This window comes from Staurois parvus, unplaced genomic scaffold (genome assembly GCF_062004578.1).
Source record: "Staurois parvus isolate SC_StPar_1 unplaced genomic scaffold, SC_StPar_1.0 ptg000118l, whole genome shotgun sequence".
Taxonomy (NCBI): domain Eukaryota; kingdom Metazoa; phylum Chordata; class Amphibia; order Anura; family Ranidae; genus Staurois; species Staurois parvus.
In genome coordinates this window covers 5,188,309-5,260,135 of record NW_028317914.1, presented here as the reverse complement: position 1 = coordinate 5,260,135, position 71,827 = coordinate 5,188,309, and the positions used below count along the sequence as shown (strand labels likewise).

At 45.7% G+C, this 71,827-nt stretch overlaps 1 protein-coding gene and 1 pseudogene across 1 annotated transcript; one reads left to right on the top strand and one right to left on the bottom strand.

The window, feature by feature from the left end:
* Window positions 1-22,138: 22,138 nt before the first annotated feature.
* Window positions 22,139-48,912, bottom strand: KLF11 (KLF transcription factor 11). The gene is made up of 4 exons (XM_089672035.1): window positions 48,667-48,912; window positions 32,900-33,160; window positions 28,009-28,963; window positions 22,139-25,944 (listed from the first exon to the last, which is right to left on the bottom strand). The coding sequence occupies exons 1-4, from the start codon at window positions 48,694-48,696 to the stop codon at window positions 25,646-25,648; spliced, it is 1,545 nt and encodes a 514-aa protein (XP_089528161.1). The 5' UTR covers window positions 48,697-48,912; the 3' UTR covers window positions 22,139-25,645.
* Window positions 48,913-56,490: 7,578 nt separating this feature from the next.
* On the top strand, window positions 56,491-56,583 carry LOC149467228 (U2 spliceosomal RNA; annotated as a pseudogene).
* Window positions 56,584-71,827: the final 15,244 nt, after the last annotated feature.

Genomic DNA, 71,827 nt, shown 5'->3' with positions numbered 1-71,827 from the left:
AGATTTTCAATCGGATTAAGGTATGGAGACTGGCTAGGCCACTCCAGGACCTTAATGTGCTTCTTCTTGAGCCACTCCTTTGTTGCCTTGGCCGTGTGTTTTGTGTCATTGTCATGCTGGAACACCCATCATCCACGACCCATTTTCAATGCCCTGGCTGAGGGAAGAAGGTTCTCACCCAAGATTTGACAGCACATTGCCCCGTCCATCGTCCCTTTGATGCGGTGTAGGCTGGCCATACATTATACAATTTTCTTGAGATTTTTGGTTTAGATTTACCAAAAACCATATAATAGGAGGTCAAACATAACAACACTTTCAATTGTATCCAATTAGGCATTCTAAAGGAAATTGGACAGAAAATTGTATAGTGTATGGCCAGCCTTAGTCTGCACTGGGTACAAGAGCTTCCCCTTACCCACTTTAAAAGGGGTTTCCAAAACAAAATACAGAACTGAACATGGACATCTGTCAAATCTTCCCCTCATTTTTAGGTAATATCCATAGTTTCTTGTTTTTTTGTTATTCTTTAAAGTTTGCACTGAACAATCACAGGGCTAAAGTGGAAGAAAAACAATGGAATGAACAGCCCAGCACACAAGGGAAATCTATGGTCATTTTAAAAAAAAGAGGTTTATGTGAATAAAATAAACTCACTGCAAATATTCGTATCAATGTTTATTTTTTTAATATGTTACAATTTGTAATTCTGAAACCTATTTACCTAGGTAAGCCATCTTTACGCATTATATGTACAGTTGCCCTTGTTTGGATGTGCAGCACAACATTTGTCCTTACAGTTTGCCAATCTTCTCAGACTCATTCAGATTCAAAATCAGACAATGCATTCTCAGCATTAGTCTCCATGGACACGGAGCGTTTTAATACCACTGGTAGCGTTAGCTGTGTAAAGTCACCTTAAAAACACAAGTTTTTCTTCATTTTTAGTGTTTTTGCATTAGCGTTTAGCCCCGTTTTTCCACGTTTGCATTTTTAGCTTTTTTTTTAACAAAAACGTGATTTTTTTTTGCTCCAAAAAAGGCCAAAAACACTGCATTGCTGCGTTTTACTGCGTTAGAGCGTGTTTACAGCTAAAACTCTCCTATAGAAATCCACTAGTTCTGAGGGGTTTTTCCAGACAAAAAAAGGTCCCTGCCAAAAAACACTGATTACAGCCTATGTGTGCATGAACACATAGGATAACATGCTGGGGAATTTACTGGCTGTAGAAAAAAACGGCAAAAGGCAAAAACAGCTGCTGAATAAACGCTCCGTGTGCATGAGGACTTATTATTAAATAGATGTAAAGCTGCCCACACACTGAGCTCGTTTTGGGCAAAATTCAATCAGTGTATGGCCCTGTCGGCATCGCTTCGTCGAACATTTTCAATCAAAGGCGTCGTCCCCGATTTACACTGATGCAGTGTGGGATTCGCAGCAATTCCTGAGTGTTTCCTGCAGCGCACCACAATCGTACTCCGTTCAAGTGAACCTTTGCAGGTGTCAATATTAACAACACCCCAAAAACACAGTGCAATTGGCTGAATTGGGGTGTTCACACCCATGCGATCCGATTTCAGCATGGCAAAAACAAGTGCATGCACCTTTTTTGTGTGGATGCGGTGTGATTTGAGTCATACAAAATGAATGGGCTAAAATTGCACTGCAAAGAATTGCATGTGATTTGAACAGAAATGTGATTCCTGTCCAAATCACATGTGGTTTCCCACACTGTACAGCATAAACCAGCACTCAAGCTGAAAATTGTCAGCCAAACAGCATCTGCTTCCAATCATATTTATTTATTTCAGGTACTTATATAGTGTCGTCAATTTACGCAGTGCTTTACATACATATATTGTACATTCACATCAGTCCCTAACCCTCAAGGGATGTACAATCTAAGGTCCCTAACTCACATTCATACATACACATACTAGGGCCAATTTAGACAGGAGCCAATTAACCTACCAGCATGTCTTTGGAGTGTGGGAGGAAACCCACACAGTCACAAGGAGAAGATGCAAACTCCAGGCAGGTGGTGCTGGGGTTGGGATTTGAACCAGCAACCCTAGTACTGCCAGGCTGATGTGCTAACCATTTAGCCACTGTGCTGCCCTGTATGTAGACACTATTTAGGTATTCTTACCACCAGCTCTCAGAATACAGTAGTTGCAGCAGGAAATGTGTCCATCCATACTGTTTAGCATTAATGGAGGAACCTGTTAGATTTCTTTAGTTCAGCCCGCAGACTAAATGAAAGAAATCTATGCGGCAATGACCAGCTTAACCGCTTCCCAACTGCCCTATAGCAGAAGTACTGCTACAGGGTGGCAGAGATGCACAAAATTGCATATATATATATATACGCGATTTTGTATTACTGGGTAGAGGGCATGCGTGCGCTCCCTACCCATGCCACTCTTGGCTCCTCGGCATATCAATCACCATATCCCAACTGCCAATTCTTGGCCAGGACTCGGTGATCGCCAGTGGACTTGACAGAGGGAGGTCTGTATGTAAACAATACAGATCTCTCCCGTCAGACGAACAGGCTGCTTTGTATGGCTCTGCACAGCACAGTGTGCTTCCCAGTGAAGCACACACACAGCCATCATAGTGAAACAGCACACAATTAACCCTTTGATCTTCCCAGTTGTTAACCCCTTCCTGCTCAGTGCCATTAATACAGTGTCAGTGCTTTGAATTAGCACTGATCACTGTATTGGTGTCACTGGGGATGTCAGTGACAGTCAGTTCCCCCCCAGTGTCAGAATGCCCACTGCAGTTCTGCAATAGGTCGCTGATTGCCGCCATTACTAGTAAAGAAAAAATAAAAATTCCAGTATCTATACCGCCATTTGTAGACACTATAACTTTCACATAAACCAATGAATTTACACGTATTGGGATTTTTTTTTAGCAAAGACATGTAGCAGAATACGTTTTGGCCTAAATTTATGACGAAATTTAGATTTTTTTAATTTTTTTTCCTGGATATTTTTAATAGCAAAAAGTCAAAAATATTGTTTTGGGTTTTTTTTCAAAATTGTTGGGTTTTTTGTTTACAGTGCAAAAAATAAAAAAATAAAAAACTCACAGCTGATCAAATACCACCAAAAGAAAGCTCTATTTTTGGGAAAAAAAGGACATAAATTGAATTTATGTACAGCGCTGCATGACCACGCAATTGTCAAAGTAATGCAGCGCTGTATCGCAAAAATGTCCTGGTCAAAAAGGGGGGTAAATCCTCTGGAGGGCAAGTGGTTAAATCCTATCTGAATGACACTTGGTTTGGTAAAACACTATGGGGTTGATTTACTAAAGGCGAATCGACTATGCACTCTACAAGAGCTTAGTAAATGAGGTAAAACTTCACTTTGCAAAGAATACCCAATCACACGTAAGGAAAATTAAAAGAACAGCATATTTTACTCACAGACACGAAGATTGTGTTTGGGAATTTTTCACAGAGTGACTATATATTTTTGAAAGGACATTATTTATATTTATTTTATTTTGGACATTTTCTTGTGCATGATTTAATATATGTTTTTTGTGATATAATTGAGGATTTATATACACCGTGTTCCAAATTATTATGTAAATGATATTTTTCTCATTTACCTAAATAATTGATGTAAATAACAGTCAGCATAATTCTCATGTTATCAACTATTAAGAGTACAATTTACATTTTATTGAACAAACCTCCTAATGATAACAGGATTTTTTTAAACATAAAAAACTTCCAATGCACTGTTCCAAATTATTCCGCACAGTAAGTTTCAAAACACTTTATAGGTTGTAAAAACCTGAAAATTGTCATTTGTTGTGTTTGCAGCATATTTACTGAAATCAAAAGCTATTTCAATCAAACTTTTAACAACATTTTAACTTTTTAAACATGTTAACAGGTCACGTTACATTGTAACATAGGACCCCTTATTTGATAGCAGCTTCACAAGTCTTGTATCCATTGAACTTGTGAGTTTTTGGACAGTTTCTGCTTGAATTTGTTTGCAAGATGTCAGAATAGCCTCCCAGAGCTGCTGTTTGGATGTAAACTGCCTCCCACCCTCACAGATCTTTTGCTTGAGGATGCTCCAAAGGTTCTCAATAGGATTGAGGTCAGGGGAGGATGGAGGCCACACCATGATTTTCTCTCTTTTTATCCCCATAGCAGCCATTGATGCAGAGGTATTCTTTGCAGCATGAGATGGTGCATTGTCATGCATGAAGATGATTTTATTACGGAAAGCATAGTTCTTCCTTCTGTACCAGGGAAGAAAGTGGTCAGTCATAAACTCCACATGCTTTGCAGAGGTCATCTTTACACCTTCGGAGACCCTAAAGGGGCTGACCAGCTCTGTTCCCATGATTCTGGCCCAAAACATGACTCCACCAGCGCCTTGCTGATGTCACAGCCTTGTTGGAACAGGGTGGCCGTCCACCAACCATCCAATACTCCATCCATCTGGACCATCCAGGGTTGCACGGCACTCATCAGTGAACAGTACTATTTCAAAATTAGTCTTCATGTATTTTTCTGCCCAATGCAGCCATTTCTGCTTGTGAGCATTGGTTAGTGGTGGCCGAATAGAAGGTTTATGCACAGTTGCAAGACTCTGGAGGACTCTACACCTTGATGTCCGTGGGACTCCAGAGGCACCAGCAGCTTCAAATATCTGTTTGCTGCTATGTAATGGTATTTTAGCAGCTGCTCTCTTGATCCGATGCATGGATCTGGCAGAAATCTTCCTCAATGTGCCTTTATCTGCACAAACCCATCTGTGCTCTGAATCAGCCACAAATCTCTTAATAGTGCGATGATCACGCTTAAGTTTTCGTGAAATATCTAATGTTTTCATACCTCGTCCAAGGCATTGAACTATTTCACTCTTTTCGGCAGCAGAGAGATCCTTTTTCTTCCCCATATTGCTTGAAAATGGTGCTCTGCTTAATAATGTGGAACACCCTCCTTTAGTAGTTTTTCCCTAAATTGGGCTCACCAGCCAATCTAATTATCACAGGTGTCCAAGATTGTTTTCAGTGATCAAAAGAGCCCTGACACACAATGCCATCCATGAGTTAAACTGAAAAACAAAAAATGTCATCTTTGTGACACTTAAATAGAATTTGCATTTGGAACACAGTGTATATTTTATAGTTCGCATATCATTACTCACAGATTATCACACTTTTGGGGTGAAAGTGTACACATATGCTATAGGGGATTTTGGATATAGTTAGTTGAGGGGATACTGTAAATTTAAATAACATCTAAAGTTAGCAGCTTAGTACCTGAATGGGAACTGTTGAGAACCCAGCAGCCTTCAGAGTAATTGACACGATCATGGCTAGTAGAAAGTCACAAATGCTATTTATTAGCAATGCCTGAAATTTCGGTGGCCAAAACATTTCGGCCAAAAGCACCCCTTTTGGCAGTCAGCCGAAATGAAAAAAAGCACCAACATAGGTGCAGAAAAAACCCCGCCCGCCGTCACCGCCACCCGCCCGCCCGCCAGCCAGCTGCTGCCGCCACTAGCCGCCGCTCGGTAGTTCAGCCGTACCTGAGAAACCATTGATCCCGGTGCTGGGCATAGAGATGCGTGAAGGAAAGATGGCTATCACTCATCTCTATGCACTTGGAGGACCGGAGAGATGTCAATTCCCGTTCCGGCCATTTTTTTTTTTTTTTTAAAGCACTACTAGCTCAATGGGGTTTTTTTTTTTTGATCCAATGCTTTACATTGTAGAGGAGAGATGTGGGGTTTATTGACTCCATATCTCTCCATAAAGAGGACTTGTCACTAATTATTTCTATCACAAGGGATGCATGCATTTCTTGTGATAAGAATAAAAGTGATTGAATTTTTTTTTTAAAGGAACAGTGCAAAAAAAAAACCATTAAATACACTTTTTTTTAAAAAGTTTAAAGTGCCCCCGTCCCCCCGTGCTCACACGTAGTGGTGAATGCATACGTAGGCCATGCCCACATATGTAAATTGTGTTCAAACCACACACGTGAGGTATCACCACGAACGTCAGAGTAATAATTCTCGCACGAGACCTCCTCAGTACACTGCTAACCTGTAGACATTTTTAAAGCATCACCCATGGAGATTTTTAAGTACCGCAATTTAATGCCATTCCATGAACGTGCGCAATTTTAAAGTGTGACATGTTGGGTATCTATTTACTCGCTGTAACATCCTCTTTCATATTTTACAAAAAAAATGGGGTATATATTGGGTTTTTTTAATCGAAATGTATTTTTTTCAAAAAAATATATATTCTTTTTAAAAACTGCGCATTTCGGTTTCGGTTTTTGGCCAAGTGCATTTTGAATTTTTGGTTTTGTTTCAGTACCAGAATTTTCATTTCAGTGCACCATTACTATTTATGAAAAAGTAAACAAAGCATTTGGGGCCGGTTCACACCACAAAAATGCACTCTGAATGCATTCCGGATACGTTTTTTCTTATAGTTCACACCACACACAGTTCCGGTGCAGTTTTGATGCAGATTGTTATGTTCCAGAACAGTTCTCTGCAGAAAAAATTCAGCACGTTCTACTTTTTTTTCTGCACCAGAAACTGACTGGAACTGACTGCATTGGTGTGAACTAGGAACATTGGTATACATGGAAAACACTGTGCATGCACTTTTGATGCAGACATAAAAAACACACTAGACTGCATTTAGTGTAAACTTGCCCTTAAAGTGTTACTAAACCCACAACAGTAAAATCAGTCTATATATGCAGTATGTATATACTCACTGTGGAAGAGGTTATTCCTCTGTATTGTGTAAAAAGGCTATTTGATCCTGTCTTCTCTGATCCTCTCCCTCTTCTACTGTTCCCAATCCATCTGCCGATAGTACAGAGCCCTAGGAGGCACTCTGCACATGCTCAGTTTGGTGTGTATTGCTAGAGAGTTTTTTTTTTTTTAGGAGTAGGCATGTGAATGGCACAGGACCAATCAGCACTGTCCAGGCAGAGGGTCAGGGGTTATGCAGCCTCATAGGACAGTCAGGGGAGAATTAAAACTCCTCCTACAAGCTTGTACCAGTGCTAGGCCAGACACTGATAGAAGTCACAAGACTACTATATACTGCTGATGAGAAAAAGTATTTAGCAGTTTATATTTACTAAAGCAATTGCATTTCCATGAAATGCAGGGTCCTTGCTTTAGTAACATTTTGATTTGTGATTATCGAGAAACAAAGATGAGCCCCATAGTATTCTAGCTTCTCTACCAAAGTTCCATCATGGGGGGCTTGTTGGTTAACTCTCTGAAAGTGAAGCTCTGGTCTTCAGAGCTTTACAAAGTCTTTCTTTGAGAGTTGCTTGGTCAGAAATATTACTCTGAAGACAGTGCTGTTGATGGCACGTGTATCTGCTAGGCAGGGGCGGACTGACAACCTATGGGACCCCCCGGGGCAATAGGGGATCATGGGGTCCCTGTGTCCTCACCCACACTCAAACCACACCCAAGAAAGCCTATGAAAGGTACCAGGGGCATCTCATGGGGCCCCCTACTGACCCTGGGCCCTCGGGCAGTGCCAGAGTACCCAAATGGTCAGTCCGCCCCTGCTGCTAGGAGAGTAAATGAGATTCAGGTTCTATCTATTGCAGACCCTTTTTTCTTTCTCAGTATTTCCAGGGCTTCAAAGGTGACCTGGGGTTTCTACCAAAGTATCCACCCCTTTTCACAGATCGCATTATAAGGTATAGTGATTCCTTCCTTTTGTGATCAACAGTCAAATGAGAAATGAGTTTGATTGCTTGGATGTAAGGAGGGTGGTCTTGGCTCATCTGCAAGTCACAAACATATGGAGGAAGACGAAAAACTTGTCTTGTATTCAGGTCCCATAAGAAGGAACTCAGCACCTAAGTCCTACCACTAGATGGATTATATACGTCATTAAAGAAGCCTAAACTTCTCAAGCCTAGAGGTGCCAGACCAAGTAAAACCACAAACAGTGGGAGCTTTATCTGCCTCTTGTACAAAGAAGGCAGGGGCAAGATAAAATAAAAGAATATTCTCCTGCGCCAAAATGTAGATGTAAATGATTAGATGATTAAAGCAGCCTGTATTAGTAGTGCCACAGCCACAGCACCAAAAACAACAACTCAATATAAAACCAATTAATACGGCGCTAAATGAGCAAAATTAGATAAAACATAAAGTATAAACCATGTGATAGCTGACATATATATAAGGAATGGCTGACATATATATAAAGAGTGAAGTAGACAGCTATACGGATAACATGCATGAAGGTGAGCAAACACGTGAATAATGTCCTTAATGAATAAACATAAGGTGAATGGTGTCCTTAATGGGTCACACAGACTTCATGCAGGTGTGAGCCACACTGTGCCAATCCTCTAAGGCTGGGGTGCCCCCTCACCTTCCTGCTCAGGCCCCCAGGGACCAAAGAGCTTGTAATGCTGTTTGTAATGATCCTGCTGGTCAGTGGATCCTGCTGGTAATAGTGGTGTCACTCACTCCTCCTGGTAGGTCTTAGTGTGGAATAGTGACCTCAGCACTGCCCGTGGTGTCTCTCCGATAAAGGCTCTCCAGTACGATCACCTCCAGCTTCACCCAGTTTACGACTAGCCTCGTAAGGCAGGGGCAATACCGGAGATCTGCAGGTTTAACACATTCATCAGACATTACAAAGTACACCTGATTTCCAGCTAGGACCAAGCGTTTGGCAGAAAAGGCCTTCAAGCAGCGTGGTCTGACCCTACAAAGGTTGGTTTTCTAATTGATCCTCTCCTGAAAGATGATGGGTGAAAACCAAGCTTATAACTGGTACTTCATTTCCAAGAATCTTCCAGGACAGCTGGGTTTTCCCAGCCTATGTCATGATTTACGTAGGCTTACTAGTTACGGAAATGATGCAGTTGTCCATGGCCATTGATTCTCTGAGGCATGCAGGGATCTGATGTCTTTTTATTTCATTGTGAACTTTGCATTTTCTGTGTAGGTTGGGGGAAGATGCTGTCCTAGAAGTTTTATGAACATGAAATTACCAGGTAACTAATTTGTTTTTATTAATAAAGTACTGTTTTCACCCTTTTTAAATCATTTTTTGCATCTCAATGTTGCCACTTCATGTCTACATGCTCTTGCTCTGTCTTCAGCAGCACATCATTGCTCTGGACATTCTCATACTGACAATGGGGACCATACTTGGGCAATGTGTGTCAGCATCGGAATTAGATACTGTATACGTTAAAATATAAAAAGGCTCATGTTAGATTTTAGCGATTGGGTTCAGATTTATTGCTGATTTGTTTTTTTTTAAAGATGCAGGCACCTGGACTTTCATCTTTATTCTGGTTTTGCTAGTGGCCTGGAACATGCACCCAGTTAAAGCAGAACTCCACCCAAAAGGGGACATTTCACTTTAAGGCCTTCTCCCCCTCCTCTTTAACATTTGACAATCTTTTTGGGGGGATTTGGACAAGTACCCGCTCCTTCCACCTCCCTCCCTGCAGTCTTCTGGGACACATCACAGGTCCCAGAAGACTGCAGGACCAATCAGTGCACAGCTCGCGCATGTACAGTGAGCACTCAGCTGTGAAGCTGCAAGCTGTCACAGCCGGGTGCCCACAGCTAAGATGCCGGCACCGGAAATCGAAGACATACACGGCACCCCCTCAGGTGAGCACACCAGTGGATCCAGGGACAGGTGAGTGTCTGTTTATTAAAAGTCAGCAGCTAAAAGTTTTTTTTAGCTGCTTTTAGTTTTTTAAAAAATGACTGGAGCTCCGCTTTAAATTTAAACTCCTGTCCCATCTAAAACAGTTTCTTCAGTCATGCACAGTTCACCTGAGTGAACTACATAACACCTCCCCACTATCTTCTGGACATTAGAAGGGAGAGAGTTTGGTTGTCTTATATATATTGGCCCACAAAACTTGGACCTTCCAAAATATTAAAGGGTACTCATCTGGATGACAACCCTGGAGCATACAGTGTAGAAGGTATCCTGATTTCTATCCTGACAGATCCCCTCTACGAATGCTCTCTAAGTGTGCCATCTGGCCCATGTGTGGGTGGAAAAAAATGTTGTAGCATTTCCTATGATAATCAGCACCATCTAGGCCATAGTGTGGTATTTCCCCATTCACACTGTATTTCTGTGAACAACATTTGATCTGCAGAGAATACAGCCTGAGAACATTCAATTTTGCCCCTTTTGCAGTGAATGTTCATCCATCAAAACTGCATGCAAACTCAGTTATGAAAATTTCTAATAAATATGCCCCTCAGTGACATTAATAAAGACTGGTGGTTTCCCCTCTCTGTACAGCACTGACACTATGCTTTCATTTTACATGTGTATATGGATTTTAACCACGTCTAGGATGTGGTGCAGCTACAGTATTGTCAATCAGCCCTTTCAGCCTCAAATCCAATCACTGTCCAAATCTTGTAGGCTTTACCCCAATAACATCTCCAAGATATTATTATTATTATTATTATACAGTATTTATAAAGTGCCAATAGTTCGCTCAGCGCTGTACATTACAAAGGGGGACAGAACATGTGACAGAACAATACCAATACAATGCAAAACATGAGGGGATCGAGGGCCCTGCTCTTTGGAGCTTACAATCTAGGAGGGAGGGGATAGTGGCACAGGAGGAGATAGCTGTGGGGGATGGAGTGGTAGCAAGAGTGGAGGAAATTGGCAAGTTATCAGGGGGTGGGGTAGGCTTCCCTGAAGAGGTAGGTTTTCAGGGTGCACCTAAAGGAGAGGAGAGTAGGTGATAATCTGATGGGTTGGGGCAGGGAGTTCCAGAGGATGAGTGACACCCTGGAGAAGTCCTGGAGGCGGGCATGGGAGGAGGAGACCAGGGAACTAGAGAGAAGGAAGTCTTGTGAGGAGCGGACTGTGCGTGCTGGGCGGTACTTGGATATTAGGTCAGTGATGTAGTTCAGGGCAGTATGGTGGACGGCTTTGTACGTCAGTGTTAGGATTTTGAATTTGATCCGTTGCGCAATCGGAAGCCAGTGGAGGGATTGGCAGAGGGGGGTGGCGGAAACAGAGCGGTTGGAAAGGTGAATGAGTCTGGCAGCCGTATTCAGGATCGACTGAAGCGGGGATAGCCAGCGGCGAGGCAGGCCAGTGAGGAGGGAGTTGCAGTAGTCGAGTCGTGATACGATGAGGGAGTGGATGAGCTGTTTAGTGGTTTCAGGGGTTAGGAACGCGCGTATTTTGGTGATGTTGCGGAGGTGGAGTCTGCACGAGCTTGTTAAAGATTGGACTTGGGGCTGGAAGGATAGGTTGGAGTCCAGAATGACACAAAGTACTCTGGCCTGCAGGGCGGGTTTGATATTGGCGTTGTTGGATGTGATAGAGAAGTCAATGGGGGGTGGTGTCCGGGCTGGGGGGAAGACAAGAAACTCGGTTTTGGAGAGGTTCAGTTTAAGGAAGTGGAGCGACATCCAATCTGATATGTCGCTCAGTAGGTGTGTGATTCGGGCAGAGACCGAGGGGGTGAGGTGGGGGGTTGAGAGGTAGATTTGTGTGTCATCGGCACAGAGGTGGTAGTTGCAGCCGTGAGTGTATGAGTTGGCCAAGGGAGGAGGTGTAGATGGAGAAGAGAAGGGGCCCAAGGACTGAGCCTTGAGGGATCCCAACAGAGAGGGGGAGTGAGGGGGAGGTGGTAGCATTATAGGTAACGCTGAAAGAGCATTGTGACAGGTAGGATGAAAGCCAGGAGAGAGCAGAATCTCTGAGACCGAGGGAGTGTAGTTTTTTGAGGAGGAGGGGGTGGTCAACGGTGTCGAAGGCCACAGAGAGGTCAAGGAGTAGGAGCACTGAATAGTGGCCATTAGATTTGGCGGTTAGAAGGTCGTTGGAGAGTTTGAGTAAGGCAGTTTCGGTGGAGTGTAGGGGACGGAAGCCGGACTGTAGGGGATCGAGGAGGTTGTTGTCGTTGAGGTGAGAGCATAGGCGGGAGTAGACTAGGCGCTCGAGGAGTTTAGATGTAAATGGGAGCAGGGAGATGGGTCTGAGGTTGTTCGGGTCATTGGGGTCCAGGGAGGGCTTTTTAAGTATGGGGGTGATGTGTGCATGTTTCAGAGGGGAGGGGAAAGTGCCTGAGGAGAGGGAGAGATTGAAGATGTGGGTGAGGGAGCATAGGATGGAGGGGGAGGGAGGTCGTAGGAGTTGTGAGGGGATAGGGTCGAGGGGGCAGGTGGTGAGGCGGGCATCAGAGAGGATCTTGGAGACTTCCTCAATGGTGGTAAGGTCAAAGGTGTGGAGTGTTGGGGGAGCTTCAGTATGAGGAATGTAGGGTGGGGTGGAAGTGGAGGTCAGAGCAGTGGTGGGGCCGTGGGAGACGGGTGATGAGGGGGTAGCTGAGGGAGGGGGAACGGGGTTGGAGGGAGTTTGAGCAGCGACGAAGTCCCTGCGGGTTATGTCGAGGGGGAGGAGGGATGAGGGGGTAGCTGTGTGAGAGGGGACGGGTTGAGAGGGCGTGTGAGTTGCGGCAAGATATGACCCTTTTTAACCACTGAAACCACTAAGCAACTTATTCACTCCCTTGTTATCTCTCGCCTTGACTATTGTAACTCCCTCCTCATTGGCCTACCTCATCACAGGCTATCCCCTCTTCAGTCTATCATGAATGCGGCTGCCTGACTCATCCACCTTACTAACCGTTCCATATCTGCCTCCCCTCTCTGCCAATCCCGCCACTGACTTCCCATTGCCTAACGGATAAAATTCAAAACATTAACAAAAACCTATAAAGCCATTTATAACTCTGCACCAAATTACATCACCGATCTTGTCTCCAAATATCACCCAAACCGTACTCTTCGATCCTCGCAAGACCTCCTACTCTCTAGCTCCCTTGTCTCCTCCTCCCATGCTTGTCTCCAGGACTTCTCCAGAGCCTCCCCCGTCCTCTGGAACTCTGGAAGCCTTACCTTCAGCTAATAACGGAATCTTCTATTTCTCCCAACAGCCCATCCCCCACAGTTATTATCTTTTGTACCACCAGCCCCACCCTCTTAGATTGTAAGCTCCAAGGAGCAGGGCCCTCCTAACCCTCTTGTATTGAACTGTATTGTTGCTGTATCGTCTTCCGTTATATTGTAAAGCGCTGAGCAAACTGTTGGCGCTATAGAAATCCTGTATAATAATAATAATCACTCATAGTTATCTCCTTCCATTTTACATGTCTTTCATATAAAATGCAGAGAGCATAGCTGATGTTCTGTGGTTTGTTCCCTGAATGATGGTGAGAACATTTTAGGGTAGGAGGACAGCACTGTCATATGGTCTGTTGCAAGGTCATGCTACAGGTTTCCTTCTCCTTCTGGTACACTTTACCCCATTTATAAAAAAGAATGGCATTTGACTTGCTTTAGAGTACATAAGCAAGCAATCTGCATTTATAAAGAACACAGCAGCAATTCATAAATATGCCAGAGTAGGTTTGAGCCTGGGTTCACACTTGTGCGGTATACTACATGTGATTCGCACAGGAACCGCACCGCATTCCTGTGCAAATCACATGCAAATTCTGTGCGGTGCGATTTAAGCCATACATGTTGTATGGCTCAAATCACACCGCATATGCACCAAAAAGGCGCAAAACCTTTTTTTTGGTCCACACTAGAATCGGATTGCATTGGGTATTCACACCCATGCGATCCGATTTTGCAAATCACAGCGTGTTTTACGGACCGATTTCGGGGCGTTGTTAACATACACACCTGCAGCGGATCGCATGAATTGTGATGCAGTGCAGAATTTGCACAAAAGCCACTGTGAATTGCGCACCGCATCAGTGTAAACCCAGGCTTAATAGAAAAGCATCGAAAATGACAAACACAAATACTCCTGCACTTGGGGATGGACTCAGGAGAGGCTACAACCACATCTCGAATGTCCTGGAAAGTTCACGCCTTGCTGCCCTCAAAGAAACGGGGAAGTCCAAGTACACTAGATGCAAAGAAAACAAACAGAGGGCGCTCCGGCCTAGTGCAATACCTTAAACAACATTTCTTGATAAAAGTGATAGGTATTATACTAAGAAATGACAATAGTGTCAAAGGCACATCATGAAAGAACAGCACTGTCCAGTCCACACTACATGACTGTCCACAATGGGGACCCTGGACTTCCTACAGGCTAACGTGTTTCAAGGACTTGCCCCTGAGGGCCCTGAGGAAGAGGCAAGTCCTCGAAATGCGTTAGCCTCTTGGAAGTCCAGGGTCCCCATTGCGGACAGTCATGTAGTGTGTATGTAAGATCAAACCACGCAAATCCCCAATCAACTGAAGTCACAAAGCTGCAAGTGTATAAGAGGATATCATCTCTTAAACGGCTAATTCAAATGGATACTGCACTAGGTAAACCCTTAAACTTTGTGAGCACTATGAAGACCTTCACACCTCTGAAAAGTGATCAAAAATTTCAAATAAAATACTGTAATAATTAAACTAAAAAAGTGCATACATATGCTCTATGAAGACCCTCACCCCTCTGAAAAAAATTAATTGAATAAACTGAGTACAGTAATTATTATTATTATTATACAGTATTTATAATGCGCCAATAGTTCACTCAGCGCTGTACATTACAGAGGGGGACAGAACATGTGACAGTACAATAACAATACAATGTAAAACATGAGGGGATTGAGGGCCCTGCTCCTTTGAGCTTACAATCTAGGAGGGAGGGTATGGTGGTACAGGAGGAGATAGCTGTGGGGGATGGAGTGGTAGGAAGAGTGGAGGAGGTCAGCAAGTTAGCAGGGGGTGGGGTAGGCTTCCCTGAAGAGATGAGTTTTCAGGGTGCACCTAAAGGAGAGGAGAGTACCGTATTTATTCGAGTATAACGCGCAAAATTTTCTACCAAAAAAAGAAATCAAAGTTTGGGTGCGCGTTATAAACGAGGGCTGGGGTGGGGTGACGCAGTGGCGGCCGATCCATTGAGGGCGCAGGCGCTCACTGTACGCGAGGGCGAAGAAAAAAAAACGTCCCCTGTGCCGGCCCCGCCCCTTTAAGGGGCGGCAAAAACAGGGGATCGTTTTTTTTTTTTCTACGTCCCCTCGTCGCGTACAGTGGGCGGCCCGAACTGGCGAGATGCACTGGTGGGGTGACGCAGTGGCGGCCGGTCCATTGAGGGCGCAGGCGCTCACTGTACACGAGGGCGAAGAAAAAAAAACGTCCCCTGTGCCGGCCCCGCCCCTTTAAGGGGCGGCGAAAACAGGGGATCGTTTTTTTTTTTCTATGTCCCCTCGTCGCGTACAGTGGGCGGCCCGAACTGGCGAGATACACTGGGGGTGAGAATTCTTATCCGCTGTAACATATGGTCGCCTCTTCATTTCCTTTCCTCGCCTCGCCCACACGTTACGGTAAGCATTGCTGTTTTGCACAATTCAGTGTTCTTCATATTTTTGGTTCTTCAAAAAGTGAAACAAAATTTTATACCGATTTTTAATCGAAAATTAGGGGTGCGCATTATACACGTGTGCGCGTTATACTCGAATAAATACGGTAGGTGATAATCTGATGGGTTGGGGCAGGGAGTTCCAGAGGATGGGTGACACCCTGGAGAAGTCCTGGAGGCGGGCATGGGAGGAGGAGACCAGGGAACTAGAGAGAAGGAGGTCTTGTGAGGAGCGGAGTGTGCGTGCTGGGCGGTACTTGGATATTAGGTCAGTGATGTAGTATGGGGCAGTATGGTGGACAGCTTTGTACGTTAGCGTTAGGATTTTGAATTTGATCCGTTGCGCAATCGGAAGCTAGTGGAGGGATTGGCAGAGGGGGGTGGCGGAAACAGAGCGGTTGGAAAGGTGAATGAGTCTGGCAGCCGTATTCAGGATCGACTGAAGCGGGGATAGCCAGCGGCGAGGCAGGCCAGTGAGGCGGGAGTTGCAGTAGTCGAGTCGTGATATGATGAGAGAGTGGATGAGCTGTTATCATAAATACGTGTAAGAAACCATAATATGTGGTCAAATTAACCTAAAATATCATGCATTATCTATGAGCCCTGTGAAGACCCTCAAACCTCTGAAGAGTGATCGAGGTTAGGTCAAATCTCAATGCGCAAACAATTCACCTCAAATATACATAAAAGTTAGTAGGGAAATTTCAAAAACAAAAAAAATAACAAAAATTCCATATCGACATAAACCATAGTCCATAAGTATGAGAAGAAAATTCCACAATCGATGGTATTATTGTAGACAATGCTGTAAATGCAAATAAACTTGCTTTAACTGGTCACAAGAGTGCACACCACCACCAAAGTAACGAATGGAGGCTTACCAGAAATAGAGACCCCTTAATTACAGGGGGTCCCAACCAGCTTTATAATGTAGAGCACTGGCAGGCTCCCGTATCACGCCCCATAGCATGGAACTTCCCGGACACAAACTTGAATGTAAACTCAAAGTGTAGTGGCAGACAAGGTCATGAAAGAAAAAGCGTGCCTCTCATAGTGCAATATGTATCAAAAATGTCTTTATTTGCGCAAATAGGATCCTACTCACAAGCTGTAGAACAATTAAAAGCATTCACATGAACCGTATCCAAGATGGCCGACAGCGCGATAACGTCAAAGGGAGGCTCTGCCCAACATGTGTCGTCATCAAAAGACATTCTCCAGGGGTTAGTGTGGACTGAACAGTACTGTTCTTCCATGATGGGGCGTTGACACTACTGTCATTTCTTAGTATAATGCCTATCGCTTTTATCAAGAAATGTTTTTTAAGGTACTGTGCTAGGCCGGAGCGCCCTCTGTTTGTTTTCTTTGCACTTAATAGAAAATCAGTGGTAGGGCCCTGGCACCAATGATCAGAAAATAAACCAACATAAATGTTTTATGCAAACAGTTGTAGTTTATATGGTTATCCCAAAAGTGACAATTATATGGAAAAAACCTTGCGAGCCAAGTAATGAATTCCTTTTGTTGGATCGCAAACTTATTAGCACATAACAACCAATGTGAAAAAACGTGTAAATAAAAATATAATATTGCGCTCACAACCTTCCAATCTATATATAATAAACCTATAAGAATGTATATAATATATTTGAATATCTGAATAAGTGAATATATAGCCAATCAACTCACATAAATGAATATATAGCCAATCAGCTCACATGAATGGAATAGTGAAAAATACTAAAAATATAGTGAAATCATATAATATATTGATAAAATAATAATGTCCCACAGAGAAATATATAGGTGACTTTGTGCTGAAAAAAATCTTCTATAACTTTAAATAGGTGACTGTTAGTGCCTCCTCCCTCAAGTGAAGATGTGCGCTCACCTCATGAATAGCCTGCAATTAGGCTATTAAAGCTTGCGGTTCACCTCCTTGGAACCTACTTGTTTAGGAACTGTTGTAGATGAGATAACAATTATAATGCGACCTGTGTTGTAGACCAGTATCCTCTCACTGGATGCCCCTCTGCTGTCTTCTTATTTCCATGTAACTCTCCATAAATAAGAAAATTCTGACATGGTGCTTTATCGTTTTCAAAGCTTTTAATGTACAGCTGACAGGTGGCTCTCACATAAATCGTATAGTGATAGTACAGCTGATTCAGACCTCCGCTGGCTGTTGGAGATGTGCGTGCGTGATCCGATATCCGGACTAACTCCCTCCGAGTGACATGAACAGTCCCACCCCAAATTAACCTGTTCATGTCACTCGGTGGGACTGTTCATGTCACTCGGAGGGAGTTAGTCCGGATATCGGATCACGCACGCACATCTCCAACAGCCAGCGGAGGTCTGAATCAGCTGTACTATCACTATACGATTTATGTGAGAGCCACCTGTCAGCTGTACATTAAAAGCTTTGAAAACGATAAAGCACCATGTCAGAATTTTCTTATTTATGGAGAGTTACATGGAAATAAGAAGACAGCAGAGGGGCATCCAGTGAGAGGATACTGGTCTACAACACAGGTCGCATTATAATTGTTATCTCATCTACAACAGTTCCTAAACAAGTAGGTTCCAAGGAGGTGAACCGCAAGCTTTAATAGCCTAATTGCAGGCTATTCATGAGGTGAGCGCACATCTTCACTTGAGGGAGGAGGCACTAACAGTCACCTATTTAAAGTTATAGAAGATTTTTTTCAGCACAAAGTCACCTATATATTTCTCTGTGGGACATTATTATTTTATCAATATATTATATGATTTCACTATATTTTTAGTATTTTTCACTATTCCATTCATGTGAGCTGATTGGCTATATATTCATTTATGTGAGTTGATTGGCTATATATTCACTTATTCAGATATTCAAATATATTATATACATTCTTATAGGTTTATTATATATAGATTGGAAGGTTGTGAGCGCAATATTATATTTTTATTTATCCCAAAAGTGACATTACAGTTCAAAATCAGAACAGTTACAAAATATTTAACAACAAAAAGTAAATACTTTATACAAAAAAACAGGAATGAAAATTGCTTGCAAACACTGACTTTTCGAGCATGCTACAAATGAGTAGTCACTAGAATATAGACTTCCATATAAAGTAATAAATTTACTTAGAAAGAACTTTTTTAAGGATCAGGCATATATTCAAGAAGAAAGATAAATGGAAGGGGAGCTTCCTGAGTTGAAGGGAAAATCCAGTGCATCAGCTCACCATGACTGTTACCATTTGGACATTTTTTTTTTAAAACACGATTTTGCAGTAACCTAAGGCAACCAATCAGAAATGATCTTTAGTTGATCTGACAGGATTAACGGGGGACTATAATCTGTTCAGAGTTTTTAAAGATCTACACATGAATGTGAACAGCTAAAAAAAAAAAAGTCTATGCATAATCTGTAATGGTACGTACACAACACTCCTCTTTGCCGTTATGTGCAACCTCTGCTTCATGTTTAACAATGCTGATCTATGGTCTATGTTCTTAAAGTCCTTTCCCAGACTACCAGTCAGGACATTCTACCACTGGGATATTGTCTCTGTAGCTGGGAGCTAAATGATTCCAGATTATATAGATGCCCGTTACAGAAAGAATCTGAAAATGTGTAGCGTAATACAGTAATGAAAGTATAGCAAGTGTGTAAAATTGGGAATGTCGCAGCATACACTGGTCAGTGGTGAACATTAAAACAACTCACGTCACTGAAAGTGCACTAGAATTCCTCTTAAAACCTGCAAAAAGTTATATCTAGCTTTGTAGTCACATAGTCCATTATATGGAACCTCAGGTTAGAATGGAAAAAAAAAACTGATCTGCTTGGATCCCTTCTGCCCCCTACAGTCAACTAGTGAATAATGTAAGGCTCCTCTTGTTTACAGCAAACAAAGGTGATGTTTTATTCATGTGGAACAAGTGACAACACAAGTTGCCACAGGGATCCCTTATATAGTAATTATATGGTCACCTTGCAATACCAGATCCCACCAGCAGCTGTTGCTTGTAATGGCAGCTAAATATTCTGGTAAAGTCCAGCAGCTGCATGACCTTTACCTGTTACTACATGGAGAGGTCACAAATACTGGAAAATTATACCGAGATATCCTTTACTGCATCTGTGACATTACTGTGGAATTCATTCATTAGTTCAGTTCTTAGCGCTAGAATTCCCTATAGGTAAAAGGCCCCGTAGGGATACAGAGGATAGTCATGACTACACTACTCCCTTCTACCACTCAGCAACAAATTCATCTCCTGGCTTTGAAAAACAAAATGAAATGTTCTTTTTCCATTGATACAGTCTTGGCAAAGTAAATGCCCTCCGGCCCTTTACTAGTGGCTTGTTCTATAAAACAGAGAAGGGATAAATCAAAGTTTGATGGTTATTAAAAATTCCACTTACTTAATGGAAAATCTTATAAATAAGGACAGCGGTTGAAATAAAGTAATGTGAGGTTGTATTCCATGGGAGTGGGGAACACATCCTCAGAATGTAGAAAGCCTTGGCACATGGTCACAACCGGTTTTATCAGTACCGACACAGTACACCATCTGCCAGTGTAGACTGAGATACGCAGGGTGGCCAAACCTTGGAAAACCAGCAAAAGGCCATAGGTTTTTGAGGTTGCTTCCATGCCAACAGCTCTAAATAGTAATTATGAGAAAACTGCCTGGATCAACAGCTGATGTGTGCATGTTCTGAGCAGACCCTGTTAACCATTAGTAGGGGATACATGGACAGGTCCTACACCTTCTATGTGAAAAGGTGTAAAACCTATTAGATCAGCCATTCTCAGACAGGGTTCCTCGAGCTCTGGCTGGCCTCCCATTTGATGGTGCCTGCAGAGCTCCCGGAGCCAATACCAGTTGGCAGAGCCATCTGTGAGTGTAGCATTCTGACCACCACTGTAAAGTTGGCCATACATTATACAATTTTCTTGAGAAATTTGCTTTAGATTTACCAAAAACCATATAATATGAGGTCCAACCTCAACAATGCTTTCAGTTGTATCCAATTTGGCAGGCCCTTGCACTACATAGTTGAAGGTAAATCTAAAGGAAATTGGGCAGAAAATTGTATAGTGTATGGCCAGCCTAAGGGAGGCATTCCTCCTACTTTTCACCAAGCATGGTTCCCACTGGGCCCCAATGAATTAAACTGACAGGGGTTCCTTGAGGTTGAGAAATGGTGCATCAGATGTAGTCATTAGTCTGGTAGCTAGAGGACGTTCTCTCTGGCTTCTTATATTCACAACAGAGAAATGTATAAAAAAGTTAGGGGGGCAATATTGCAACACAGAATAGAACACCTATACACTTCTGCTGGGCACATTTGTATTGTCATTTATTGACCCAAGTTAGTCTTCAGCAGATGCACAAGATGATTTGCATGGAAGCTGACATTTCGGGGTAGTCTCAATGAACCAATACTTTGGCTCAAATACTGTACTGCAGTTTACAATAGCACACAAGTTTCAATAATGTATTCATTTGTCAAAACTCTGGTATCTACTGCCTGCTATGTCTGCCCTGCATTAAAGGATGTCTGATCATGTTTATTTCCCATAGGGGAACATATACCTTCTGGCTGGAAGTGGGCAGGTTCTGGGAACTGGCACTTTGAAGATGATCATCATTCAAGCTATAGCTCTGTATAAAGTGCGGTTAATTTATCACTTTGACTGGCCATACATTAGACAATCTTCCCTTAGATCATATAAGATCAAACCTAAACACTTTCAATTTGTATGCAATCAGGCAGGGGCCTACATAGTTGAAGGTAAATCTAAAAGGAAATTGAATAAGAAAATTGTATAATGTATGGCCAGCTTTTCTCCTACTCCACCACCTAATGCTAGCATATTCCTTTATGTCTCACATGGTACCTTCTATTCTTTGGCTCCTGGACTATGTACTAGTTCCAGACCTTTCTAATGAAATATATTCAAGGTTCAATGGCACTGACTTCACTACCATGTATGCAGTATGCAGCCCAGCCGAAGCTTCTCTTGATTTACAGGACATTCCTCTTAAAGAATATGTACACCAAAAATTTCTGATATGTGCCTACTGTACCATGTACTAATATGAAGAGGTATCCTGTTCTTTCTATTGCTTCCTTTGTGCAAAATCCTGACAGTTCCTCTGCTTTCCTATGAAAAACTAAGCAGAACACAATGTAGTCACAGTTCTCTAGCTATGTTTTGTACGCAATCCTGACAGTCCCTCTGCTTTCCTATAAAAAAACTAAGCAGAACACAATGTGGTCACAGTTCTCTAGCTATGCTGGGAACTCCGCCTGCTCTCCTATGATCAGACTTTTCCTGACCCCCCCTGGCCCATGCACAGCCATTCATTGGGAAGACCAGTGTACTGCTGTTTTTCCTCCCCCAGCTCTTATGCAGGTGAAAACAGAGGGTATGTGATCACAAAAAAATTATTTATGTATTTATAATTTTTTTTTATATCTATACATGTCTTCTATTTTAAATGAAAGGCAAGTTTTACAAGGTGAGGGTTTACAATCACTTTCCAACTCAACACATGCAAGAAATCATTGAATGAGGTCATTGTGAGTGAATCCATTAAGGAAACCAGATGGACAGTTGGGATTCCCTGTGACATTGATGTCAGTGTACCATCAGGGGGCAAGCACATGAAATAGTAAATGAGTGAAAACTTTGTTTTGAATCTTCAGACAGGTGTATTTATGTCATAGTTATTTACTAAATGTTTGCATTGTCACGTTTACAGCTTATACATTAAACACATTTTTTCCAATATATGTCTATCTGGACAAATACATCAGGCAAATAATATGCCTTCATGTAAAGGCAATGATGACCAAGCTTTGACTAGTCAAAGAAATTGCATCTTTCTTTAAATCCAGGTAATACATTTAATCTTTCACTCCAGCTTTGTGACCAAATTTTACTGTAAAAATTACCAAATAAATGCGACTGGAATTTCACAAATTAAATACATATACAAGATAGAAGAAGACATACATAGTGCAATAGAAATAATGGACATGCTAGATTGTATTCCCTTTGATAATGCAATCAGAAGGTGCTTCCTGGCAATGCTTTGATCCAGAACACAAATATAGGCTAAAGCTGGCCAATACAAGGGTTTAGATTCATCAGGTGGAATGAAAGCATTAGTCCAATGGATGCTGACTCTTCCAAATTGGCGATTTAGGGCAGTTGAGGAAATCTGGGAATTTTGGGGCAGGGATCTCATCACCCTGAAGGGCACAAGACACTGAAGAGTGATTCATCCATTAAATAGATGACCATAAACAACTGCATATAGAGCCCTGCCACTATCAGCTCCTCTGCTGCTCCAGTTTCTTTTGCCTATTGGTATTAGAAGATATCCAAGTAAAGTCAATGGGCTCAAGCTTTTGGAGGCACTAAAAAGTAGGATGCTCCAGAAGTAGAGACATCATTAAGCACATCATCTAATCACCTCCAATCAAAATTAACTTTGGGTGATGCATTTTTAGTCCGCCAATGGAGCATTTAGTAAATTGCATCATTTGGCCTATTTGTTTTCATTCACCCTAGTGGTGAGGTTTCTGCACCTAGGATCCAACCCCCACACGCAGAAACGATTAGATAGTGTTTTACTCCCTCATTTTAGTTTTCGTTCATATTTATATGCAGAAAATGTGGATGGAGAATGGAGATGCCAAGGCAGATAGGAAAAGAGCCAAGAGCTCTGCATGGGACATCTTGCTGCTAAAGTCCCTGAAAGGTTCTGAAAAGTGGTGGGGGAGTCAATGCGCTGGTCTCTACCAAATGCTAGAATACCAGTTTAGGCAGGTATAAGCATTTAAAGTATAAAAACGTTTAAACAAGCTATGATGATATAAACTGTAAACAGACTAATTCATTATAAAAAGATTGTCAAACGTGATGCACAACTTTTTATGAGAACCACCACCTTCAAAAAGCATGGCTGGCCAACTTCTGATGACCTCTTCGCTACGTAGGCCTTGTTTAAAAAAGGAGGCCTGAATGCAACCATTGAGCGCTCCAAACTTATTAAACTAGACGACTAAGGAAACACCAGCACTCTGCTAAGTTTCATTTTAGGTCATCCCAACTGCTGCCTGCATTGTCTAGCTGATATCAGATGCTGCAGGCCCTTTGACTGGGAGTTCTCCCATTTAAAAAACTCAGCAGCACATAACCTGTGATCAGGCAGGAACTTGGAAGCAGTTCTGCATTCAGTGCTCATGTGAACAAGGCCTTACCTGGAAGAGGATTACACAATCATAAATACAGTGAAGGTGACCATTAACCATCTTAAACATTTAAAAACTAAAAGGTCCTCCCTAAGAACAGGTAGCACAATGTGTCTGCTTATACCCCTAAATTGCCTAATCTGAATTAGACTTACTTTGCTATATTGGTCCTGACTTCAGAGCTAAAGCCTGCCCCCTGCCATTTCCCTTGTCCATGGACAGCCCTTCAGTGGCCATTGTGGGTACTCTTAAAGTGGACCTTACATGACCGTTTGCAAAAAAAAAAAAAAAAAATATTACCAACCACAGGCCCCCCCCCCAGCTTTTTGCCATTTCTTGAAGGTGCCAATGACCTGACATTTCAAGAGAATGAGCTCCATTAAAGTGCAGGAGTGCATTCCTGTGGGATTATGGGTAATCTATCTTCCAAGGAGGCGCAACACCTTCATGAAGGAGGTGTCTATTCTAAAGGTGTGGGTGTGAGATTATAATATATATATATATAAAATTTTTGAGGGGATGCGAAGGGCTCTAAAATAAATCAGAACATGCGTGTTCATGCAGGTCAGATTTTGCCCTACAGTCAGGAAAAGCATCTGTAACAAAGTGAGACTAGATCAGAACGGTGCACAGCAGGAGGATCTTTTAACTACAAATGTTCAAAAAGGTTAACAGGTTCATGTTAAAGCAAAACCACTTCTAAAGAAATATGAAGACTATGACAAACCTCTTGCTCTGAAAAAGCTGGTTGCTTCTCTATCTTCAGGGCTTTGAGTCATTGATCTGGAACAAGTATGCAGATCAAGGAGTTCTGACATTTGGTGCAGCATGACAAATTACACATCAATGGCTCAAAGCACTTAACTCAGAGACAGCCAAGCAACTAACATTTTAAGAAGGGGGGTCAGCAATAGCAACCTCAATATTTCTCATGTGCAAGTGTCCACTAAAGTGAACCCTGTCCCTACAAGGCCTCATTAAACTAATCCTAGGCTGTAAAAACATGGTGCTCTATACTTGCCTGTTGATCCCAGCAAAGTATCCGATACCTAGGTTTGTTAACCTCTTGGCGCCGGCTGAACGCAAATGTGCAGCCTCCCAGCGTCTGGGCCTAGACGCCAAGCGGCTGCACATTTGCATTCTATTGAAAAAAAACATGCTGAGAGCGCGCACCCGGTGTGCTCCCAGCGCACATGTTCGGTACTCACGGAAAGGTCCCGATCTCCTGTTTCGATTGGGACCTTTCCCAATAATGTGACCGCCATGACAGCGTGTCACAGCGGTCACATGACCCTAAACCCATCTCTCGGGTTCTGAAACCCTTAAAGCGCCAAGGGGTTAAATATTTTATCCCCAACCCTGCCCCATACTTTACAAGCCAGTGGAAGTGGTGGAAAACCACAGACCTGGAGGTGTCATATCTGCAGTGGCCAGAAAAGAGCAAGGCGGGTGGGTTTCAAGACTCACCGCAGAAAAGATAGGTATACAGCATCTTCTATTACAGCTCAGGTTTAGTTTAATAGGGGAAATGACAAGGCTGGGCTGTAGGCTAGGGTGATACACCTTCTCAAAGGAACTAAACAAATACTATTTCTTGTATAAGAAAGGGGAAAAAAAAGTAATAAAAAGCAGAGAAAAAATTCTGGATCTGCTTTGCAGAACATAAAATTTCACATTAAAAAAAAAAGCTTATTACCAAAACAATAGGTTTTTTTTATTTTCTTGTGTAAAAATGCTGGTAGGTAAGATTTATATATATTTATATAATATATTTATATCACTCATAAAGGGTACAAATCAATGTCATAAAACTGGACACGGCCCAAGACAACGTAACAAAGATAAGCACTGAGTTTTTGTGTTTTAGTTCTCTGGGTGATTCAGTGCATGAATCAAAAGGCTTCATTTCATTTCAACGTATTTGTTCAGTCACTCTTATACTGGGGGAGACATGGACACCAGCATACTTAAAGATGGTCCCGGATTTCTTGTCTGCTCGGATGTCGTTATTCTGTTTAGCTTTCCGACCTCTGCCTGCCAGGAGGGAACTTTTTTTGTGGTCATGTGTCGTCGGGCATGCTTGGTCAGGTGATCGCTGCGCATGAATCGTCGGTCGCACAAAGGACAGGCAAATTTCTTCTCGCCTGTGTGGGTTCTGCGGTGTCGAGAGAGTTCGTCTGATCTGGCAAACTTTTTATCACATCCCTCCCAGTTACAGCTGAAAGGTTTTTCTCCTGCAATAGAAAAACAAAAAATGTATAATCCATGCTGTGGTGTGTTTCAGAAATGTGTTACTCTCAAGCTGACTTCCTAAAGCGTACCTGTTTTTAGAGAGAAGGATGTAATGTCAGGAGGTAGGAAGGTAAGCACTGGCTTTGATTTTCTTTATTTTTAATTAAGGTTTTAGTTTATTTTGGGGAGTAATAGGCCTAACACCTTTAACTTTGGCCTCCTGTATTATAGAGGCTTCACACAATTAAAGCAGAACTCCAGGGAAAATTAAATAGAATGTTGTCACCCTAAGACAGGAAGTATGTTAGCACTCATCTCCACATAATAACAGAGGGGTGAGGTGTTCTGTAGTTCACAGAGAACTGCTAACTAGTAAGGAAGTTAGAAGCTCACAAGATTTCTGGAAGGATCAAAAGGTTATTTTCTTATTAAAATGTTTATGAAACACTTCCAAGGGTATAATAAGCCCCTTTTCACAAGATCGGTCCGATCGGGTCCACCTGTCAGTTTTTCAGGTAGCCTGGATCAGACCCTCCATTCTCCTCTAAGAAGTGGCAAATGTAAACGGACTTGTCTGTTTACACCCGCCAATCTTCAATCTGATCGACTGGAGGGAAGTCAGATGTAAACAGATAGCCACTCCATTTACATCCGACCATCCATAGAGCAGAGCAGGCTGTATCCTTGTCCTCTCTGCATAAACGGAGCAGACGTGGACATGTCATCCGCCCGCTCTACTCTGTACAGTGGGGCAGTGTGGGATCAGCATACAGATCCCCTGCTGAGCAAGCGGATTCCGCCTGTGTACCCAACATAGCAAGAGAACCAAGTACAACATCTACATATGTTCACCATCCCCATTCACAGCATTGTCTACTATTACTAACATAGGTGCACTGCAAAGTGCTTGAAACAGCCATCAGTGTTGCCCAAAGTAATCATTCCAACCCCCCTTTTCATTTGCTAACCTCAAATAAAAGAAAAAAAGCAGAGAATCTGATTTGCTGCTATGGCAACACAGGTCTTAAAGGCACTCTGATAAATGAGGCTCAATGTTATGTGAGCGCTGTGTGACCCAAGACATTTATAAACTGTCTACAAGAATACTCTGTGCCGTCAACAGCAACTGATCAGATTATCCCTTTTCAGTCTATTGGTAGCTGTGGGCAACACAAAACACGATTCTGCTTTCAGACACTTTGACAAATGAAGCTGTACAAGTCTAACAGTTGCCAGTAAAATACATTTGGAAAAAAAAAAACAAATTCTATTCCAAAGAACAAAACTTGGTTTTTGAAAAGTGGAAACCAGCAACATCACTGGCAAGCTGACTTTTAGAAAAAAAACAAAACAAAAAAAAAAAAAAAATTGCACACAGGCAAAACCTTAATTGTAACCCCCGGTTCACATATATGCGGCCATGCGGGCCGCGTTTTGCACAGGCATGAGAGCCCATTCATTTGAAAGGACTCCCGTGCCCGTGACACACAGGGAAAAAGTCCCTGCACTTCTTTGGAAAACGCAGCCCGCACGGGAACCTCGGTTCCCAGTATGGTTGCGTTTTCCAGTGCAGGAAGCGTGCGTAGTTCTCTGTGCGGGTGGTGCGGCTGCACGGATTTTCGTGCGGATATGCAGCGGCACCACCTGCACAGATGGTAACCTAGGGTAATGTTATGTTTCTTCTGCAAATAAAAGAAAATTCTGTGCACAGCTGTGAGCTGCGCATGTACATCTCGGGGTACATTTTCAGCATGGTGCCTGTGTAGTGGGATCAAGACGACTAAAGACCCAGCACCCAAGAGATGCCAGTGCTCCACACTGCTCTAACTCTGGGTACCAAATTGATTTCACTGCAGCCATGTACAGGGATACTGACCTTCGAATAGTCTGCTGAACTTAGGTCTTCACTTACTATCTTAATTTTGCAGGAAACTAATCACTTCCAACCTTTTATTATTTACCAGTAGAGTAAAAAGTTATCATGAAACAAAACTGAATAGATTGTGAATATGCTTTCAAAATATATATCATTTTTTTCCCCACCCTTATGCATTTTGAGGTCTCACCTGTGTGGGTTCGAAGGTGTGCTTTGAGGTGGGAACTTTTGAAGTACGTCTTCCTACACCCAGTGAAATTGCAGACGTAATTGCGCCTTCGGGAAAAGTCCATTTGTGGGGGGCTGGTCTGCCCAGAAGTAATAAATACAGGAGCGGGGGCAAGAGGCAATAACTTTGTGTTTCCAACTGTCATTAGAGTCTGTGGACACTGCTGAGGTGGCTGGGTGACAGATGCTTGAGGAAGGACAAACATAACAGTCCCTGGAGACATTGGTGTGCCCATAAGGACTGGCTGTGAAAGGGAGGTGGTCTGGGGCAAAATGGGTTTAATGGTATTGCACATGGGTTGAGAAGGTGGCTTGATAAAAGCTGAGATAACACCAGCTTGTCCGTTTACTGGAATCATCTGGCAGAGAACAGGGGAACTAGAAGCAGCAACGGAAACCAACGGATTGTTCTCATTTGAGTGTTCATTTTCACATTTCACTGGCTCCCGTGTCTGTACACTTGCCGTTTGTTGGCTCCCCATGTTAGCATTTGCACAGGGAATTTCAGTCTGTGGAAGGTACACAGGGGAGTTGCTTCTGGACAGGTCCTCTTGGACAGGAGTCTCTTTGGTGAGCTTGGAATGTTTGCGATCACAGTTTTGGGAGAATACGGCTTCAGCTGTTGGTGCTTTAGGTGGGGACTGGGGGAGGTGGTGAAAGGCAGATGTGTCAGCTGTGTGACGTATGACACTTGTGACCATTGCCCTGCAAGGCTGTGACCTCTCTGACATGTCAGACCTCGGCAAGGACAAGCTGTGGACTGTTGGTATAAAAGGCTTGGACGCATTAGAAGAAGACACAGAACAAGGAGAACTGCTGGACAGGACAGTCACTGGCTTGGAATATGTCACTTGGCAGGCAGGAGGGAGTGTTGTACAAGGCTCAGTAAATTCTGGACTGTGTGGAGGAGTCATGCACTGGAAAGAAAAAAAAAAAACAAGAAAAAACACAAGCATAAGAAAAATGGTGTCATGAAATTAAAAACCGCAACTCTAATGATGTGATGACCATGCAAAGAGTTGTCTGCACCGAACCCACTTGAGTTTAGTCATTCTGCATTTTAAATGTTTGCCTAATAAAAATGTCAGTTTTGCTAACGTTAATGAAGCATGATGCACACAACTAATTAAAATAAGACTTTTACAATAGAAAAAATAAATAAACATACAAAGCAGCTGACTGATCCACTAAGGTTAATGTGCCCTGAAAAAAAGAAAAAAAAAAAAATGATGCCTGCAAATAAAGACTCCTACCGTGAACCTGTGTGCAGACTATGAACATTATATTGGTAAAAAGGTTGAGGGTATTTAACCTTCATACATTCCATGCATGAAGGTAAGAAACCTTCAGCAGGCACCTCCCTCCGCAGCCCCCCTAAAACTTACCCGAGCCAGATCCAGCGATGTACACAAGAGCAGCTGCTCTCATGGTTCTTTGCATTCTCATTGGCAGACAGCAGAGGGAGTCATTGGCTCCCACTGCTATCACAGGGGCAGGGGTGGGGCTGATCCCCGTTCTGTGTGTCTTATAGACACACAGAGAATGTCTTGGCAGCTAGCATGCACGAGTTCCTCATAGCAAGAAGTTTTCTATGGAAGCACTCAGAGAAAGGAGGAGCCAGAAGCACCGGAGGGGGACCCGAGAAGAGAAGGATCAGGGCTGCTCTGTGCAAAACCACTGCACAGAGCAGGTACATATGACAGGTTATTAAAAAAAAAAAAATTAACAGTTAACATAACTTTAAAGTGTTTACGTATTCAGAACAAGCAATAAAAGCACTTCAAAATCACTTTCTCACCACTAGCTATACGCATTGTGCAGAAATTGTTCTTCAAATTTCATAGGAGACACAGCAATCTTTGCTTTTTTTTGTAGGAAAAACAGATCTTAGTAGCCTGCCAGCCCTCGAATACAAACACACAGTTGGAGTTTGTAAGCTGTTAGAAAACAACTGCAGTCTTTGCTATGATCTTTGGGGATGTATTGCTTTACATTACAAGCAACTAGAAAGGTGAGTGAGTGAGTTCAAGCTCTTTAACACTTACACTGGCAAGCAATAAGTCCTTACTTTGGCCAATCCAAGAACTGTGGCCTCTAGCAGAATTTTTAACAGTTGACCCTAACAAGTTTGTTGGTGGGGAAAAGCAACAGCACCTGTGGGGAGGAGGAGAGACAACAGCTTCTGAAGATTCTGCCAGAAGCCATAGTGTTTTAATAGCAAAGTGACATCTCTCAGTAGGAGGTCTTTTGTAGGTAACTAGTATATTTTTTTCCCCCAAGTCTCAGAGGTATACATAACCAGGTCAGTTATCTAAATGGAAGAATAATTTTTGTTCCCGATCACTAATGAACACCCATTAATTGGCAAAACACCACTCTTTGGAGACTAAAAGTAGCAAAAAGGGACTACATCTCCAAGTGAGTGGGTGTAAGGCATGCAAACCGGCTTCCGTCACATTCAGTGGAAAATACTGTCTAGTCAAATCAGTAACAGCCCAATGATGATCAAAACATTTTTGTTGCAATCTCTATTCACATGGTAGATTCACATGTAATTTTCCGTAAATTCTGGTGGCACCATGTTACTAATTAAGCAAGGGAAAATTTAGCAATAGTAGTTGATCGTAATAAATAAATCATAAAATAAAATGGAAAAAAAAAAAAAAAAAAAAAAGAAGAAAAGATGTTGCAGCCAGCATCTATTCACAGCTAACAAAAATTGGCAAGAGTTGGAGGTTATTGAATTTGCCACCCAATACTTGGGCTTAGGTATGGCCAGCTGTAGGCAAAGGATAAACAGATGTTAGTTGGGCTTCTTTTAAGTCGACGCAATTGAAGTCCATTGCTCCCGAACAGACTGTTGTGCATCACAAGGTCAACAAATGCTGCTCTAAATAACAGTGTTCACTCCTAACTCTCATCAGCTGAGACCCAGGACTCTCGGGCCCTTTTCCACCAGGGAGGTAGCCATAGAGAAGGGAAGACAGCTAAACAAAACAATCATGTGCCAGCTTTAATGACATCCAGGACAGAGATGTGGGACCTGGAACTGTGTTTTCATGCCTGATTAATTAACTACAAAATGTAAGAGCGGATTGCAGCATATTAGAAGGAATTACAGAAACAGAAGGCAGCAAGTACATGTCGTACCGCCAGTTACATCAGCTCAGTTAACTGGCTTGTGCTCACTGGCAGGACAACAGGAATCAATACAAATAATCTGGTTATGTAGTAGCAGTGCACAGATCAGGAGGGAGAGAGAGAACGTGCATTGCTGGATCTAGAATCATTTTACTTTGTTACCCAAGCCTGAGGCTGAATTCACACTTAAAGCTTACCTGCAGCCAAAAACAAAGATTTAATATACTGCAGTTTGCCAGCCCTTAGATGTGGATGCTGCATTAGTTTTCACCTGGTGGTCCTGCCAGCAATAGGGTGTCCCAGGGTGACAACCCTCACTCACTGTACTGTATCCGGGGAAGAAATATCATTGCTACCAAAGGAGGATCTCCTGATTTTGACTACAAACACCTCTCCCTTTGCTCATCTATATTACTTAGAGGGATGTTGCTTTTGTAGTTCGCATAAGAGAACCAAGAAAGCCGATGACATTGTTGGAGATCTCAGTGCCGTTCACAGGGAAGTTACAGGAATAATGTGTTTCTATCAGCTGGTATTTTTATGTATTTGCAGAAAATGTTCTTGAAAAAGGAAAAACAAATGCAGCCACCACATCCAAGTACTGATAACCTGCAATAGATGAACCATTTTGCTGGCACCAACATATGTCATAAGTAGATAAAAGTAGGGGATTTTACATAATGTTTGTAATTCTGACAAGACTATCAGCTGTCAGGTGGAAGCAATCCAGCCACTCCATCACTTCCACACCCCCGGTACATTCACCCCTCCCTACACCCCATAATTCATGTGTAATTCCAGTCAAAACCTAAGCTAAAATCGGCTCCCACCCTCAAGTTAAGCCTATTCTATTTACCTTGTAAAAGGAAAGATCTGTATACTTACCTATTCCAAAGTCGTTCCAGTCCAGTCACATGATCAGGTATCAGCACCGGCTTCAATATAGAGGGACAGCCGACAATGGATGCCCCATAGCAAGTCTATGGGCGACGTCATTACCCAGGCTCTGTAGCCGTTGTCGCTGCTCTCTACTCTGCTCTGAAACCGGCTGCTGGAGAGATCATGTGACCGGAGCGACTTCAGAATAGGTAAGTATAGACATCTTTCCTTTTACAGGGTAGATAGACTAGGCATAGGATGGGGATGGGAGTAGATTTTAGCTGAGTTAGGGGATTTGACTGAAATTACACTTTAACTCTAAAATGGATGACCCGAAGGGCTTTTGAGAATGTCGTCTATGGAAAATTTTGAGTACCAAAGTTTGTTACCATTTTACAGATGCAGCTTTTTTTTAGCTAGGAATTTACTGATGGTTGGCAATACTGCCTGGACCCTCGGGTCCCCTTCATGCATAAGGGCTATCCCCCCCCCCAATGACAGCCCTGGCCGTCTGTGTGTCTGGGGGAGCCAAATCTTCACCTGTTGGACTGAGCAAGGCTGATGAAGGAAGCAGAGCAGTTCCAAAACGTTCCTTCATACCCACACCCTCCTGCGGTGGTACATCCAGGCTGTTTCTCCCTCCATGCTTGGCAGACTCCACAGGTGAAGATTCGGCTCCTCCAGCGGCAGCTGCCCCTGGTTTTGTTGGCACTTCAGCTGTCAGTAGGGGAACCCTGAATGTCATGTAGATGTGTTTATGACTGGTGTCACTACTGCTTAGAATTGAAGAGTATGTTCTTCAACACTGGTGGTAATTATATGTTCATTCTTACCAGGGTGGAGAGTGAGTGGAAATCGTTCATTATGGATCGGGAGGACTCGTACTGCATTAGGCAATCAGAGGAATCAGAAGCTGGAGTCAGTGGCCTCATTTTCAGCGCTTCTCCTTTGTGACTTCGCTGACCCCAGGAGCTCATACACACTAGAGCTTCCACTGCCTCAAAGTCATTCTGCTCCAGGGTGCTGCAGGAGGATCGTTCACTGTCATGTCTCTTCCTTTCCAGGATCGACTCACAGATGTCTATGAGGTCCACCTATGGAGACAAAGTAAAGATGCCATGGTCAACAAGAGCAGCACTCTATACAACACCATCTGTGAATCTGGTAACTCCCTTCATGGAGATTCTCAATACTCCAACTCTCCAGTTTCATGAAAACACAAGCTACAATCTCAGAGTTCACTTGCAGCAAACCAGCTGATAATGCTGAGCCTGCACTCGCCCAACCAATTAAAGTAATCCTGACATGCCATACAGGGCAAAGTAACAGGTTCTCCCCATAGCCCACCCCCTTTACTACTAATACTTGCCTTCCCCATGTCCCTACAGTCAACCATTCACCAGCCAGAGCCCTTGTATACAGTCATGGCCGAAATTGTTGGCACCCTTGATATTTTTCCTGAAAATCAAGTATTTCACACAAAAAAGGTATTGCATTAACACATGTTTTGCTATACACATGTTTATTCCCTTTGTATGTATTGGAACAAATATAAAACAGAGGCAGAAAAGCAAATATGACATAATGTCACACAAAACCCCAAAAATGGGCTGGACAAAAGTATTGGCACCCTTAACTTAATATTTGGTTGCACACCCTTTGGAAAACATAACTGAAATCAGTCGCTTCCTATAACCATCAATAAGCTTCTGACACCTCTCACCCGGAATTTTGGACCACTCTTCCTTTGCAAACAGCTCCAGGTCTCTCTTATTGGAAGGACACCTTTTCCCAACAGCAATTTTAAGATCTCTCCACAGGTGTTCAATGGGATTTAGATCTGGGCTCATTGCTGGCCACTTCAGAACTCTCCAGCGCTTCTTTGCCATCCATTTCTGAGTGCTTTTTGACGTATGTTTGGGGTCATTGTCCTGCTGGAAGACCCAGGATCTTGGACGCAAACCCAGCTTTCTGACACTGGGCCCTACAGTGCGACCCAAAATCCTTTGGTAATCCTCAGATTTCATGATGCCTTGCACACAGTCAAGGCACCCAGTGCCAGAGGCAGCAAAACAACCCCAAAACATCATTGAACCTCCACCATATTTTACCGTAGGTACTGTGTTTTGTTCTTTGTAGGCCTCATTCCGTTTTCGGTAAACAGTAGAATGATGTGCTTTACCGAAAAGCTCTATCTTGGTCTCATCTGTCCACAAGACGTTTTCCCAGAAGGCTTTTGGCTTACTCAAGTACATTTTGGCAAACTGTAGTCTTGCTTTTTTATGTCTCTGTGTCAGCAGTGGGGTCCTCCTGGGTCTCCAGCCATAGCGTTTCATTTCATTTAAATGTCGACGGATAGTTCGCGCTGACACTGATGCTCCCTGAGCCTGCAGGACAGCTTGAATGTCTTTGGAACATGTTTGGGGCTGCTTATCCACCATCCGGACTATTCTGCGTTGCAATCTTTCATCAATTTTCCTCATCCGTCCACGACCAGGGAGATTAGCTACAGTGCCATGGGTTGCAAACTTCTTGATAATGTTGCGCACTGTGGACAAAGGCAAATCTAGTTCTCTGGAGATGGACTTGTAACCTTGAGATTGTTGATATTTTGCCACAATTTTGGTTCTCAGGTCCTCAGACAGTTCTCGTCTCCTCTTTCTGTTGTCCATGCTTAGTGTGGCACAGACAGACACACAATGCAAAGGTTAAGTGAACGTCTCTCCTTTTTATCTGCTTTCAGGTGTGATTTCTATATTGCCCACACCTGTTACTTGCCCCAGGTGAGTTTACAGGAGCATCACATGCTTGTAACATTCTTATTTATCCGCAGTTGTGAAAGGGTGCCAATACTTTTGTCCAGCCCATTTTTGGAGGTTTGTGTGACATTATGTCGAATTTGCTTTTTTTCCTCCCTTTTTTTGTTTTGTCCCAATACACACAAAGGGAATAAACATGTGTATAGCAAAACATGTGTTAATGCAATACGTTTCGTGAGAAATACATGATTTCCTGGAGAAATATCAAGGGTGCCAACAATTTCGGCCATGACTGTATACCCAATATTTCTTTTCTTTTTTTTTTTTAATCAAAAATAGATTTTAATAAAAGAAACAAGAAGTCATCCAGAAATCATAAACAAATAAAAAGAACAAAAAAAATACAGTAGGTACACACATGTACATGGAAGTAGCTCAGAAATCAAACAACTGGCATGGGCAGCGCAGTGGCTAAATGGTTAGCACTTCTGCCTGGCAGTACTAGGGTCGTTGGTTTGAATCCCAACCATGGCATCACCTGCCTGGAGTTTGCATGTTCTCCCTGTGCGGGTTTCCTCCAGGTACTCCAGATTCCTCCCACACTCCAAAAACATGCTGGTAGGTTAATTGGCCCTAGTATGTGTATGTATGAATGTGAGTTAGAGACCTTAGATTGTACGCCCCTTGAGGGTTAGGGACTGATGTGAATGTACAGTAATATATACATATAAACGTTGCGTAAATTGACGGCGGTATATGAGCACCTGAAGTAAATAAATATAACGTATTGACACACTGGAATGGCTAAGACTGTGTAACATTTCATACTACCATGAGGGGAGTACATCAATCCAAGGAAAGTAAAAGGAGGGCAGACCCCAATAGAAGAGTAACTATAAAACCCTATCTAGCACCAAGTCAATGAGGGATAGACCCAGTGTGGCTAACCAAACATCCCACAGCTTTCCAAAAACTTTCCTGGGCATCCCTGGTGTTGAAAGACAGGTTTCTCTAGGTGCAGGGTATGCCCCATTCGTTCCACCCATTCTCCGTGGGTCAGCAGCTGTTTTGCCTTCCAGATGAGGTTCCTAGCTTGGAACAAAGCCCTATTAATGGCTACCCAAGAGTGGTCTGTCAGCTGAGGGTCATCTAAGATACCTAGTAGGCATATTTTAGAATCTAAAGGCAAGGTAACAAATACCACAGTTACAGTGTCCACCACTTTGGCCCAGTACCTGTGTAATTTCGGGAAGCGCCAAAGCATGTGGATAAGAGTGCCCCAATCATGATGACATTTGCAACAAATTAGAGAGTCTGACAAACCCATAGCAAACCCATGTAGTTTACTTGGAGTATAGTGGGCCTGCAGGATAATGTAGTTGTGAAAGTCTCTGGGATGCATTTATAGAACTAAGGTGCACAGATTCCAGGACACTTACCCATTGATCTTCCTCAAAAAAGGTACCTACATCTCTCTCCCAATTCTGAGGCCTTGCAATAGAAACTCCCCAGGTAAGTTGAAAGGAGCATCATTTAAAACTGGGATACCAGAAATTTGTATTGTGGAGGAATTTTAAATGAAACGGAAAATAGGGGTAGGGAACAGGTGCCAGTCCAACCAGAGGCCCTGGGCAGTCACGGCATGTTTAAGCTGCAAGTAATAAAAAAACCCTTGAATTCGGGAGGTGAACCCTAGGCTGTACGCTCTTGAAAAGGTAACAAGACACCTTCCTGAAAATATGACGAAAGGTGTGTGCAATACTTCTAAACTTGACAGTGCATATGACCTTCTTATCCTCCCATATTGCACTGCTCTACGCCTAAGCAGCCCATTTCCAGGTCCAAGCACAAGATATTGTGGGGAAGGAGATTTGTATTTTTAGATCTCCACTTCTGGGACTAACAGTTCTGTTCCACAACAGAAGGGAACTTGATCTTCCTTTTTTACAGTTTTACTTTCACTTACAGGTCCTCTCCCCACCCTCACTCTGTGATTGGAAAGTGAAAGGAAATGTAGCATATGTCACTTTGCTCTCTCCTCCTATCAGCATGATCGTTGCACTGCAATACACCCGACAGGCTCCTTGTGCTGCTTCTACCTACCACTCCCTGAAGTCTGCTAAACAGTAGAATACAATATTGCTGGGTAAAATTTGGGTGCTTACACTGCCTGCATTTAAAGATATATTGTGATATATAAGTGACATTAAACCAGATTTTAAAGCACTTTCAGCAGGTGATTTGATCACTTGGTTAGTATGCAGCTTTTGTATCTTTTGATTCTTGCCAATGTTCCAGTTTAAGCTGGTGCCATGATCACTGGCCAGTTTCTTGTTTTAGGGTGGTTCCTTTTTCTGGCATCAGCCTATGGAACCAAATTTGCATGCAGGGACTAGAGCTCCCTACACTGTGAGCATCAATAGATACACACAGCCCTATAGCCTAGGATCCTCCATCCTTCAAATGAACAGACTGACTGCAGACTGCAGGGTCCACTGTTAACACTTTCCTGTAAGAACAAAAAGTTCAGGAAAGCAACACTGGGAGAACAAGCCAGCAACATCGAAAGTTGTAAACTGCAAGTGCTGGGGTAAAACTTAAAAAAAAAAAAAAATTTGTGTGTTAACCTAACAATACTACCTTAATTATTAAGTTCATTTGTGTATTTTACATTTGACTGGAGTTCTGCTTTAAAACATAGCAGGTGTAAGGATGCCAATTTGCAAAAATATCATACATGCATCACTTGTACTGATTGTTCCGTAGATGATTCCATTTAAAAAGCCTTATGGAGGTCAGACACATGAAATGTTCCCCGATGCAGCTGCCAGGTGACAGGGCTCTTTGCACATCCCTGCATGCATTGCTTTGTTCCTGAGCATGACGAACAGCTTCAATCATGTTGGGGTGATTCCAGCTGACAATCTGTTCTGTAATTATAGGGAATGCACAGATCTCCTATAGCAATCACTGATCTTTTTTTTAATAAGCTTGTAAAGTGAGGAAGACACAAGGTGAAGAATAATGAAACCTAGAAAAGTGAGGCAATTATATATAAGTGGCGTAAACTAACACATTCGCAGCTAATATAATTACCGAATAAATACTGAACCCGTAAAAGTAGGAGTTTCGGCACTATACCTTCTACCTTTTAAATGCAGCTGTCCCCACCTTCCTCCACTGCACTGCATACAATGAAGCACAAATCACAACGTTAATACCTTTTTTCTTCATTTTCTATATGGTCATGTGACTATAAAACCACAGCCCCCATGTGTGATGTGCAGCTAGTGGTCAGAGACGACGCCCCCTGCCGCCAGAGCCTAGGCTGGAGGGAAGACACCACGCCCCCCCCTCCCGACAGAGCCTAGGCTGGAGGGAGGAGACGACGCCCCCCCCCCCACAGAGCCTAGGCTGGAGGGAGGACACCACACCCCTCCCGACAGAGCCTAGGCTGGTGGGAGGACACCACGCCCCCCCCCGACAGAGCCTAGGCTGGTGGGAGGACACCACGCCCCCCCCCTCCCGACAGAGCCTAGGCTGGTGGGAGGACACCACGCCCCCCCCCCTCCCGACAGAGCCTAGGCTGGTGGGAGGACACCACGCCCCCCCCCCCTCCCGACAGAGCCTAGACTGGTGGGAGGACACCACGCCCCCCTTCCCCAGAGACTAGACTGGTGGGAGGACACCACGCCCCCCTTCCCCAGAGACTAGGCTGGTGGGAGGAGATGATGTCCTCCTCCTCGGACAATGACTAGGCTGGTGGGAGGAGATGATGTCCTCCTCCTCGGACAATGGCTAGGCTGGTGGGAGGACACCACGCCCCCCCCCCTTCCCCACAGAGACTAGGCTGGTGGGAGGGGATGATGTCCTCCTCCTCGGACAATGACTAGGCTGGTGGGAGGAGATGATGTCCTCCTCCTCGGACAATGACTAGGCTGGTGGGAGGAGATGATGTCCTCCTCCTCGGACAATGACTAGGCTGGTGGGAGGAGATGATGTCCTCCTCCTCGGACAATGACTAGGCTGGTGGGAGGAGATGATGTCCTCCTCCTCGGACAATGACTAGGCTGGTGGGAGGAGATGATGTCCTCCTCCTCCGACAATGCCTAGGCTGGTGGGAGGAGATTATGTCCTCCTCCTCCGACAATGCCTAGGCTGGTGGGAGGAGATGATGTCCTCCTCCTCGGACAATGACTAGGCTGGTGGGAGGAGATGATGTCCTCCTCCTCGGACAATGACTAGGCTGGTGGGAGGAGATGATGTCCTCCTCCTCGGACAATGACTAGGCTGGTGGGAGGAGATTATGTCCTCCTCATCGGACAATGCCGGTGGGCACTTTGCGTTTCCTTGTATGCAGCATGATAGGAAGCAGTGGAGATGGCAGCAATTTAAATGGCAATTTTCTCATCCTTGCACTGCATTGGTGTGCCCTGAAAAACATTGGTCTGCCCTGAAAAACATTGGTCAGGCTGCATTTTTAGCCCTGGTTCACACTGATGCGGTGCAGAATTCGCAGCAGTTTTTGTGCCCAATCACACCCCGTTCATGTGAACCACTGCGGGTGTGTATGTTAAGTTAACAACACCCCAAAATTGGTTCGCAAGACACGGTGCGATGTGCAGAATCTGATCGCATAGGTGTGAATACCCCGGATTCTAGTGCGGACCAAAAAAAAAAAAAAGTGTCCTGCACCTTTTTGGTGCAGATGTGGTGTGATTTGAGCCATACAAAATGTATGGCTCAAATCGCACAGAATTTGCACAGGTATGCAGTGCGGTTCCAGTGTGAATCACATGCGATATGCCGCACTGCATATGTGTGAACGCAGTGCAGTGTTGCGACATGTGACACTGCATTGCTGCAGAACGTTGAAGTCATCTCACAGTGCACACCAGAGAACATTATGAACCCCGTGGTGAGAATGGCCCCCCAACCCGTAATAACACCTTTCAGACCGATGGGATTCCACAAGGAAGAGAGAACTTCGGTAGAATGATTCTTGTTTACAGGCACTTTAGGGCATCTGTGGCATCACAAGGGACACTTCCATATTGTTGCCATGGTGAAACTGCAGACATCGGTCCTGCTCCATCTATGGAAACATCCCACTGACACCTGTAATCATCTCTAGACAAAGAAGGAAACGAGCACAGACCCTTCCTCTGTAATAGTACAGTGCTGGACCTTAAGGCCTCATCCACACAGGGCGTTTTTACAGCCACTTTTAGGGGTGTCAGGTGTTTTGTTTTTTATTACTGCTTCCAAACACCCTTCATGTTATCCTATGTGTCCACGCACACAGGCTTTTAGAAGCTTTTAGCAGCAGTAGCTTTTAGCAGCAAAAAACCCCAGGTCCAGTGCGTCCAGGAGCAGCAGCATTTTGGCAGAAAAACCGCATGATGCGTGTAAACAAGTCTAAATGAGTGTTAACGTTAGGTGCGTATAGCGCTGGGGCGATAATTCACTTCAGTGGCCAAAACAAATTATTATTCTGGCCAATGAAATGAACACCCAAGCGCTTGACGCTTATAAACGTACCTAAGGGCTTGTAAATGTGTTCAACACTTTGACAAGCATCGGGCATTTTTTCTGCCAAAACACTGCTGCCAAGAAAAGTGGTTTTATATGTCCTGTGTGTATGAGGCCTAAACATGTGTACCATGTACCTGTGTCAGATTGACATTGGATGGAGCAGAGAAGGGGTTAGAATCTCTGTCCGGGCTTTACTTATGTCTGTATAGCGATTACCTCTCGTAGCCAGCTGTCTGTATCCTTGTTGCAGAGATTCCCAACCCGCCAGGTTCTGCTGTGTCTTAGATTTCTCTTTTACTCCAGTTGATTGTATCCCCATTCAGGAGATTTTTCTTCACTTCCTGCCCCGGTGACCACATTACAACCCTGATCGAGGCCCTAACTCTTTGTTATACTGTTGCTGCCCATTTCCCTGTTATGGAGAGATCCTGCTTGTGAACACATGGAGAATGTTTCCTTTGGGGACACAGGCAGAAATAATACAAAAGTATTTCAGGGGAGGGAACACTGAACAACAATATGACCTAGCACCTTCTGCTTTCATGCATTACCTGACTAGGCATTTCCCTGACAGGGATAGTTCATCTTTACAAAAAACTGCTGATGGAGACAAGGAGCATCTGTAGATAATGCCCTTGCTATAGGTGTAGGCCATTTAGGTACCTCTTGAAGCCTGATTGAAAAGCCCCCAGAGACTGCATCCTCCATCCTGCCTTGTTGGGGAAACATTGTGAAGACTCCACGCTGTTCCTGTTCACGTCCACCATCACAGGAGCGAGTTCTTTAAACACCTCCCGCCCAGCATATAAGGAAGTGATGGGAGCGCGGCGGTTTTCTCGTTCTGGAAAGGATGTCATATGATGTCCTCCCACTCTAACCACACATGCGCTCCCCCGGGGGTACTCAGCCCGGCGATCGGTGATGCCGTGTCACCAATCAGCGGAAAGAGCCGATGACTTTGGCTCTGTCATGTGATCAGATGTAAGTGGTTAAACACAGAGCTACTTTGTCAGGGGAGAGAGCGTGCATGTGAGGGGGTCTGTATCAGAGAGAGCTCACTCCTGTGATGATGGAGGTGAACAGTAACAGCCAGGAGTGTCTTAAGCTGGCCATACATGGATTGGAATTCAGCCGATTCAACAAGGGCCAGTTGAATTTCTATGTATAAGAAGGCTGGCTGTCACAGAAGTCGATTCATTTGAATGGTCAGAAATTGTGCAAAAACTACTTTTCAAACCCACACTGCACCAAATGGCATGGCATCATGTGATCTGCATTTGGGGTGTCATTAGGGATACACTGACACCTGCAGTATGTCGCACACCCAGTGCTGGAAATGCTCACAGAACACAGGTTTCAGGCACCGCGTTCTGATGTCAACGAGTCCTAATTCTTTCCAAATCCCGCTTACATAACATTACCCCATGTGGATGTTAGAAGCCAAATGCAGCAACTGTGGAGACGTCTGAAACAGAGCGCTGTGAAGGAATTCATCTCTATGAAGATGCCGTCACCGTGTTAGGGCCCCCGGGCCCCCCAACACTCATTTCTTCCCACATCACCGTCTCATTCAGTATTCATCTAAGTGCTTGTAGGAGGGGGCTGAGGGGGGAACCATCAATGCCTGTGTTGTTCCAAATGCAATGCTTTGCTTCAGGATCACATACATTGAGCCATCAGACTGAATACCTCCATCCCGGCATCGGGCAAACCATCACAGGCAGGGTGCCCCCTTTTAATGCCCCTTTATATGGGTCATTTGGTGAAATGTCTGAAAACGTGACATGAACAATTTCCAGAAAGGAAAGAAAATCCTTCCTCGGCTCTGCTTGTGTGGTGTGTGCGACTCGTGCCGCTCTCCACGTCCTCAGATAACCTGAGCCAACATGGAGATTAGAAATGCCACAGTGCTCTCCTCGGAGTCCGAAATGGACCCGACGTCTGCTGATCACACACTATCATTTACCAGGGGAAAGGCTCTGCAAACACACAATATTCAATGGGGGACATTGATCAACCAATCAGCTTCTAGCTTCAGCTTGTTTAGTTAAGCTTTGAAAATGAAAGATAGAAACTGACTGGTTGCCACACACAACTGCTTTAGATTCTGGCTGCTCCAGTTTTCATACATTAGCCTCCATCACTGCTCCTTGTACCGCCTAATAGAAATGATCCCATGGCAACCACATCTGGAGCAGTCAGACCGATGACAGATGACAGCACTGTCCCTATATAAAACAATGAGGGGTGTGGGATGTACTGCCCAAAGAAACCACATTTCTGGCCTTCCTGTGCTAGAGAATGAAGGAAAATGAACAGTTACTCAGCTTTTATTTAAAGTTATGAATCAGCCCCTTGCACAGAACAGATTCCTGCGCATGCGTAGCTCAGCTTACATCTCCAACATAATTCCGATTTGACAGGGCGAGACGGACTATTGAGCATGCGCAGCGCAGCTTACATCTGATGTGGTTCTGGTGTACCAGGGGGAAACAGACTATTGAGCATGCGCAGCGCAGCTTACATCTCCGATATGGTTCCGGCTGTGTTGCAATCACACATACACAAAAAAAAACACACACACCAAACTTAGCTCCCAAAAAAATAAATAAATAAATAAATTAAAAAAAAAGCTCCATGGCATTAGCCATATGAATGGGTCCTGTGGGACTGCAAAACGTTGCTCTTGCTACAACTATGTGATTGCTTATTACAGCTCTGGACCCATACTGGAGATCCTCTGTGTACTGGCGACATTTTTCTCCACTGATGCTTCTCGGTACCAGCCGATAGTCGCTGCAGCCCCCCCCCGCTTACACACACATCCATTTCTTGACGCAGGAACGTGTGTGTTGGGATGGCGCAATTTTGTCTCTGGGTTGTTTGTCACACATATGCGCCAAGAGTAGAAATGCTTCAAAATGCCCCAAAAACTTTTAAAAAAGTGCTCAGGAACATGAGTTCCCAGTACAAGGAGCTGTGAACGGGGCCTCAGGAAACCACAGGCGGCTATAAAATCCATATTTGTGGCTCTAGACATCGCTGAGAAGGATTGGCTGCAGAGAGGACAGAGCTGGACTCCATAGGCTGGTAAACATCTGTCTGGTAAAAGTCAGCAGTTACAGACTGGATCTGCTGACACTGAATTTGGATGTAGACGGGTGAAGTTCCTTTTTAATGAGGAACTAATCATTCATCAATCCTAAACTGCTGAGCTCATTTCCTGTGCTGTATCCACAGAGGATGGCTGACCTCCAGCATTCAGACCACTTATTGTCAGTCTGAAGTCTGATGAGTCAGAGAAGCTGAACATCACAGACTGAACGAGGGGCATGCCCTGACTTGCTCCCTGCACTCAGCTGTTTGTCATTAGGGCCAGCCATACACATAAGGAGAGGAATCTCCACTTTACTATATAGAACACCATCTTATTGCATGCATTCACCATTTAGATGACAATTTTCCATCCGTCCATACACTATACAATCTGTGTACAATCTCCTGTAGATTTACCAAAGCCGTGTAATTCAAGGACCTACCTAAACTACAGATGAAATCTTGATTGAATCAGACAGGTCCTCCCACTACATAGTTGTTAGATCTAAGGCTCCGTTCACACTTGTACGACTTTGGAGTACAACTTTAATCCATGGGTGCAACTTGGATACGACTTTGGCTTTCATTAATGTTGTTGCACAGCTGGTGCATGTATATCATTCAGGTGCAGCTTTCATACAACTTTTGAGGGTTTTCATTGCGGTCTCAAGTAGTACATGAGCTACTTTGAAATCGCACAGATATGAATGGTACCCATTGGGGAACATGGCGAGTGACTTTTCAGGTGACTTTGGGCCACAAAGTTGCATGACGAGTCGCACAAGTGTGAATGGGCTCTGAGGCTGCATTCACACTTCGGTGTTTTGTAGCATGAAGCAAAAAAAAAAAAAAAAAAAAAACGCTCAAACTTAAAAAATCAATCGTTCTCTATGGTGCCTGTTGGAGTGATCAGGTGTGAACAAGCACCATAAAAAACAATTGAGCCTATTCCAGTGTTCAGGTGTGAACAGGCACCATAGAAAACAATTGAGCCTGTTGGAGTGATCAGGTGTGAACAGGGACCATAGAAAACAATTGAGCCTGTTGGAGTGATCAGGTGTGAACAAGCACCATAAAAAACAATTGAGCCTATTCCAGTGTTCAGGTGTGAACAGGCACCATAGAAAACAATTGAGCCTGTTGGAGTGATCAGGTGTGAACAGGGACCATAGAGAACAATTGAGCCTGTTGGAGTGATCAGGTGTGAACAGTTACCATAGAGAACAATTGATTTTTTTTTTAAGTTTGAGCTTTTTTGGAGCTTCAAGCTACAAAGTGCTCAAGTGTGAATGCAACCTAAGGGAGACGGAACAAATTGTATAGTGTATGGTCGGCCTACAGCTGGCCACAGATAGATCACAATTCAGGACCGGACAAATTTTGATTAATCTATGGCTGTTCCCGATTGAAAATTTTCCAACACTGAGTGAAGTCATTCGATCAGCTGCTGCAGCGCTGATCAGTGCAATCCAACAGTGGAGGAGTCCTGCTGTCAGAATACAACAGCACAGCGGAGAGGATCATCCATCCACCTTGCTTATGTGGTTGGGGGAATCTTTTTTTTTTTTGATCAGCAAAAAACAAAGGACCACTCAATGCCCAGCCTAACGCTCACTACACGTTACAATCTGATTGTACAATCTTGTTCAGGCTCCAGTCACATCTGCACGTTTTGGGAATGGGCGCAGAAACACATTCTTCGCACGTTGCTGGAACACGCAAAGAAAGTGTGTCATGCTTGCAGTTCCGTTATTGTTATTTGCTCATTTTTAATAGCACCCCAAACACGGGGAGCAAACGCATGTTCATCTTCATGCAAAAACATACGACAAATGCAGCAAAGTGTGCAATAAAAAAAATGCATTTGAACCTTGGCAGAAGGCTGCATGAGCTACTTTGCTGTGTTGAATGAATGGGTTGCCCTATGCGGGTTACAGGAAAAATGTGCAAAGAACACGGTTCAAATTGCTAAATGTGAATGTGGTCTCAGGACTACCAAGTACAGGAATGTGCAATTCCTATCACCCAACGCCGGGACATGTACTTCTGGGCATCGGGCAAGTCGTTTTCTTCTACCTTTAGCCCTGCTGCGGGCAAGCTGCTACCAGAATGCTTCCACACAGTGCCAGCCCCTTCCCCGTCCACTGTCTCCTGGGCTCCGCTTGCCCAACTGCCGGTGACAAGAGGGGAGGAGAGCGGACATGTCCACTCCCTTCCTCTTCTTGTCCTGACCCAGAAGTGACATTTGACCTTACTTCCAGGTCCCCATTCACAGATTCCCGGCAACTGAGGCCGTGAAAGAATGTAATGTGGTGCGATGTACACTGCATTACATTCAGGGGAGCAGAGGGGAGACAGCCAGGGTCTTTTAGAGCTTAGGTGTATCAATAAAGAGAACCTGTCACCAAACAATCATCACACAGGGGATGAAAACAAAAGTAAAAAAACAAACAAAAAAAAAAAAAAAAAACAGTAAAAAAAGTTTTTTTTTTATTTTATAAAATGAAAGTTACACCCAAGCCCCTGCAAGTATGGAATAGAAGAGCCTGTCTGAATGGACGGTTTAAAGAAATCCTTGTATTACATAGTTTTGATATATCTAAAGTGGATTGTACACAGATTGTAAGGTGTATGGAGATCCTACACTATACAACTTGATTGTACAACATCCTTTACAAGGACCTGATAAAAATGAAATGATTGTTCAGATGTGCCCCTCTGACATGGTGTTGGTAAATCTTCCATTGACTGTACAATTATATTGTATAGTGTATGGCCAGCTTGCTAAAGGGAGTAACAATTGCCGAAAGCACAGACCAACCAATGCCAACATCTCCCTTTATTCTAATGTACAGAAAGCAGGACTCTGCCAGGGGATCTACTAAACCTAGGGCAGCCCTGCATAGTAACTAATCAGCTTCTAGCTTCAGCTTGTTAAGTTCAGCTTTGAAAATGAAAGCTGGAAGCTGATTGGTTGCCATGCTCCAGTCTCAGTAGATCCCTTCTGAGGACATGCTGCTATTTTCCTGGCTGTGGTGGTCACAGGAGATCCTCGGCTGTTCTACAAAGGGTTAATCAGCACAGGCCGCCGTGTTATAGGTGTGGAAGGATTACAATCTATCCACTGTCATCCCCCCTCCCCGGCCCCGCCGGACAGAGCGGATTTGCCGTTTGTGGGCGGGGCCTACCGCGGACAATAAGTTAACACAGGGTTACCCCACCCAGAGACAAGCGGGCAACAACCGAGAGCCCCGCCCCCTCAGCCCGCCCAGAGGGAGGGGCCCAGCGATCCTAATATAGCCTTCCAATACGTCAGCCATTAAAATAGCCATGTGAGGGGGCGGGGTGGGCGCGACAAAAAGGAGCCGGAGGGCGGGGCCTGCGTTCAAAAACCACCAAGGGAAAAAAAAAAACAGGCAGGGCGGTTGTCAACACCCCCAGTCATAGAGACGGCATCCTCTGGCACCTGAGGGGTTACAGGATACCCCGCACCCAACGGGCACACACAGGGACAGACCGGACACTGCAATTCCAGGACAAGTATTATTATTACACAGGATTTATATCGCGCCAACAGTTTGCTCAGCGCTTTATAATATAAGGGAGACAATACAGTTCAATACAAGAGGGATAGGAGGGCCTGATCCTGGGAGCTTACAATCTAAGAGACAATCCGCACCGCCGACACCTACTGTACATGAGGACCACCCACCACTGTACACGGGTGAACGCCGTGCCCACCCACCACCGTACACGGGGGTGCCGAGCCCACTCATCACTGTATACGGGGGCACAGAGCCCACCCGTCACCGTACACGGGGGGGGGGGGGACACACGCCGAGCCCACCAGTCACCGTACACGGGGGACGCCGAGCCCGCCCGTCACCGTACACGGGGGGCGCAGAGCCCGCCCGTCACCGTACACGGGGGGCGCAGAGCCCGCCCGTCACCGTACACGGGGGGCGCAGAGCCCGCCCGTCACCGTACACGGGGGGCGCAGAGCCCGCCCGTCACCGTACAAAAGGGGCGCCGAACCCACCCGTCACCGTACAAAAGGGGCGCCGAACCCACCCGTCACTGTATACGGGGGCATTGAGCCCACCCATCACCGTAGAAAGGGGGCGCCGAACCCACCCATTACCGTACACGGGGGGCGCCGAGCCCATACTATACATGATTACAGTACTGAGTCCATACAATTACTATAGATGAGGAGCAGAGCACTGAGCACTATACCATCCCATGGAGCAGAGTTATCGATGACATTTTTGACCCCCCCCCCCCCCCAGGAAGACATTCTACATCCAGCCCTGGCAGTGACAGCCCAGTATACACAGGGACCCGACACCATGATGGTGACGGTGGCATAGACAGGGTCCCTACACCGTGATGGTGACGGTGGCAGAGACAGGGTCCCGACACCGTGGCGGTGGCATACACAGGGTCCTGACACCATGATGGTGACCGTGGCATACACAGGGTCCTGACACCATGATGGTGACCGTGGCATACACAGGGTCCTGACACCATGATGGTGACCGTGGCATACACAGGGTCCTGACACCATGATGGTGACCGTGGTATACACAGGGTCCTGACACCATGATGGTGACCGTGGTATACACAGGGTCCTGACACCATGATGGTGACCGTGGTATACACAGGGTCCTGACACCGTGATGGTGGTATACACAGGGTCCTGACACGGTGATGACGGTGGTATAGACAGGGTCCTGACACGGTGATGACGGTGGTATACACAGGGTCCTGACACGGTGATGACGGTGGTATAGACAGGGTCCTGACACGGTGATGACGGTGGTATAGACAGGGTCCTGACACGGTGATGACGGTGGTATAGACAGGGTCCTGACACGGTGATGACGGTGGTATAGACAGGGTCCTGACACGGTGATGACGGTGGTATAGACAGGGTCCTGACACGGTCATGACGGTGGTATAGACAGGGTCCTGACATGGTGATGGTGGTATACCCAGGGTCCTGACACCATGACAGGTAAGGTGATGTTCCATCCACCTGTACAGGACCAATGAGAGCTCCCTGTCTGTCCCTACATACAGACCAATCCAATAGGTGTATATAGAGACTTATCTATCTATAACACAGGGGTCCTGTGTGTAAGAACCCTGCCTGTGTGCCCATCTATGCCTCCCCCCATCCCCGGACAATGGTGTGGCGGTGTACTCACAGCCCTGTCGGCGGTGGTGACGTTCAGCATGGTGTCGGCTGGTCCAGGGTAACAAAGGATGGAGCGGAGCAGGTAGCAGGACGTGGTGCCGCCTGCCTGAGCCGGGGCTGCTCACCAGCAATAACAAGCTCGCCTCCTTTGCATTGGGGATGTTACCTCGTCGTCATGTTGCATGGGAGGGCCCGGCTCCGGCGTGCACACAACATCCAGCACAGCGGGGAGGGGGCGGGCAAGGCAAGGTGAGGACATCGCACTCATTGCACAGCCCAGGGAAGGGGGAGAGCCGCGATCCAATCAGCAGTCGCTTAGGTCTCCTCTCAGCCAATGGCGGCCGAGCCGGGAGCGTGATCAGCTCGTGTTGAAGGCATGCCGCTCAGGGCTGAGTGTGCAAGAGCTTGGAAAGTAGGGGAAAGGTCGCGCGGCTGAGTGGGCGTGCCTGGAGGAGAGAGACCAGTCTGTCACCGAGGAAGCCCCGCCCAGCCGGCTCTGACAAATACATCCAGAGAGCCGCCTGCTTACTCGGCTTGTTCCCCGGAGAGGAGGGGGTGGGGAGGGATGACGGGGAACACTGCAGTACAATGCCGGGCAGTGCTGGGGGGCAGAGGAATGCTGAGCTGGGCTCGTATAGGGCTCGTGTTCTCGCCCACTGACACTCCCACCCGGGAACCATAGATGTTTACAAAGCGCCCAGTGATAGGAGACAGGTTCATGAAGAGGACCTGTCAGTCCTGCCCCTGTACATCACTATGATATGGGGGGATTGGGCCCTGTAATATATTGCAGCTGACCTGTCATTGGATGTGGTGGCTGCATTAGTTTCCTCTCTCTCTCTGTTTTCACCTGGTGATCTGGCCTGTAATCCCCCTCCTGCAGGGTGCCACCCTCCCGAAGTGAAATTTACTGACACACCACAAATGTGCTGACAGATGCTACTTGTTCTACTGACAGTTCATAAGACCATGTAGGTGGTGTGAGTGGTAAGGTGTTTAACCCCTTCCTGACAAAGGCATGCATATATGTGGCCTCTCAGCGTCAAAGCCCACCCACGGCCTTATATGTGGCCCTGTGTAAACACTTCAGTGCTGAGAGCATGCGCCCTCCCACAAGTTACTGCCAGGGGCCACACAGCTTCCAATGCATACTTGTGATCAGGAGCTTTCCATTCATGTGACCACCGTGACAGCCAATCGCAGCTGTCACATGACCCCATCTTTACCTCCTGACAGAAGCTCCTAAAGAGCCAGGAGGTGCGATAGGAAGGGGTTAAGGTACAACAAAAGACAAAAAACATTTCTCCTTTTACATGAAGGTTATAACGCAACACAGAGTTCCACCTTACATCAGAGTCTGCAGAGTCCCCCTTACATCAGAGTCTGCAGAGTCCCCCTTTACAGTGCAAGGACTCTGTACACTGATGTAAAGGAGGACTCTGACAGAAGAGGGAATGCTGGACACTCTGGTGTAAAGAATAAACTCTGATGTAAAGGGGGGTGGCTCTGGTGACCAGAGACCCCCATAACTCAGAGTCCAGTCCACGGAGCTCCCTTATAAAGCAGTAGTAAACCGCAGGAAAAAAAAAAGTCCCCTGCAAGGTAATGTCATAATGTGTTAGTATGCATTGCAATGCATACTAGGACATTATGTAGGACTTAGGCCCCTTTCACACAAGCGTTCCATATGTCCATGTTTCATCTGTCCATTTACGGATGAAAAACAGACCCCCATGCTTTTCTATGGACTTGCGGGTGTAAACGGATAAATATCTTTTTACATCAGTTAATGTCCGCATTTGTTAACATCCGTTTTTTTGAACAGAAGAAAACCCTATTTTTCTAAACGCAAAAAAATACGGAACGGACGAAAAACGGATGTCAACAGAAGTAAACGGATCAAAAATGGATGTAAATAGATGAAAAACGAATGTAATCGGATGAAAAACGAATGTAATCGGATGAAAAATGGACATACACAAATGAAAAACGGATGAAAAATGGACGTACATGACTGAAAAACGGATCTAAACGGATGAAAAAACCGATATAAACTCATCCATTTTTTTCTTTGAAAAAACATGACTTAACTGAAGAAAAAAACAGAACGCCTGTGTGAAAGGAACCTTACCGTAAAACGAAGCCCTCCTGCGGAGCGCTGTCACCACTGTAGAGACTTCCATCTTCATCCGTCTATCTTCCAGGTTTGCGAGCTCCGGCCGTCTGACAGGTCACACCTGATTTCCTCCACGCGGGGGTCCCGGCGCGCAGCTCTGAGGGAATGGCACGGGTATGCCTCTTCCTTCAGAACACATGTGACAGCATTAACCACTTCCCGTCCGGCCGCTGTTTATAAACGGCAGGACGGGACACCTACAGGAGCGGATTGCAGTCTCTAAACGGCACCTTGCATCTGAGGCTCGTGCGCGGCTCCTAGAGCGCGCACCCGCGAGCCCGATGATCGCCGAGTCCGACGGACACGGTGGATTACGTGACATGGTATGGGACCAATGAAATCGGTCCCATACCATGTGATCAGCTGTGTCCAATAAGGACACAGCTTAAGTGTAAACAAAAGCCGCATGGAGCGGCTTCCGCCTCCTTCTCCTCTCACGGAGTTGTCTGTGAGAGGAGAAACAGCGAAGAAAAGGGCTGTAGCTAACTGCCCTCCACCTCAGTGACACCTGATCGCCCCTAAAGTGGCCCTGATCGCCCCTAAAGTGGCCCTGATCGCCCCCACAGTGTCCCTGATCGCCCCCACAGTGTCCCTGATCGCCCAACAAGTGGCCCTGATCGCCCAACAAGTGGCCCAGCAGTGTCCCTGATTGTCAGTGTCCCTGATCACCACATAGTGGCCCAGCAGTGTTCCTGATCGCCACAGTGTCCCTGATCGTCACAGTGTCCCTGATCGCCGCAGTGGCCAAGCAGTGTCCCTGATTGCCACACAAGTGGCCCAGAAGTGTCCCTGATTGCCGCAGTGGCCCCGCAGTGTCCCTGATTGCCGCACAAGTGGTCCAGCAGTGTCCCTGATCGCCGCAGTGGCCCAGCAGTGTCCCTGATCACCGCAGTGTCCCTGATTGCCGCACAAGTGGTCCAGCAGTGTTCCTGATCGCCACAGTGTCCCTGATTGCCGCACAAGTGGTCCAGCAGTGTCCCTGATTGCCGCAGTGGCCCAGCAGTGGCCCTGATCGCCACACAAGTGGCCCAGCAGTGTCCCTGATCGCCGCACAAGTAACCCAGCATTGTCCCCGATTGCCGCACAAGTGGTCCAGCAGTGTCCCTGATCACCGCAGTGTCCCTGATTGCCGCACAAGTGGTCCAGCAGTGTCCCTGATCGCCGCAGTGGCCCTGATTGCCGCAGTGGCCCAGCAGTGTCCCTGACCACCACACAAGTGGCCCAGCAGTGTCCCTGATCACCGCATTGGCCCAGCAGTGTTCCTGATCACCACACAAGTGGCCCAGCAGTGTCCCTGATCACCGCATTGGCCCAGCAGTGTTCCTGATCACCACACAAGTGGCCCAGCAGTGTCCCTGATCACCGCATTGGCCCAGCAGTGTTCCTGATCACCACACAATTGGCCCAGCAGTGTCCCTGATCCCCACATTGGCCCAGCAGTGTTCCTGATCACCACACAAGTGGCCCAGCAGTGTCCCTGATCGCCGGATAAGTGGTCCAGCAGTGCCCCTGATCACCGAAGTGTCCCTGATCACCGCAGTAGTCCAGCAGTGTTTCTGATTGCCACACAAGTGGCCCAGCAGTGTCCTGATCATCGCAGTGGCCCAGCAGTGTCCCTGATCGCCGCAGAAGTGGTCCAGCAGTGTCCCTGATCGCCGCAGTGTCCAAGCAGTGTCCCTGATCACCGCAGTGTCCCCGATTGCTGCATAAGTGGTCCAGCAGTGTCCCTGATCACCGCAGTGTCCCTGATTGCCGCAGTGGCCCAGATCACCACACAAGTGGCCCAGCAGTGTCCCTGATCACCACACAAGTGGCCAGCAGTGTCCCTGATTGCCGGACAAGTGGTCCAGCAGTGCCCCTGATCACCGCAGTGTCCCTGATCACCGCAGTTGCCCAGCAGTGTCCCTGATCGCCACACAAGTGGCCCAGCAGTGTCCCTGATCACCGCAGTGGCCCAGCAGTGTCCCTGATCACCATACAGTGGCCCAATCAGTGTCCCTGATCACCTTACAGTGTGCCTGTTCATAAAGTGTCCCTGATCTCTGCCACACCAGTGGATCCTGTTCACTGCCATCGTCTGTGAGGAGAGAGATCCAGTACAGCTAACTGTGAGTAATTTTCAGCCTTTGCACAGAGTTTACACACACTCACAAAACATTGCCAGCCACCTCACTGTATCTCTGATTTTTGCCCAACAGTGACTAGTGTGAACCAACTGCAGCCAGATATCTGTCCCTCACTGCAACACCATCCTGATCACTGCCATACCAGTGGGTCCTGATCAGTGTCAAAAATATGGCCAAAAGATCATATACAAGCGAGGAGGCATTTCAAATTCTGAGTATGACAGATGAGAGTGACGGAGAACTTAAAACATACCTTGGGGTGTTTGCTTTCCAAAATTGACAACTTTGCGTAAAAAAAAAATACATTTTCATTTTCTTTTCACATTTTCCAAAAACATGTGGCAAAAAATGAAGTCTTCAGAGGACTCCCCATGCCTCTTAAAACATACCTTGAGGTGTTTTCTTTCGAAAATGGGGTCATTTTGTGGGTAATTCAATTGTCCTGGTGCTCCAGGACCTCCAAAACTGTGATAGACAGTCAAGAAATTAGATGTGTAATTTTTGCCCCTAGAACGCCTAAGGGTGCTTATTGGATGTGGGGCCCTTCTATGTGGTTAGGCTGTGAAAAAGTTTTACACATGTGGTATCGCCATACTCAGGATGAGTAGCAAAATGTGTTTTGGGGTGTAATTGCAAGTATGCTTATGCCGTGTGAGAGAAAGAACTTGTTAAATGACAACTTTGTGGGAAAAAAAAATAATAATTTTTTTTACCTTCATCATTTCCTTAAAAAATTGGCAAAAAATGACAACTTCAAAAAACTCCCCATGCCTCTCATTAAATAACTCAGACTGTCTACTTTCCTAAAAGGGGTCGTTTGGGGGGTATTTGTACTGTCCTGGCATTTTAGGGCCCCAAGAAATTATATAGGTAGTCCGTGCATCAGGATTGATACATTTTCAAATATATCAAATATATATACCGTGGTCTGCGGACTCTAACTTTCACAAAGACTAAATAATACACACTGATTTGGGTTATGTCTACCAACAAAATGTAGCACAATGGATTTTGACCTAAATTTATGAAGAAAGTATATTTATTTGCAAAATTTAGTATCAAATACTAAGAAAAACATGTTTTTCTTTCAAAATTTTCAGTCTTTTTTCATTTTTCTAGCAAAAAATAAAAACCCCAGTGATGATTAAATACCACCAAATTAAAGCTCTATTTGTTTGAAAAAAATGATAATAATTTCATTTAGATACAGTGTTGTATGCCTGAGTAATTGTCATTCACAATGTGAGAGCGCCGAAAGCTGAAAATTGGCCTGGACAGGAAGTGGTTAAGAAACAATATGTCCTAATCGGTGCACATTTAGGAGATATTCATTTTACCTACAGGTGAGTTTTATTAGAAGCTTACTTGTAGGGAAAAGTTAAAATAAAAATGAGATTACTACCACTTTAACATCACAGTCCACAGAGTTTCCCCCTACATGACAGTCCACAAAGTTGTCCTTTACATCAGAGAACACAAGGTTCCCCTGTTCTTCAGAATCCACAGGGTTCCCATTTACAGTGTAAGTGCCGGTTCACATACAGTGGGGCAAAAAAGTATTTAGTCAGCCACCAGTTGTGCACGTTCTCCCACTTAAAAAGATGAGAGAGGCCTGTAATTGGCATCATAGGTAGACCTCAACTATGAGAGACAAAATGAGAAAAAAAATCCAGACAATCACATTGGCTGATTTGGAAAGAATTTGCAAATTATGGTGGAAAATAAGTATTTGGTCAATATCAAAAGTTCATCTCAATACTTTGTTATATATCCTTTGTTGGCAATGACAGAGGTCAAACTTTTCCTGTAAGTCTTCACAAGGTTGGCACACACTGTTGCTGATATGTTGGCCCATTCCTCGATGCAGATCTCCTCTAGAGCAGTGATGTTTTGGGGCTGTCGCTGGGCAACATGGACTTTCAACTCCCTCCAAAGGTTTTCTATGGGGTTGAGATCTGGAGACTGGCTAGGCCACTCCAGGACCTTGAAATGCTTCTTACGAAGCCACTCCTTCGTTGCCCGGGTGGTATGTTTGGGATCATTGTCATGTTGGAAGACCCAGCCACGTTTCATATTCAATACCCTTGCTGATGGAAGGAGGTTTGTACTCAAAATCTCATTTTACATGGCCCCATTCATTCTGTCCTGTACATGGATCAGTCATTCTGGTCCCTTTGCTGAGAAACAGCCCCAAAGCATGATGTTGCCACCCCCATGCTTCACAGTAGGTATGGTGTTCTTTGGATGCAACTCAGCATTCTCCCTCCTCCAAACACAACGAGTTGTGTTTCTACCAAACAGTTCTATTTTGGTTTCATCTGACCATATGACATTCTCCCAATCCTCTTCTGGATCATCCAAATGCTCTCTAGCAAACTTCAGACGGGTCCGGACATGTACAGGCTTAAGCAGGGGGACACGTCTGGCACTGCAGGATCAGAGTCCCTGGCGGCGTAGTGTGTTACTGATGGTAGCCTTTGTTACGTTGGTCCCAGCTCTCTGCAGGTCATTCACTAGGTCCCCCCCGTGTGGTCCTGGGATTTTTTCTCACCGTTCTTGTGATCATTTTGACCCCACGGGGTGAGATTTTGCACGGAGCCCCAGATTGAGGGAGATTATCAGTGGTCTTGTATGTCTTCCATTTTCTAATTATTGCTCCCACAGTTGATTTGTTCACACCAAGCTGCTTGCCTGTTGCAGATTCAGTCTTCCCAGCCTGGTGCAGGTCTACAATTTTGTTTCTGGTGTCCTTCGACAGCTCTTTGGTCTTCACCATAGTGGAGTTTGGAGTGTGACTGTATTAGGTTGTGGACAGGTGTCTTTTATACTGATAAGTTCAAACAGGTGCCATTGATACAGGTAATGAGTGCAGGACAGAAGAGCCTCTTAAAGAAGGTACAGGTCTGTGAGAGCCAGAAATCTTGCTTGTTTGTAGGTGACCAAATACTTATTTTCCACCATAATTTGCACATAAAATCTTTCCAAATCAGCCAATGTGATTGTCTGGATTTGTTTTCTCATTTTGTCTCTCATAGTTGAGGTCTACCTATGATGCCAATTACAGGCCTCTCTCATCTTTTTAAGTGGGAAAACTTTCACAATTGGTGGCTGACTAAATACTTTTTTGCCCCACTGTATATATATATATAAAGAGCTCAGAGTGACTTCAATATCCCCAATTCATCACTTCCTCAAAAGATCAGTGAGAGGCAGAGTATGGATAAAATGCTCACTCACCGGATGCACAAAGTTATTGCTCAGTGTATAAATAAATGGAGGTCTGCCAATGGGTCCCTTTCAGGATGGAATCAGCCCGGGATGAATGGATAGCATCAGGATGAAATATTTAACCGGAGGTCCACTTTAACCGCTTGCCTACAGGGCACTTATACCCTCTTCCTGCCCAGGCCAATTTCCAGCTCTCAGCGCTGTCACACTTTGAATGACAATTGCGCGGTCATGCAACATTGTACCCATATGACATTTTTATCATTTTTTTGTGACAGATAGAGCTTTCCTTTGGTGGTATTTAATCGCTTCTCGGCCTTTTGGCTAAGATCAAGTGTAGTATCGACCTTGCCTTTAGGGGTGTCCCTGCTTCCAGCTAGGACGTTGAGAACCACTTGCATCTATCCCAGCCATTTGGTCTGTGTGGGGTACCCTCTTCTTGGCCTTGTAGGATCGTCGATTAAATTCGGCTTCACCTGCTTGCTGCTATTGGGTTTGAGGCTTAGCCCCCACACAGAACGAGTTTGTGATCTTCCCCCCCTTGTTCACTCTGCGTTACTACCTCCGGGCAGTAGACGCTCAATAGCCTTTTCAAAGGCTAAGCAAGCGAGAGTGAAGCCGCCGAGGAAGAAGAAGGAGAAGGAATCCGATCAAGATCTCTGGGAAGCCCTCCTGAGAACTCCTCTGCGACAAGATGGGGAAGAATAAGCAAACCGCGAAGAAGCCACAGAACGCCACCACCGCCAAGACCCCGGGAGAAGCCCCCTCCGCCTCCACCTCAGATCGCTCCGGCCCTGCAGACGGTCTCCCTCCACTGGAGCCCTGGATGAAGCAGACAGTCGTGCTGCGTGCTGCGGCTGAAAGAAGTGGACGGCAGAGTCCCGGACATGACCCCGGAAGTCTTCGGGAAGAAAATGATCCTTGAACAAGGATTTAGCAAGGCAGAGACCCTGTCGGTGCAGTCCTTCATGAAAGGTATTTTCTTCGTAACTTTTGTTTCTCTACAGGTATGCAGAAGGTACTGGGAGGCAGTGAAGACCTCTGGACCCGACTCCCTCTTCCGAAAGTTCATCGCGAACTCTCCCATTCAAAGGGACGAAAGGCGGATCACGGTGTCCATGAGGAACCCTCATGTCCCTGGTAGAGACATCGCCACCTACCTCCAAAGGTTTTGCGTCGTGTTGAAGGACCCTGTCCGGATACTAGACGCCAACGGCTTCTGGACAGGTAAGTGGTCTGTGTTTTGCAGATTGCTGAGAGATCGTCCCGCTGGAGATCTCCAACACCTGCAACAGTGCTTTTCCCTGGGAGCGTCAGCAGGACTCCTACACTACCCGGATCAACCCCAGTCATGCCGCAGGTGTGGTCAGCCGGGGCACGAGGGTAAGGATTGCCAAGTGCTTTCATGTAGGTTCTGTCGGTCTGCAGGTCACGAGACCAAGGATTGCCCGAGGTCCAAAACCTGCAACCTCTGTGGACGGTCAGAGCACATCTACAGGGACTGCCCAGAGAGAAGCAGGACGTATGCTGGGGCCCTGAGCAAGGGCCCGGCCGCCAAACCAGCAACACAGAAACCCCCAAAGGACCCAGGTAAGAGGAACCCCCCTCCTCCCACCCCAGCCCCCCCCGGACCCTGCCCCCCCCCGCCCTCCTGCCCCTCTCGCCCCTGCCCCTCCCGGGCCCGGTTCCACCCCCCCCCCCCTGACCTGTCCTCACAGGAGGATTTCCCGCCCCTTCCCCCTGCCACCCCCGTCAGCAGCTCTGCGGCGGGGATCAGGAAGCGGAAGAAGGAGCAGGCTAGCCCGGTGGCGGAGGAACCCTCCTCCGCCACCAAGCGGCCTGCTGTCCTCCAGAATGCCGCAGGTCCCGACCCCGTGGGGGAGGACCTCGACACACTGGAGGAAGAGGAAGAGGTGGAAGAAGAGATGGCTCTGACCCGGTCGGGGCCAGATCTCTCCACCGACTTCGATGAGGTCCTCAACGAGGTCCTCAACCAGATTGGACTGAGCCAGGACCCTGGCCAGGCCGCAGAGGTCGCCCCCCCTCCCCAGGGGAGGTAGGCACAGCCCCTGCCGACTAACCCCTTCATCTCTCTTATCCATGATGGCTGAGATCTCTATCTTTTTCATTAATGTGAGGAGCATCAAGGATGTGTCTAGGAGGCAGACTGTGCTGACCTTTCTTTCCACACAGCAGAGTGATGTGTACATGCTTCAGGAGTGCGCACTTCCCCCTCTGAGGAGGTACACTTATTTGTCCTCCCAGTGGACCCACAGTCCCTCCTACTGGTCTGGGGGTGGCGATTGCAAGTCCGCAGGGGTTGCGGTTCTTATCAGGGGAGGACGTTTCACTGTTGACTCCGTCCATGAGCTCGTCTGTGGCCGCCTTCTGGTCATAGACGGTTCGTGGGCGGGGGAGCCCGTTAGGCTCATCAACGTGTACGCCTCCCCGGAGAAGAACGCGCGGCTGGAACTTTTCCAAACCCTGCGGACGCAACTCGCCACAACGAGAACAGTAGTAATCGGCGGTGACTTTAACTGTCCGATAGAGGAGGATGGGCGCAGCTCCAGCATGTACGCAAAACTCGACGCCACCTCGAAGCTGCTCCGGGAGATGATTGCGGAGGCTTCCCTGCGAGACGCAGTGGGATCCGTGGGGCGCGGTTCCGTGAACTACTCATGGAGCCGCCCCGATGGATCTGTGCGCTCCAGGATTGACTTTGTGCTCACCTCCAGGGCAGTCAGGCACCGCGGGTTCTCCATGGTTCCCTGCTTTTTCTCTGACCACAGGGCCATTCACTTTCAAGGCGATCTGGGAGAGGGCTTTGCCCCGGGCCCAGGCTCCTGGAAGCTGAATTGCACCCTGCTGGACGATGAGGAACTGCTAGAGGAGCTCAGGGAAACCTACGGTGCCTGGCGAGGGGAGAAGTCTCTTTCCCAAGGTAAGCGACTGGTGGGAGTTCGTGAAAGTCAAGCTGCGCAGCTTCTTTCAGGCCAGGGGACGCCAGCAAGTGTGCGCCAGGAGGAGGGAACTCAGGAGGCTGCAGCGTCAGCTGCAGTCCCTGCAGGACCTTCATCTCTGTGGCTGGGACGTGAGGCAAGACCTGGAGGACACCAAGAAGAGCTTGAAAAAGCACTTTGAGGAAGAATCCAGGCACATTGTCTTCCGTGCCAAGGTGGAGCATCTCGAGAAAGGCGAGAAGTGTAACTCTTTCTTTTTCAGGAAACTCCACTCAGGACACACTCCCCTGTCTGAGCTGCGCGACAAGACTGGAACACTCCAGAAGGGGAAGGAGGCCGTGATGGAAGTGGTCAGCGACTACTACTCCGACCTCTACTCCCCCAAAGCAACAGACACGGCAGCGGCCGACAGGTTCTTGTCAGGTATCTCTAATGCTATTGATCCTGCAGGTTTGTCGGCCACCAACGCCCCCTTGACGTTGGAGGAACTGCACTCTGCCGCTAAATCCTTTAGGCGAGGCAGGACCCCGGGCTGCGACGGTCTCCCAGCGGAGCTCTATGTAGCGCTGTGGGATCTCGTGGGCCCAGACCTGCTCGAGCTGTACGAGGAGATGGTGGTGGAGGGCAAGATGCCTCCTTCGTTGAGGGAGGGGATGATCACGATCCTGTACAAGCGTAAGGGGGAGAGATGTGACTTGAAAAATTGGCGTCCCATCTCTCTTGAACGTGGACTACAAGATCCTTGCCAAAGTTATGGCGAACAGGTTGAAGGCTGTCATCGGACAGATAATCCACCCGGATCAGACTTGTGGCATTCCTGGCCGCAGGATTGCGGACAGCCTAGCGCTTGTCCGGGACACGGTCCAGTACATCAAAGACCGCCGTGTGCACGCGGCCCTGGTCAGTCTTGACCAGGAAAAGGCCTTTGACCGTGTCTCCCATGGGTTTATGTGCAGAGCCCTGCGCAGGTTTGGTCTTGGGGAAATGTTCTGTTCGGTTGTGGATATGATGTATAACGGCATTTGTAGTTCCGTGCAGGTGAATGGCTGGAAGACTGACCCCTTCCCGGTCCTCTCCGGGGTCAGACAAGGCTGTCCTCTCTCACCTCTGCTTTTTGTTTGCTGTATAGAGCTCTTCGCCGAATGCATCAGACGGAATCCAGAGATCGGGGGAATCACCGCACCGGGACCAGACAGACGGGAAGTGAAGTGCTCGCTCTACATGGACGACGTGACGGAGTTCTGTGCCAACCAGCGCTCCATCGACCTGCTCGTCCAGACCTGCGAGGACTTCGGCCAAGCTTCGGGGGCAAAGGTCAACTGCGGGAAGTCGGAAGTCATGCTCTTCGGAAAGTGGTTCCTGCCTTCTTCTGCATCCATGCCCTTTGGCATCAAGACAGACTTCATGAAGATTTTGGGGGTTTGGTTTGGTGCCGAGGGCGCAGCCCTGAAGTCTTGGGAGGAGAGACTGGCCAAGATGCGTCAAAAATTTGGACTCTGGAGCCTCAGAGACCTCTCCATCGAAGGGAAGACACTGGTACTCCGCAGCGAGATTCTCCCTGTGTTGCAGTACCTCGCCCAGGCCTGGCCCCCTCGGGTCAACACCTGTAAGGCCATCACCAGGGCGGTGTTTCACTTCATCTGGGGCTCCAAGATGGACAGAGTGAAGCGGGCAGTCATGTTCAAGGAACCCCTCAAGGGCGGTAAGGGCGTGCCCGACATCGCCACCCAGCTGAGGGTGTTCTTTGCTTGCAACTGCATCCGCAGAACTTTGCCCAGACGGATTATGGACTCTGGCGGGAACGCAATGTCTCGCTTCTTCCTGTTGCCTCTCTGGAGGTCCCTGGGGTGGGACACTTGGGATAGTTCCATCCCCTACAACTGGGACACTCCTTGGTACTACTTGGATACCTTCAAGTTCATCAGGGAGCAAGGGCTGCAGGGAGTCAAGCCGGACTTGTGGAAGCCAAAGACCATCTACAAGCTCATCCGAGCCAGCGACATTTTGGAGTCGGTTCCAGGCCTGCCTTCAGACACCTGCAAGGTGGTCTGGAGGAATGTTTCTTCCAACATTCTTACCAACAGGCACAAAGACCTGGCATGGATGGCAATCCAAGGGGGGTTGCCTCTCAGTACATTTATGCATGCCAGGAACCTGAGCAGATACAGACACTGCCCCTTCTGCATCATCCACGAGGAAACGTCTTACCACGTTTTCTGGGAGTGCTCATTTGCTCAGGCCCTGTTGGGGGCCCTGGAACCTGAACTCAAGGATTTGTACCACAGACAGCCATCACTCACTTTGGGGTGTTGAATGGACTGTTCTGTGGAACCTTTTCTCTGGAGGACATTGACGGCGCCTGGCGGGTGCTGTGTTGCTTTAAGGACGCTTTATGGTGCGCCAGAAAGCGCCTCATCCACCAGCGGGAGAGGATGTCCATTGAGGACTGCCGCAGACTGATCCTCAGTCTGCTCAGAGACTATTCCTTGATGGACTTTAAAGAGGAAGAGGACGTCTGAAGATTTCCCCCTTCCCCCTACTCCCCCCTGCGTGTCTGTCTTTTCAATAAAGCTTCGGGCCTGTGTTTCCCCCTTTCTTCCCTTCCCCCCCCCCCCCCCCACACACCCGATGCCTATTGCAAATTGTGATTTTCGGTTTTTCGTTTTTTCGCTTTCGTTTATTGCATGACTTAGTACTGTGTATCAGGATGCTATGGTTTTTGGGGTAAGCGGCGTCATGCATGACGTGGCGGTCTGGGGATTCATCCTCTGCACATCACGTCAGGCATCATACCGCTGAGCGAATGTATTTATTTCTGAATGTATTTATTGTATGCTTGGAACTGTATTGCTATGTGGTGCGCTGCGTCGCAGTACAGGGTGAGATGTACCCCGATTACACGTATCATGTTGTTTTTGATGCTTCTGTAATAAAAGTATCTTTTCAATCAAAAAATAGTGGAGTTTGGAGTGTGACTATTTGAGGTTGTGGACAGGTGTCTTTTTTACTGATAACAAGTTCAAACAGATGCCATTGATACAGGTAATGAGTGCAGGACAGAGGAGCCTCTTAAAGAAGAAGGTACAGGTCTGTGAGAGCCAGAAATCTTGCTTGTTTGTAGGGGACCAAATACTTATTTTCCACCATAATTTGCAAATAAATTCTTTCCAAATCAGCCAATGTGTTCGTCTGGATTTTTTTTTCATTTTGTCTCTCATAGTTGAGGTCTACCTATGATGCCAATTACAGGCCTCTCTCATCTTTTTAAGTGGGAGAACTTCCACAATTGGTGGCTGACTAAATACTTTTTTGCCCCACTGTACATGCGGATTGGATGAGGTTTGAGCCACATCCAATCTGCATGACATGTAAAAAAACAATGCTTCCTATGGTGCCTGTTCACATACGTCTGGTGCACTGGCAGTGTGGATTCACTGCGGTTTGAAAAAGAGTCCTGTACAATTTCTGAGCAGTGCTGTCCGGTTCAGGTGCAGATTACAGGCTATTGACTTCTATGGAAACCGTTTCTAAACCGCATATGTGTGAACAGGATAAGATCCTGAGCTAATCCTATCCTGAGCTAATCCTGTCCTGAACCTGATGTAAACTGGATCTGAACCGCTCAACAACTACTGTATCAATTAGCTGTGAAACCTGAGCTTCAATCTGAACCGCACGTGTGTGAATCAGCTCTAAGGCGGAACTCTGCAGACCCAGAGGTTCACACTTGTTCGGAGCGGGACCTGCATTTAATTCGCACAGGAATTTCACTGCATTCAAATCGCATCGCATCCACACCAAAAAGGTGCAGGACCCTTTTTTTCCAGCACCTGATTTGCATCGCATGAGTGTTCACACCCATGTGATGCGAATTCTAGCAATCACACTGCGTTTTGCGATCTGTTTGGGGGTGTCATTAACATTGACACCCGCACCAGATCGCATGGATACCGTGCGATTGCAATGCGGAGCATGAATCGTACAGGATTCCATGGGTTCCCCCTTACATCACAATCTGCCTCCTCAGACCATCACTGACCCACCACTAAAACCACCCACAGCCGCATCGTGCTTCTCTTGCATCTCATCCTGCAGCGTGACTGCAGTATGATCGCAGGTGCGGGAACCGCACGGAAACCACATGGTCAAAAAGACCATGTGGTTCCAGTGCGGATGCATTTCAGAAAAGGTGCATGCACATTTTCCTAGCATACACTGCGGGCACAGCAGCCCATTCAAATGAATGTACTGTTGTGCCTGCGCAAACGTGGGCTGCACAACCTACGCTAGTGTGAACCAGGCCTTAGACTGGGGAAAGCAGGGAACCAATCATGAGCAAAGGAATGGGAATTCGAGAATTTCTGTATGCAAACACAGTACTGATGTCATGGGTGCTGACATTTCCTACGGTTTAGCCCCTTTCACATTGATCAGTTTTTCTTCTGTTTTTGCCTTACCAAAAGCAGAAGAAAAATGCATGACAGTTAACGCCTATGGAGCTGTTCACAGCAGTCATTTGTAGGTCAGCTGTGTTTTTAAAAGTCTGGCTTGCAAAAAAAAAAGCACCAAAAAATGCACACCACCCCTTTGGAGTGGAAAATGCAGCAAAAACATGTCAAAAGAAAGCACATCAGAAACACCCGCGTGGTCACGTTTTTGGTGCATTCTTGGAGTCACTTTTGGAGTCCTTTTTTTCACAGGAGTAAAAATACAAGAAACATGACAAAGAGTGATAAAACACAGCAAAACATATATGGTTTTTACTGCATGTTTGCAGAGGAGCTGTGTGAAAGCAGCCTTAGAAAAGAATAGCTGGTAGTAGACTGAAATGGCAAGGCAATTTTTCATAACATTAAAGTGGAACCCCAGCTAAATACAAAGGTGAAATATTTAGACTTGTTATACCTGCCAAGGTATTTGTATTTCTGTTTATCTAGTCCTAAGATTGACACATCTCTGCCACATAGCACAGCCCTGTCTAGCAGGGCTAAGAGCAGGTTCACACCATGTGAAGACACGCTGCGCCTTCCTGTGTGATTCACATGCGATCTGTGTGCAGTGCTATTTCAGTCTATTCATTTGAATGGGCTGAAATCATGCCGGACCACAGCAAAAGTAGTGCGTGCAAAAACATACTGCAACCGGTTCTCATGATACTGCCGTACCGTGCAATCCGGTGCAGGCAAATGCGCTGCAACCAGTTCTCACGATACTGCCGTACCGTGCAATCCGGTGCAGGCAAATGCGCTGCAACCGGTTCTCACGATACTGCCGTACCGTGCAATCCGGTGCAGGCAAATGCAGTGCAACCGGTTCTCACGATACTGCCGTACCGTGCAATCCGGTGCAGGCAAATGCGCTGCAACCGGTTCGCACGATACTGCCGTACCGTGCAATCCGGTGCAGGCAAATGCGCTGCAACCGGTTCTCACGATACTACTTTACCGTGCAATCCGGTGCAGGAAAATGCAGTGCAACCGGTTCTCATGATACTACCGTACAGGGGCGGACTGACAACTCATGGGGCCCCCAGGCAATAGGGGATCATGGGGCCCCTGTGTCCTTGCCCAAACTCAAAAAAGCCTATGAAAAAAAAAAAGGTACCAGGGGCATCTCATGGGGCCCCCTACTGACCCCGGGCAATGCCCAAGTTTCCAAATGGTCAGTCCGCCCCTGCTACCGTACCATGCAATCTGGTGCAGTAAAATGCACTGCAACCGGTTCTCACGATACTACTGTACCATGCAATCTGGTGCAGGAAAATGCACTGCATTTGCAACCTGCATATAGGGTGTCGTTAAGCTAGCATGGTATGGGAATTGCGCATGAAATGTGGGTTTCCCGAACCACATTTTGATGTGAACTGGCTCTTAGAGCCAATTTTTCTATGCTGCTTTTAAGATATGCCTTCTAGTCATGTCCCTTATCCAACCTGTGACTGGACAATAAAGTCTCTTGAGTGATGCATTCATCTCTCTAGCACTTTACTCTCCTATCAGCATGCCCCTTGTTAGCACAAATGACTGGCTTCTTGTGCTGCTTCTCCCTCTCCCAGTGTGAGTCCTACATGGTTTACAGTAGGCTGATACCCAGGGCCGATGCTTCCACTAGGCAAACTAGGTGGCTGCCTAGGGCACACTGCCACCTAGGGGAGCCTGAGCGCAGTACAGACCAGCACTGTCTCTGTGTGGGACGCCATCACGTCAAGAATGATCCTCCAGCTGAGGGGAGGGGCGACAGAGGGGAGGAAGAAAGGACAGAGGAAGATGCCCGGTGCCTGGGTTCAGTGTAGCAGCTGAGTTACAGCTCCTTCCAGTGTTCCTCTCAGACTCAGTCCCTTACTGCCGGTTGGCAGCTGCTGATCACTGTGGAGTTCCAGCCCTTCTCTTTCCATTCATCAGTGGAGGCAGAGCTGCGCCTGCAGAGGAAGGTAATGTCTTACTCTGCTTCAGGTACTTAGAATGCTTTCATTAAAAAAATACATTAAATGATGTATTATTGAGTATAGAGCTGCATATATTTGTGTCTTTAAAGCTCGGTTCACATAACTGCGACCTAAAAGTCTCGTGACTTATGGTGCGACTTGAGTACTGCTTTGATGAGACTTGATGAGTGACTTTCATGCCATGCGACGTTGCCTGTGTAATCTTCCTGTAATGTCGGATCCAAATCACATCAATATAGATGAAGATCCGACTTGGAGGTGACTTCCATTAACGTCTATGGGCACAAGTAGGATAGAAGTTGCCTTGACGTAGTACAGGAACCTTTTCTAAAATTGGAGCAACTTCAGTAGTGCTAATTAAGATAACTCTCATTGACTAACATTGAATTTCACATAGACTAGTGTGTGTGGTGTGCTGGCGCTGCTCCAAGCTGGAGCACAGGAACGTCAACTTACCGGCATGAAAGGGGGAGCAGTGTCCTCAAATAGGTCCAGTCTTCAAACTCCTGCATGAGTGTGGACGCCGCTCTGATCGCTCGTGGAATCCTAGCGTAAGATGGCCTCAGCCATAACTGACGTGTTTCACCCCGCCCACTGGGGGCTGTGATCCAGCCCCAGTGGGCGGGGTGAATTGTGTTACGGCCATCTTACTCTAGGATTCCACGAGCGGTCAGAGAGGCATCCACACTCAGGCATGGGATTTCACGTCATGTGACTTGCGGTCTCACAAGTCGGATCCCAAGTCGCAGCAGAGTGAACTGAGCCTTAGGCATCATTCACATCTGAGCGATTTGAAGCTTCACCAAAAGTCCAAAAGTGCTTTAACGCTCAGCATAAGGATTTTTTATTCAGTGGTACCTGATGGCACAGGAGCATAGTATATCTTGAAGCTTGTCTCCCAAAAAAAGCACATGAACTACTTTTGGGGCAGAGTTGTGTGTTTTGGCCCCAGAAGACTTCTATGGGAGCACCTGAAAAAAAACACAGAAAAATGCACAATAGGCACATTTTTCAGACCTTTCTATTAACTAAACATAATAGTAACAGAAAACCTCAAGCCAAAAAATTGACCAAAGACGCTCAGCTCCAGGGTGAACAGGACCTTATATCTGCCCAGCCTACAGTTTTAAATCATTATAATGACCCTTGTAAGTGATGTATACAATCCTGTATCTATTTTTTTTTGTAATTAAAGTGGAGTTTTCCTTTAACCCCTTCCTACCCAGTGTCATTAGTACAGTGTCAGTGCTTTTAGCACTGATCACTGTTTTAGTGTCACTGGGGATGTCAGTGGCAGTAAGTTTCCCCCCAGTGTCAGAATGCCCGTCACAGTCCCGCTATAAGTCGCTGATCGCCGCCATTACTAGTATAAATTATTTTTTTTTAAAGTTTTAGTATATATACCGTCATTTGTAAACTCTATAACTTTCACATAAACCAATTAATTTACACGTATTGGGATTTGTTTTAGGAAAGCCATGTCGCAGAATACATTTTGGCCTAAATTTATGAAGAAATAGAGTTTTTTTATTTTTTTACTGGATATGTTTTATAGCAAAAATAAAAAATATTGTTGTTTTTATGTTTCAAAATTGTCGGTCTTTTTTTGTTTATAGCTCAAAAAAAAACACGAACAGGTGATCAAATACCGCAGAAAGAAAGCTCTGTGGGAAAAAGGAAATACATCTTTTATCTAAAGCATTGCATGACCGCGCAATTGTCAGGTAAAGTAACGCAGTGTCGTATTGCAAAAAAATGGCCTGGTCAGGAATGGGAGGGGGGTAAATCCTCTAGAAGGCAAGTGGTTAAAGAATCACCCAATTATTTTCCAACCCATTAGAATAGGCTCTGAAAGCAGATGTTCCTTAACTGCTGTGATTGTTTTATTGCACATAATGAATCAGATTAGCTTTGGAACCAACTGGGTCATGCGCCAGTTCTTGCAGAGGTTGCTTTTCATAATAGAAGAATGTGCCTGGTTCCTCGGAGCAAAAGCTAAATTTTGTACACAGCCCCAGATTTTGTAACTTCTCCCCATGTACTTTGGTCTGCACACCTTCCCTGTACAGTGAGTGCAGTCCTCCATAAATCATGCATTTTACTATCACAAGGACTGTACGTGCGAGTCATAAACACTCCGGAGTCACATGGTTTATACAACATGTTGCTATCATGATAAGGTGTTCTCGATGATGGAAAAAGTTAATATTAATTGCGCTTCACAGTTGCAGCTCTGATCTCTTTTATGGCTTGCCTCTGTTTGACTTCCAGATATAAGGACTGTACCCATTTTCCAGGAAAAAGCAATTCCTGCTTTCCTACTATTATGAAACCTAGACAGGAGAGATTAGAGTGCATTGGTGTTCTCAAAAGATTATCAGTCTGAGCTAATGAGAGGAACCTTGCCAAATAATTCATTCGATAATGCAGGTACAGCATTACTTAAAGGAAGCTGGTGTTGAATGAAATATGTAGGCTGACATCGTGGACCTTCTTCTGAAAATGTCAGTGTCTGGCTGTCATGCTGTTCCTCCTACTTTATTATCTGGGTCACTGATACATAATGAGCATGAAAATTTGACTTATTGGCTTCATGCTTGTCCACAAACTGAGGTCAGGCAGGCAATTAGTAGTTTCCAAATATTGGGGTTGATATACTAAAAGGCAAATAGACTGTGCACCTTGTATGTGCAGTTGTTCTGGAGCTTAGTAAATGAGGCAAAGCCTCACTGCCCAAATACCCAATCAAATGCAAGGAAAATTTAAAAAAAAAAAAAATATATGTCTTGTATGTGATTGAATGTTGGAAATCAGCAGAGCTGCCCCCCATTCACTAAGTTCTAAAGCGAATGTAAGGCAAAGTGTAACTGCACTTACAAAGTGTACAGTCTATTTGCCGTTAGTTAACCACTTGCCGACCGCAGATAGCCAAATGACGGCTTCACTGCAGCCTGTCATTTCTGGGTGGACGTCATATGACGTCCTCCCAGAACACGCTCTCCTGCTCGGCCCCGGAGATGCGCACACGGCGATCTCCGTGATATGGTAAAAGGCCAATCACGGTGACCTTTTACCACGTGATCAGCCGTGTCCAATGACACACTGATCACCGGGAAATGCAATTGGCAGTTATGGGCTGCACTTTTCTCACGCTGTCAGAGGAGGGATCGGCACCGATCAGGGCACTGATGATCAGTGCCCTGATGATTGGTGCCCAGCAGTGCTGCCCACAAGTGCCCATTAATGCCTAGCAGTGCCACCCACCTGGGTCCACCAGTGCCACCCAACAGTGCCCATCAGTGTAGGCCAGCAGTGCCACCAGTCAGTGCCACCTATCAGTGCCCAGCAGTGCCACCTATCAGTGCCCAGCAGTGCCACCTATCAGTACCACCTATCAGTGCTGCTCATCAGTACCACCTATCAGTGCAGCCTCATCAACACACATCAGTAAAGGAGAAAAATTACCTGTTTGCAAGATTTTATAATAGAAAGAAAACTTTAAATTTTTTGCTTTTTTGTTTATAGCGCAACAAATAAAACACCCAGTGGTGATTAAATACCACCAAAAGAAAGCTCTATTTGTGTGATAAGAATTTCATATGGGTACAGTGTTGCATGACCGCGCAATTGTCATTCAAAGCATGACAGCGCTGAAAGCTGAAAATTGGCCTGGTAAGTAAGGGGGTATAATTGCCTGGTAGGCAATTGGTTTAATCAACCCCTGTGTAAGCAATGTTAGCCTACATACAGTATTTCCTCCTGTAAATATGGCCAGCCTCCTAGAATTTTTTAGAAAGCCAGTGAAAAATGTTTTCTAGCTGTAAAGACCACTAATCACCTTTTTAAATATTTATGCAGTCATTGGAATTCTCAGTACCCTCTAGATTGCATGCTTACTTTATAACAGAGTAGGACACCATTTTCTTTTTTAGTTTATTGGAGGACACAGCATCTTTAGATCATCAGCTAATGAGTATTGTGCCATCTGCCACCTAGAACTCTAGGTACAACTAAAAACAAAAGACAGACCAGACCGGGGGGCAGCCTCTGATGGTGGCTATACCCCTCATCTACCCCCACACTGTGGAACAACTAATTGTTATGTTATTCAAGTGTTTAGTAGTTCGGACACAAACATTTTCTCCTAACAAATCCCAGTTCCTTTGGTTTTACTTCAAGAAAGACACTGGCTGGATAACATAGATCCTGTAGTCTCTTCACTTTTCGTCATCAAACATATACAGTTTGCTGCGTGCTTGTTTGGCTGTGACAGCCCGGTTTCCATGTGGGTAGTCTGTGGGGTATTTGCTTTGAGGAGGAGGGGACACATAACAGGCTAACAGAACAGTTAGGTCATTCACAGTGTCCCCCTTAAAGGGCAGCAGTACAATGGCCTCAGCCAGTGGTTTCTTTCCAATCTCTTTGGATGATAACCAGGTCTTGAAACTTCATAAGGTTGTATCAGCTTTCAACGTGAATGAAGATATTGTATTCCTGTCACTCTGTGCCAAGCCAGTCCACCATAAGGATGTTGTCTTACATTCTTTGGATGTAGTCACAACAATTAGGGTGTATTTGAATGCCATGTTGCAGGTCAGGTTCATGGTTGTAGAGAGCCCACACTGAATTCAGCAAATTGTTGTCCAAGCATATGGTTTCCATCACCTGGAACCACCATTTCTGTTTCCAGGGCATTCTATGAGTGTGGTATGTACATCCTGGGCTTTCTACCATCAAGCACTGATTTGTCTGGTTTGTAAGGACCCTGCTGCAGCTCCCCAGTTTCAGTCAAGTGGTAGTCTACAGTTTGGATACTAGGGGTCTCCCTGTTTAGGTAAGCACTGTATAAATAGGAGAGTGGGGAGGAGTTGAGGGTTGTTGGTGGTGAAGCAGGAGGGAGCAGCAGATAAGATGGGTGTACCTGATTTAGGCCTTCATCGGAAGGCAAGGGCCTTACCAGCAGATACCATGTAGTTTACCAAACCATGGCTTTCCCCTCTGGGGAACACAGGACTCTTCCTACCCCTGAGTTGGCCAGAGCAAAGTAGTTGGACGCCTATTTGTTAAAGACCACTGTGGACAGAGAATGGAACTTAATGCAACTAATCCAGATGTTCAACATGCAGTCAAACAACTAAAAGAAGAACACGGAGTTAGTCTCTTTGCTTATTAAGCTGGGTGGTCTATACCTGGGGTACATTGTATGGAACTAGAATCAGTGAGAGGCAGTGATCCCTGATGAATTGAGTTGGTAGAGACAGAACCCTGCGAACACCATGCATCTAGTAGACCTGCAAACTTGAAGCCCGATAGTTGGTGGAACCCTAAAGAGACCAGGTTAAGCATTAATGTGTATTAAGCATATTTGGGGTTCACTGATAGACCTAAAGGTGCTTGGGATGGAGGTAACACAGTAAAGTTCCTGACTTACGCTGGCCATACATTATACAATTTTCTTGTTCAATTTCCTTTAGAGTTACCTTCAACTATGTAGTGCAAGGACCTGCCTGCTTCCATAAAAATTGATAATGTTTAGATTTACCAAAACCATATAATATGAGGTCAAATGTAAAGGAAAAAATGCAAGAATATTGTATAATGTATGGCCAGCCTTAGGTCTCCTAGTGCAGGACTTGGCTTGTTAACCACTACTGGGGGTGCTGCAGGGTATTTGGTGATCAGTTCACATGTTCACCAAATTTGCCAAGGTGGATGTGGCAGCAGCAGCTGATGACAGTTGTTGGCATTAAGTATTGCAGGCAGTAGTTTGATTCGCATGCATCATTATCTTTTAAGACAGTATGGTTTTATTTTTTCCCACCCTGTTGTGGCACATTCCAGTAGGTAAAGATTTAGCTAAAAGTGGTGTCCTGCAATGATTATTCATGTAATTCATTAGAGGACACGTCCCGGGGAGTTGTTTCATAATGTGCTGGGTTCTGGCCACCAGAATTGGCTCCCCCTGTCTTTCTTTACCAGTAAATATCTTATGGTGGCAGCAGGAAACATCTCAATCTTTCCTTCCCTGGTGATCAGACTACAATATTGCAACTTTGTAGCAAGCTGCAAGGAGAGAGGTTTGAGCAGGGGCTGATTCGTGTTAGGCATTTGTAGACACAAACTTCACACGCACCAGGTTTTAAGGGATTGAGTCATCTCTGGGCTGGCATCTTAGTTTAGGAAGTCCCCTTCCTCAGAGCTACAAGGTAGAGGGCTTGCCCCCGAAACACGTTACC

What these genes read in the sequence shown, in the direction of transcription:
- KLF11 (XM_089672035.1), bottom strand. Translation starts at nt 48,696, where the DNA reads ATGCTGAACGTCACCACCGCCGACAGGGCT. An exon ending in TCCACTCACTCTCCACCCTG is followed by an intron (nt 28,964 to 32,899) that starts GTAAGAATGAAC and finishes TTTTCTTTCCAG; the next exon opens with TGCATGACTCCTCCACACAG. An exon ending in ACACCTTCGAACCCACACAG is followed by an intron (nt 25,945 to 28,008) that starts GTGAGACCTCAA and finishes TTTCTATTGCAG; the next exon opens with GAGAAAAACCTTTCAGCTGT.